Source organism: Ixodes scapularis, unplaced genomic scaffold, assembly GCF_016920785.2.
Source record: "Ixodes scapularis isolate PalLabHiFi unplaced genomic scaffold, ASM1692078v2 PGA_scaffold2__306_contigs__length_199485367, whole genome shotgun sequence".
Lineage (NCBI taxonomy): Eukaryota > Metazoa > Arthropoda > Arachnida > Ixodida > Ixodidae > Ixodes > Ixodes scapularis.
In genome coordinates this window covers 177,884,234-177,956,322 of record NW_024609857.1, presented here as the reverse complement: position 1 = coordinate 177,956,322, position 72,089 = coordinate 177,884,234, and the positions used below count along the sequence as shown (strand labels likewise).

General features: G+C 48.2%; 1 protein-coding gene across 1 annotated transcript; it reads right to left on the bottom strand.

Annotated features, from left to right (window-relative positions):
* Positions 1-48,363: 48,363 nt before the first annotated feature.
* Positions 48,364-54,582, bottom strand: LOC120850215. The gene is made up of 10 exons (XM_040222661.3): positions 54,373-54,582; positions 54,191-54,277; positions 53,956-54,090; positions 53,774-53,860; positions 53,539-53,673; positions 53,357-53,443; positions 53,122-53,256; positions 52,940-53,040; positions 52,705-52,839; positions 48,364-48,585 (listed from the first exon to the last, which is right to left on the bottom strand). The coding sequence occupies exons 2-8, from the start codon at positions 54,248-54,250 to the stop codon at positions 52,963-52,965; spliced, it is 717 nt and encodes a 238-aa protein (XP_040078595.1). The 5' UTR covers positions 54,251-54,277; positions 54,373-54,582; the 3' UTR covers positions 48,364-48,585; positions 52,705-52,839; positions 52,940-52,962.
* Positions 54,583-72,089: the final 17,507 nt, after the last annotated feature.

Sequence of the window (72,089 nt, the reverse complement as noted above, 5' to 3'; positions counted from 1 at the left end):
CCGGTGCGGTGGTAACGCAGACAAAGTTTGACCAGAGGAATATTGGCGATTCTGTCACCGGGAAGAAGAGGCCGAGGTGATGTTTTGCAGTATTTTTGCCCGATACCCTAAAGGTCATCCTGGTGATATTGGTGATAGCTAAGGGGAAAAACTGCATTAGAAGGGTGTAAGTAAAAACATGGTTGGCTTTTGAAATTTGGTCTAGGTGGCGCAAGCTATCACCCGGTACAAATAGTTTACCCATTAACATTCATTCATCCAGAGCAGTGTGAAGACAGAAGGTGGCAACACATTTATCACCACCCCCCCCCCCCCCCCCCCCCCCGTTTCCGGACAACTGAAAACTCTCCACCTATGACTATACTCCGCTCAAGGAGGTAGAGGGGCTTAGAGTGATAAACTGGAAGTTCGAAAGAGGCACCCCCCCCCCCCGGTTGTTGCCATGTTTTACGCAAAAGTGACCACTCGTCACGTGACCTCCCAAGAGCCGTGACGTCACAGGTAAGATGGCAGCGCCCAGATCTGGCGGATGCGAGTTTGTTCGGTGCGCGGTAGCCGTGATGTGCAGCGGCTTTCCGACGACTTCGGGCTTTTTCGTGTTTGCTGACGCAGGTATAATGTGAATTTATGAAGGAATGAGACTTTATACCCTTTTTGCGCAAGATCGCACTGGATCATCTGGATATTAACACATGTGAGACAGCATCAGCCGTATCGCCGTACCGGCGCTCGGATTCGGGATTTGTTCGAGGATCGGTAGAACTTTAAGTGCTTTTAGCATAAACTTTTCGCATTCTCTTAGCTTCGTTTGAACGTTGGAATGTCTGAGAATCGAACCGAAAGGTATACGGCGCGTTAAGGCCTAGGGGAAATTGTTTCAGCCCTGCGTTACCGAATAACCATAGCAACTTTTAGCGAGGAAGTTCCTGCGATCTTTAACCTTTTGTGCTAATCGACGATTTTACATTCGGTCGCTTTTCTTCTTTTTTTTTTTTGTGAGTGCGAAGTGCACACTTATTTTTAGCTACGAGGATGACGTTTTACTAAGTGTGGGGATGAATAAATCGTTGTAAGCACCTGCTTCAAAGCAACTTGACTTGCTATAAGAACAACTGTTTTGGTGTATGCATAGATTAACTGCACCTTTTTTTCTTTCGTAGGATTTATTGCAGCAATACTTTTTTTAATCAAAAGTGTATTGCATTCGTCGGTCAACTCTTTACTTGCTCTAATTACCTCGATAAGATGGTTCACATTTGTGTTCCTCCCTTGCCTGAAGAGCAGTCGTTGAAAAATGTTGATCCATTCCTCTATGTCTCTTCAATAGACTTTTTGGAAAGTGTGGGCTGCCTATACTTCGTATCATTCTAACTTGGAAAAGGGCAACCGCCACAGCCCCCTCGAGCCAATCAGAGAGACGGATCGAAGGTGTGTCACAAATCTGTGCAGACGAGCACTCTGATGATATGTTGTCATGTGCCTCTCTGCAATGTGCCTATTGACTTGCCGAGACTGTAAGTCTTTGCCGTTTGCCAAATTGTGATGAAACGAATTACAGTAGCTACTACTCTAATTACCCCAGGCTTTCATACTTTGGGCATTTGTTCGGCAAGAATGTCAGGTCCGCCATCACTGTGAACTCGGCTCGGCGCCTATTGGACTCGAATGCTGCATTAGCATTCGACGTGAACTGGGGCCCAGTCGTGTGCTTTACGCCGAAAAATAATGGTGACAGTTGTGTTGCTTGATGGGGTTCTGCAAAGGGTCTATTGTGCCATACGTATAGGAAGTGTCCTGCTATATAACTATGCATCAACACATAGTATTAAAGTATATGCTCAGGGGTGTGTTTGTTTTTGCAATTAACAAGTTACAGCAGTGTGCTTTAATGTTATTATTATGTGTGTAGTTTTAAGTATCCTCTCTGCAATGCTTACGAAGGCCCCTGGAGGGAATACATTAATAATTAACATTTTCACATCACTGGAGTTGGTTTTTGGATGCACCACGTGTTCAGGAGAGGTGAAACGAGTGCAGCCCCATGCAACAAGTCTGCCAGTCTGGTATGTCCCATTAATTAATATTGAAGGGTCAGAGATGCGAGTGTCCTCAAAAGGACCTGCTAGTGCAGTGAACACAATTCCTGGTGCGTAAACTCTCAAGGCGTAAAGGCAAGCGGAAATATGTTTATCTGGTTAGTGTATCAAATATGTTTATTTCCACTTGATTACATAATTATTGATTCTTAGTAAATGGTTCCTAAACGAGTTCTTTCTGCGACAGTCTTCTGTCAGGCGTTCAGTCGTACCTGTGGACCTTGTTGTCAGATGGCGCTCCTAGCACGTCGGTGTTCAGTTTGGTCGAGTAGCAACTTTGACCGACTAATGCCGTCTTGTAATCATACGTCATGTGCAGCCACTGACGTCTAATGCACTGAAGCCGCAGGGCTGGCTTCTAATCCGCAAATTTTCCTGGTAGTTTTCTGCATCAATGCAGCAAGCTCGGGCATGTATTGGTCACGTTGCTGTGCCTTTTTTTCTGTACCGTTGGCTTAATAGATGGCAACAATGTTTGCTATCCAAGCCATCTCACTTCCATTTCGTAATGGCGATTTATTCTGCATCCCGCGACCACTGCAACTTGTGTAACTCTCGTGTGGCAAAGTGAAGTCTGGTGATGCTTGCAGTCCACTTTTGGGAGCAACCAACCATTCTATTTCTTCAAGTTACTCAGCGGCATTCTCCCTCAAAGTTGGAAATTGTGTGCTTTGTGGCGTGGACACAGATAATTAGTGTCGGCAAATTATTAGGTATCGTCCTTGGAGGACAACCGACACCAGATCAACTGTTTTTGCATTGCTGCTCACCTGCTTTGTCGTGCTTACCTCCCGTCCAGATGAAGTGGATCACGAGCTTCGGGGTAATGTCGGCACCAGGGACAAATACCGCCGAAGATAATCCTCAATCTTTCGCGGACGCTTATCGAGACGTGGTCGAGGGTTGTTCGGCACGAACCCTTGCAGGCCAATTTATTTGTACGGGCACCTCCAGTAGACATGGTCGGCCTCATGGAATGATAGCAGAGTGGTTTTCGGTCGGCGATTCGCAGCACCTCCGTTTTCCTCGATGTAATTTGTTCAGCGCGGACCTACAGTGGTTCTTCCCGATGTCAGGAATGCTTGGGGTGTCTCGTTGAATTGGCATTGAATAGTAACAGGTAGCCGGTGGTGGTCGTTGTGACTTCGCGGCATAAGTCGCCCTCGGTTCGTCAGATGCCGCTTTGCTCGAAAAAGTCTCCAGTTGAAGTGCCTGTCGAACTTCTTCCGAAACAATCTCGGCAATCAAAATAAAAGCCGGGCAACAGATGGCAGGAACTAGCTTCCTTATCTCCTCCCAGACACTGTTGTGAATGATGTCGCGGATGCCTGGGGGGCTGGCGTCGAAGTTGCAGCTGGACGACTCGAGTGTCGAGATGCTGGGGAGTTCTTGATATTGACATGCTCGGGCCTGCAGCGTACATTCAATGTTTTCGAAGCCTCGGTGATATGAACCCTTCGACTGCTGTCGTGGGGTTGCGGACAAGGCTGCCGAAGGTGTTGTCCCTCACATGAGGGACATCAGGTTCTTAGCTTCTTGTCTTCTGTAACATCAGGGTTGGCGTGGGTGCACGATCAGGCGCAAAACATCCTCCACAAAGGTGGTGACGCTCTTGCTGGGGCCGTGTCCTGGACAAAATCAGGAATTCGGCTCTCTCTCGTCAATGTTGGCTCATGAACTTGCACTTCAGCTCGGTCTTGCAAACTTCCCAAGACATTAAGGAGGATTTCTGGTTCCCAAACCAGTGCCCGGTAGTTTCTTCCACGAGAAGTGTAGGTTCTGCAGGAGCTGGTTGTCCATCTACCCACTGTGCCGGTTGATACGGTCACATGGTCATATTGTTCAATCCAGCCCCCGACGTCTTATGCACCTTGCATGAAAGGGTATCACAGTGCGAGTTGCGACAGCCATGCAAACGGTGGTGGGAACGGACACGGTTTGCTGCTACAGGTCTGTCACTGTTGGCTTAGTCAGCTTCTGTTTTCTGGCAAACGACCTAATTCCAATGGTTCTTGCTGGTAGCAGCGACTGACTTGGATTTCAGGTTCTTCGTGGTATATTTCCAAGGTTCGTCCCCATGGTACTCGCTCGTCTTGCGGCTTTTCTGCCGTGCTCGGGATAGCACTTGGTTCCCGGCTCGCGGGGGGTTTAAGACGCGGGATAATGTGCCACCCGTGTCTTGTTACCGGGCAACTCGGCAGAGGAGCCGCCAAAGTGCACACAGAGTGAAGGACTATAGGTAAAGTGCGCAGGACCTCCACCAGAACATACAATGACAGCTGAGCATGGCCTGGAACTTTCTAGAATAATAAATGTTGATAGAAAATAGGACTGCAGCAAGCATCCGTGACAATATAACAAAACAGACAGAAGAGAGCCTATCATGACCACTAAAGAAGCTGCATTGCATTAGTGGCATTCTGTCCGAATAAATCCTTTCCTTCAGGGTTTGGCGAGTGCCGAGGACGAGCTGAACTGAAATGGATGTGGGACCACTTTCCTGGTAATGAGCCGCTGCAGACTGTCGTCGCAAAGCGGCGTGAACGGATGGACTGGGTAGGTAACACGCGCGATGAAATATCCATACAGCTTGCAATTCGCATAACGAGTGTTGATGAAACTTTGGTGTCGACGAAACGTGCGACAGACCAGCAGAATCAATACCAACAGCAACACCTGTGCTCTGTGAAAGTACACGTCTACGCCATAGCAATTTAGTAGGCAGCACAGCATCGCCTAATGCACGGCACATTAACTACAAGCTTGAAGGCAGTTCTTCGGCGCGCCACACGCCTGTGCTCCGTGAAAGTGCACGTCTACGCCGGAACAATTTGGAAAGCACCACAGATTCATTTAGCACGGTACGGGAACTACAAGCCTCAAGGCAGCCTTACGATGCACCGCACAACAAAAGTGAGCCTTCGGTCATTTGAACGAAGCGGCACCACGATTGCACACTTCCAAGCACGACTCTGCAATTTCCGTCGCTAAACTGTGTATCCAAATATATTGCACACGCTTCACTGCAGATCTTGAAGGTTCCGATGGTCAACGCGAGCACAGAAACGTTGCCTTAGAATTTATCCTAGCGGTGTCCGAATGAATCCGAGGTCTGAGCAACGTAGGGCCGATTGTCTCTTTCGTGGCAACATCCCCGTCGGTCACCAGCGAGATGCACACCGTTCCTCCGTATTTTCACGTTATACCTACGTCAGACACCACGCTGAACTCTGAAGTCGCTTTCGACCGGCCTCATATGACGGCTTCCGCGTCTGAAATCAACTCGCCGAGACGAACGACAAAAGAAAACGCTCTATCATCGAGCCACGTGTATCTCGTCTTCTACTACTCCAAAGAGGATTATGAGCGTTGAAGTCACCGAGAATTAGGGCAGGTTGGGGTAATTGGTCGTGAAGTGATTCAAGCTCTTCGCGGGATACAGGATAGCTTGGGGGAATGTAAAGTGAACAGACGGTTATTAAACGGTCCAACAGAACACGAACTGCCACGGCTTCCAGAGTGGTATTCAAAGGAACCTCAACACATGCGGTAGACGGCTCGACAACTATAGCTAATCCACCAGAACTGTGCGACAGAAGAGGTCTGTCCCTGCGAAAAACCTGAAAGCGCCTTAGGATATTAGAGTGACTATTGTTTAAGGGTGTTTCCTGAAGACAAAATGCTATAGGGAGATGCTGGTCTAACAGAGAGTGCACGTCGTCGTAGTTTCGAAGCAACCCTCGGCAGTTCCACTGCAGGAATGCTGCCATTATGCATGAATTAGAAGAAAGACTATTCATCAAAACCTAAAAAGCAATTTTGATGCCGGGTGCATTTTTCTTTTTAGATGTGTTCTTTGGCCTATCTGTGTTGCCACAGTAAGTCGAAGGTAAGGACTCCGAGCTTGAGTATGGCCTGTCGTCCTTGCACTTGGGCCCGCTCTCGTCCATCGGCTCATCGGGGGCCGCCTCTGGCTGACCCCTAAGGGCGTGTGACCCCGACGGCTCACCAGGTTTTCGGGCGCCTTCAGAGGGACGAGAAGGAAGTCCCCGACCTCGAGGCACCTGGGTTTCGGATGGTGCAGGGATTGAAGAACCCTGCGCTTGAATGGACCCCGAAGCGATAGGATCTACCTTTTCGCTTTGGGGTTGAAGTGGTTTGTGACACTCCAGATGAGGTTGAGGGGGACTGAGGGGGGGGGGGCTTGATTGATTGATTGATTGATTATATGGGTTTAATGGCGCAAGAGCAACTTAGGCCATATTGCGCCAAAACAGTGGTTTTTATAGGGAGCATAGAGATGCAATCCAAAAGAACTGCAGGCCACAGCTGGTGTAAAAGGCCAGTTTTATGCAGGAAATTTATAACTCGATTGAACGGCACCAAGGGTTGGTCGCCAAGTAGAAAATAGGGATGGAAAGGAAAGTGATCTCGGAAAAGTTCTGGAAAACATAATCGGCGCTGTTGATTTAAAGATTTACAATGCCACAGGATATGTAACACAGTCACAGCTTTACCACAGTTGTCGCAAAGCTTAACATCCTCATCGCAGAGCAGGTGCAGGTGAGTCAAACAGGTATGCCCAATTCTTAAACGGCAAAGAAGAACTTCAACGTGACGATCTTTATGAAAAGAGCTCTCCCACACCCCCAGAAGGGGCTTGATAACGTGGAGCTTGTTCTCGTTTTCCATATCCCAATCCAGCTGCCATGACTTCATAATCAGTTTCTGTATGAACAGTTTCAGGTCTTGGTGTGGCGGGTAAAAGGGCTGTTTTGGGCATTCCTTTGCAGAGGCAGCAAGCAAGTCTGCTTTCTCATTGCCAGGAATACCCACGTGGCTTGGGACCCAGCAGAATTTGATCAGGTGTCCTTGTTGAAGCGCTTGATTTAACCGAACCCAAAGACGTTGCACAAGAGGGTTCTTGCTGTCTGTTAAGGACAAAATTGCTACAAGAACGCCCTGAGAATCAACAAACAGAATTGCTTTCATGATATTGTTCTCTAATAAATACTCCACAGTCATTAAAATGCCATACAATTCAGCTGTAAAAATACTTGCAAGAGTGTTGAGTTGTCGAACTTTCCTGAAAGCAATGGAATAAACCGCACATCCCGCAAAAGTTGATGTTTTAGACCCATCAGTGTAAAAGTGCAAATAGTCCTTGTATTTCTGTTCCAATTCGAAAAACTCGTGTTGCAGAACAAATGAAGAAACAGCTCTCTTTCTGTACTTGGACAGTGACCAGTCACAGGAGATTAATAGAAGGTCCCAAGGCGCAACTTTCTCATTGCTCCTCAGCAAAGCAGCCTCACTAAAGGGAAGATGGAGCAATGTTGCCATGCTCTGCACTCTGAAACTCAGGGGCCGAACAATGCTCGGCCTGTTTTCAAAGAGTCGGAAGGATCTAGAAGGTTGGAGGGCATCAAAAATAGGATGTTGAGGATAGCTGTATATCTTGTAAGCATAACAAAGACTCAAATATTGCCTTCGTCTTTCCAAGGACATTTGATGTGTATCAGCATACAAGCTCATCACAGGTGATGTTCGAAATGCCCCCGTGGCAAGTCGGAGCCCCAGATGATGGACCGGGTCCAACATCTTTAGGACGGACGGACGTGCCGACCCATAAACAATCGCGCCATAGTCCAGGCGAGACCGCACCAAGGAGTTATAAAGTCGCAAGAGGCACCGTCTGTCAGACCCCCAGGACGTATGCGACAGGACTTTGAGGATGTTTGATGAACGTAGGCATTTCTGCTTCAACTCTTTCAAGTGGGGTATAAAGGTGAGCTTTTTATCAAATATTATCTCTAAAAACTTGTGTTCCTTCTTTACAGATATATCAATGTCATTCAAGTGCAACAATGGATCTGGAGACAAGCCACGGCGGAGTGAAAAGGAAACACAGATTGTCTTTTCGGGAGAGAACCTGAAGCCATTTTGATCAGCCCATTTGCTCATCTTATTGATTGTGAGCTGCAATCGCCGTTCACAACTGGACAAGTTGCAAGAAGAATACGATATCTGCACATCGTCAACATACATTGAATAAAATACAGATGGTGGTATAACTTTAGCCAGACTATTAATCTTCACTGCAAAAAGTGTAACACTTAATACTCCACCCTGAGGGACGCCATTCTCCTGGAGAAAAACATCCGACAGGATGGAGCCCAAACGCACTTGGAAGGTCCAACCCGTCAAGAAGCTTTGCATACAGCGAAGCATGCGACCTTTGACACCATATGAGTGCAAGTCTCGAAGTATCCCATATCTCCAAGTAGTATCATAAGCCTTTTGGAGATCAAAAAAGACAGAAACACAATGCTGGCGATGGACAAATGCTTCCCGAATAGAAGTTTCCAGGCGGACAAGGTGGTCAACCGTAGAGCGACCCGCTCGGAAGCCACACTGATTCCTATCGAACACACCCTCTGCCTCTAAAAAGTGTACAAGACGGCGATTAACGAGTCTCTCATAGGTTTTGCCCAGGCAGCTTGTCAATGCAATTGGGCGATAGCTCGTCGGTAAAGAGGGCTCTTTGCTGGGTTTCAAAAGAGGAATTATGTGTGCCATTTTCCAACAGTCAGGAAAACAGGCAGCATCCCACAATAAATTAAAAAAGGTGAGCAAACTGTTTAGAGATTCAGACGACAGTCTCCTTAGCATCTCGTATTGAATTCTATCCGGCCCAGCCGCAGAGTCTTTTTTGACGCCAAGAGCCAGTTCAAGCTCACACCGTGTAAATGGCTTATTATAAGGAGCACCCTGACCACCAGACAACGGAATAGTTTGTTTTTCTGCTACTGATCGAAACTTCTTAAAAGATTCACTATAATTGGCCGAGTTAGACACTTCCTGGAAGTGTTTACCAAGAACATTTGCTTGTTCCTGAAGTGATGTTGCTGATGGAAAAAGGGGTATCCTAAAAGACCGATAGTCTCCCCTGATCTTCCTAAGACGATCCCACACTTCCTTTGAAGAAACAAAACTACTCAAAGAGGTCACATACTTTCTCCAAGAACTGCCTTTGGCTTGCCTTCGCGTCCAGCGAGCTTTGGCTCTTCTTTTCTTGAATTCAAGTAAATTCCTAGGAGTGGGACAACGTCTGAAGATGCACCATGCCTTGTTTTGCGACTCGCGTGTTGTGGAGCAGTCCTTGTTCCACCATGGCTTGCATCTCTTGGGGAGTTGTCCAGAGGTCTGGGGGATACTGTGTGATGCAGCATTTATAATCGCTTCAGTAACATACAGCGTGGCATCTTCAGGACTCATGTTTACAAGAACAGACGAATCGATAAAAGCCTCCAAACAAAAAATAGACCAGTCAGCCTTTTCCAATTTCCACCTTGGGAGTCGTGTCGGAATAGAAGGAATCGGCATTGTACTTTCTAAAACAATAGGGAAATGATCACTTCCAAAAGGATTATTTAAAACTTTCCATGAAAAGCATGGAAGTAAAATTGGTGATGCAATGGAAAGGTCAATAGATGTAAATGATTGATGTGCTGTACTACAAAATGTGGGATCTCTCCCATTAAAAAGACACAACCCAAATGATAATAAAAGACGCTCTATGATGCCTCCACGTGAATCCTGGCGAATACTACCCCACAAAGGGTGGTGGGCATTAAAATCGCCTAAAATTAAAAAGGTTGAGGTAATTGTTTTACAAGTGATTCAAGTTCACACATATGCAGTGCAGAGTTAGGTGGCAAATAGAGAGAAACAACTGTGATCAAGCGGTCAACAAGAAGGCGTACCGCTACAGCCTCTAAGGGCGTAGAAAGGGGTACCTCCGAGCAAGCAACACCACTCTGCACCACCAGTGCCACTCCTCCCGACGTATTCGGGGAGAGTCTATCTTTCCTAAAAACTTGGTGCCGACGTAAAATTTGTGTACGAGAGTCATTTAAATGTGTTTCTTGCAGGCTGAGGGCGATTGGTCTCAACTCGTCCATAAAATAATTTACATCATCTATATTTCTGATAAGGCCACGGCAGTTCCACTGCATAAAATGGAAATTGGTCATTGTTTAAAAAATGCGATTAAAATATGAATAAAGAAGAAACACTTAGCGAATAAATGAAAGTTCTAAAGCTGCTGCATGTGGCATAAATTAATTTACAATCTCACGTTGGAGGGATCACAGGTTTTTTGCTTTTGTGTTTACTTTTAGAAGTCTGCCACTCCATGTCGTCTTGGTCAGACGCATGAGTGGAGACTTCTCCACACTCATCCATGGCTTCACTTTCCTGAGGCCAGGCTTTTCCTGCAGGTTTCTTCAGGTTCGGGGAACGGGGCGCCATGCGCCGCCCGCGACCAGGCCCAGCCAAGGCGGCAGAGGAGGTGCTGGGCGAAGCGTCGCCCAAGTCCACCCGTTCCTGTCCCTTTCGCGCTGCAGGAGCGGCACGAGAGCCATGCCGCTCTTTTGATGATGCTCTCTCCAGGGAGTGTGGGCGAGAGTGTCTACCCATCTCCCTGGAAGGAGACTGTGGAGGAGGGACGGTTGCGGCAGCCACCGGCCCATCCTGGATTTGGGAAACAGCCTGAGAAGATACAGGCTGTTGCCCTGTTGGAGTGCGAGGGTTCGCACTCTGGCTGGGAAGGTCGGAGGATCGCCCAGCCGAGATTGCACGCTCCGGAAGCTGAATTTTCAGCTGGGGCGTGGGGGACTGCAGTGGCCTCCCATGGTCCAGAAAGGATGTCTGGGTGGCCACTGCTACCATCAGTGGTGCAGGTCCCCGCTGCACAACCTGCGCAAAACTGCCTTTACGTGAGAATCCGAAGCGACGGCGTGCCTCTGGGTAGGAGAGGTTTTCCTTGACTTTAAGTGCAAGTACCTCCTTCTCCTCCTTCCACGTTCTGCATGATCGAGAACATGCAGGGTGGGGATCACCGCAGTTCACACAGTGTGCGTCGTTGGTGCAAGAGTCTGTGGTGTGGTCATTCTTGGCACATTTTGCACATGTAGCTTTTCCACGGCATTGCTGGGAGCCATGGCCAAACCTCTGGCATTTGAAACACCTTCGAGGATTCGGCACATAGGGCCGAATCCTGCAGTGGAGATAGCCAGCTTTCACGGCCTCTGGAAGTGTGGCGGACTCAAATGTTAAGACTATGTGTTTTGTCTTGAGTTCTGTGCCATCACGACGAATTGTGATTCGACGGGCAGCGACAACTCCTTGGCTACAGAGGCCCTCCACCAGCTCTGCGTCAGATGTGTCCAACAGGTCGTCTTCGGAAATTACTCCTTGGACGGTGTTCAATTTGCGGTGAGGAGTAACAGTGACTTTATAGTCCGACACAGAGTTAAGACCCAAGAGGGCATCACTCTGCTGCTTTGTAGTGATTTCCACGAGGAGGTCTCCAGACGCCATTTTCTTTGCAGTGAAGTTTTTCCCAACAACACCTTCTAGTGCCTTAGCAACAAGGAAGGGGGACAGTTTGCCCAGTGGCTTTTCATTCTCAGAATGAAGAACAAGAAATCTCGGAAATTTTTCAGAGACAGAGGACTTTTCAGACTGGAGTGGTACATCGGTGCCGACCCTTTTCGGGGCCCGATCAGAGGTTTTTTTAGTTTGCAGACCCATAAGGATGGGAAGAAAATTCAGTGCCCGGGTGCACCGCCCAGCACGGAGCCCAACAAGGGGGTAGGTAATGTGCCATAGCAAGAAAGGCTTGGCTGACACAATTACTCTAGCAGTGCTGCCCGGGCACTATACCCTAGTGTGGTTGCAGGGACAGGACCTGTTTCCACTCAAGGTTGGCCCTTGCCGCCTAAGAAGGTGAAAAAGGAAGGATGAGTGGAAAAGAAAGGAAAAAGAGGTGGGAGGAAAAGTGAAAGAAGGGAGAAGAGGGTAGAAGAGGCGACTGACTGAATCATCCTGGTCGGGCTAAGCCATGACACCCGTCTACGAGAAGCAGGGGTCGAAGCGGTGTATTGCCTCGCCCGGGGGGCCCCGAAGGGTCCAAACATACCCCGGGCTCAGCTCAACCACCAGGGTCCCCTTTTCCCCGGACACGGGTACGCCACGCACAGCCAGGCGTGGGTGGGCGAACCCACATGGCTCGGGGTTCGTAGTGACGCCACTCACCAAGCACCTACTAAAGTAGGTGCCCCCTGCGTGCGGGTATTGTGGCCCACGTGGCTGGGGTCCGTGGTGACGCTACTCACCAAGCACCTACACACTAAACATCGTAACACCCTTGTGGGTGTAAATGGCTTGTCCTATAACTAACACCCATTTGGGTGTAGCGAAACGCCCTAAACAAAGGGCGTTATTCCTAACGCCCCTAAAATAGGGTGTGTTTCCCTAACACCCTTAAAGGACGGCGTTATGGCGAACACCTTTCAATTAGGGTGTGATTCCACTGTACACCTTTTCATTAGGGCGTTATGTCTGCGCAGTACGCCCTCTAAATTGTGTGTATCACCGCCAGAAAGGGAAATAAAAAAAAGGCGCGATTACCAACACCCATAAAGTAGAGCTTAATAACCCAAAAGAGTGCACGAGAAAATGACTGCAAATGCCTGGTTCACTTTTTATTTTTTAATCAAGGTTCTAACAGGTTCTACGAAATTCTCTATAGACGATTGCAAGCAGGTCATCTGGCCGCAGCCATGTCTCTGCTTATGCGGGCAAGTGCGTGCAATTACAAGCGTGCCAAAGGTCAAAGCTACGTTCACGCGCACGTCATCAAACTTGGCGAAGGCAAGACTGAAAGAAATAGTTCTCTTTTATCCTTGCAATTCCACCACGACCGAGACGCTTCTAAACCAGTGCGGTCCGTGCGTGTAAGGTCATGAATATTTCAACCGGATATTGTTTCATAACCACCTTCAAATTCTACAACCGAAGGCCCTAGTTAAATCTCCAACTGTACTTATCTTGTGACGTTTATGCTTCCTTGCACTGGTGACGTGGACAAAACTGACAGGCTTGCAAAGGCGGTACGACCGGGAGTTGCTATAGACGTAAGCGGCAGTTCATGTTTGTAAACCGTAAAATGGTCTATTGAAACGGAAGCAGGGAGCCTATGTTCGACAAATGCTTCCTTACTCCTAAAAATAAACGGAAGTGGCGGAAGTGACGATATCGCGTTTAATTGGTTAGAGGTTCAAATGATGAAAGTTACCTATTTTCGCCCTTTGACCTTTCAAAAATCAAACGCGATGTCGTCGCTTCCGTCACTTCCGTTTTTTTTTTTTTGGGAGAAATGAAACATTTGTCGAACATAGCCCCCTTGGAATACAATCAGAAGCATGCTTGCAGAGTACTTACAAATAAAACAGCGATCTCATGTAATCCGTGATAGATGCATAATCCGATTCGGGCAGCACAGAACAATCCACAAACACAGTGTCGAAGATGAAGGCGGTCGCTCACATTCAGCGGAAGTTTCGCGGTCGCCCATGAGCACCTCTCTGTCGTGATAGATGCGTAATCCGATTCGGGCAGCACAAAATAACGCAAACACAGTGCCGAGGTTGAAGGCGGTCGGTCACATTCAACGGAAGTCTCGCGGCCACCGATGAGCAGCTCTTTGTCGAAACGCGTCCAACAAATACAGCACAATAATTCCATGGACTCCGACGAAATAAACGACCATTTCCGAAAACTTGGCATGGATGTATTCCGGCCGTTCACGACGAAAAATCACGGCCGCGACTCAAACGCACGAAAAACAGGAATACACTGACGGGCGCCCCTCTTTTTGTAAACCGGACCTACGTGGCCCCTACAACTCGCCATAACTTGGCATACTGCAAAGACTACGGCCCCAGTAGCCCATCAGCGCGTCAGAGCGAATCACGTGACAAATTTTCGTCCAAGCGTCCTTGTCCTACGGAGAGCGGTCACGTGTTTTGCGCCACGCCTCTGATTTGCTAGAAGTGGCCTTCGCACTCGCTCACAGCAACAGGAAGACATAAAAGAAGGTTTCGAGGCTTATCAGAAGACGAGGTCAAAGGGGGGTTGGACAAAGCAGCTAATCTCCCTCTGCTGCTTTGTATTGCCACCTGCCCTGCCCAGGGAAGGTCGCGAATTCGGACTCGCCAGGGCTTGCTTTGCGTAGTACAACCTTGAGCGTCTCAAACTGCCACTGCTGTAGACGCGCATGATCTGGTGCGGACCGCGAGATCACAAGATAAATACAAAAAAAAAAAAAAAAACATTTTTAACGCCGTCGAAGACGCGGTTTCACGTGTACCAAAGAAAAACCGAAAAAAAAGCGTCGGAAAGCTAGATATTTTGGTGTCATTACGCAGAGATAAGAGTCGCGTCCCTGGGGGTGTCATTAATCCGGCACTTTCGATTGTCTTGCGACATTGTTTCTTCAGAGCTACACTCCAAAATAAAGTATCAGTGAAGGTGCTATAAGGAGTGCGAAGCCCAGTCAGGTGAATTTGTAATATCCGAAATGAGGGCGCCACAGTTTGTTCAAGTCTTCAGCTGAAAAGGTCTTTCTCAGGTTAAAAGTAAGCAGATTCTATTTCGGTTAATCTTGCTTTGTATTGTTTTTTTAACGTCGGATTTTAGACAGTCAAGGAATAGAAATACCTCGCCGGCATAGCCGATTCACGCAGGACACTCTTGACAGTCAACCAAAAACGGCGCCAAGTACAGTATGTCAGGACAGCGTCGGCGCGACCCATCCCATTTTTCAGATATTGGCTAGACCGAAATAATATCGACACAATCTTTCCGATTTAATTCCGCAACAGCGCAATAGTGTGTGCTGCCTAGGTTGTATATTTACACGTCTTCATTCTTTTTTTTTTTTTGCGACGGAGATGATTTTTTTTTTTAGGTTGAACCGATAAAACTGATGCACGCGCGAAACGTAATTTTAGGCTCGTGTCGAACGAAGAGTTCAATAGGAGTTGCAAAAACTATTCTCTAGCACTTCCTAATCATACGCGACTCCGTGTGGCGATTAATTATACTCGATGTTTGTACCACCGTACATCAACAACAGTTTCACCAAGGCAATAAATATTGCTTTGTATTGTAATAAAGCAATAAATATTGCTTGCATTGTAAACGGGTGATAGGACCACGTCAGGCAGAGATAATCTGCCTTTTGTCCTATTACCCTTGACCTAGTGTCTAAATAAAAACCAATTCAATTCAATTCAATATGAACGGCTATGAAATCATGGGTGTATTTGACAGCATCACCGTTACGCCCCTTTCACACCGTGTGGATGAAGGGCGTAAAACTCGCCCATACACCCTTTTTACACGATTCCAGCCACCATCGTTGCAAGTGGGGCGTAAAGAGGGCGTGTAAAGGGTGTAAAACGTCAAAACACCCTTTTTACACCCAAAGATATTCAGAAATCATGTAAAAAGCGTGTAAAAAGGGTGTTTTTCCTAACGTACACCCTTCTTACACCCTTTTTACACGATTATGGGTGTTACAATGTTTAGTGTGTAGCACACAAGGTGCAGGCGCCCCCTGCGGGGCTCGGGGTCCGTGGAGACGCCACTCTCCAAACACCTGCTTTCACAGGTGCCCCCTGCGGGGGGGGGGGGGGGGAGGGTGGGGGGGGGGGCGCAGGTCGTCTGTTGACGTCTGCGTTCCCGTTGACGCCGTCGACCGCGCCGGTCCCCTCCGCGCGGCCTCGGCATAGGAGCCTTGAGGAATAAAAGAATATCTTTTCCGTGCTTCTGAGTAAAAAATATTTTCTTTGGCCTTTAGTGAGAGAATTTCCTTCTCTCTCTTCCACAGGGGACAGCTGCGAAAATATGCTGGGTGTGTTCCTCGGCAGTTGACGCAAAGGTGGGTATTGTTGCCACAGTTGTTGGAGGGGTGGTCAGTCCTTGCACATTTTGCACAGGTGGCTTTTCCTCTGCAGGTTAGTGACCCATGTCCAAAGCGCTGGCAGCGGAAGCAACTCCTTGGATTGGGGCAGCTATATGCTTGCTGAACAACGCAGAGTCTACGTATTTCAGTGCCCCAACTCATTCTTTTACATCTATTGATCTGTCTCTTTGCGATCCGACATTATTTCCTTTGTTTTCCTGGGCTGTCGATCCTAACCCCTATGGAGCGATCACTTTCCTATCAGTCTGAACCGACTAAATCCACCTGCTACAGTGCCTACACGTTTCAGGAAGCAAACTGGTCTGTCTTCAGCCAGGCAACCCAGCTCGCTTGTACATCGCTTAACAAACTGTCTATCGATGAAGTCACCAGTTTGCTTAGCGCCCACATCCTCAATGCTGCAATTTTAGCTATCCTTATGACTTCATCTCGCTTACCCCGCCACCCTAAACCATGGTGGAATGCCGACTGTGAAAAATCAAGAAAAAAGCAGAACAGAGCATGGGGCATTTAGACGTTACCCAACAGTGACTAATCTCATCAGTTTCAAGCGGATGAAGGCTCATGCGATACATCCGCCGCGTCTCACAGCGCCAAAGTTTCCAAGGTTATGCTTCCTCTATTAACAGCTCCGCCACCACCAAAGAAGTATGGGATAGAGTACATAAAGTCCAATGGGCATTACCTTGCATACTCAGTACCGCTTCTTTCCGAAAACGGACTGTGCCCTGAGAGCCTAGAAGAACAGGCAGATCTCCTTGGGAAACACTTTGAACGTGATTCTAGCTCTCAGAATTATTCATCTGCTTTTCTGAAACACAAGAGGCAAGCAGAACTCCAATCTGTGCAGACATCCGGCGGAGCTCGAGAAGCATACAACTTACCTCTCACACTGAATGAACTGGAATGGGTACTTCATGAAACTAAACCTACGTCTGCTGGACCAGATGGAATTCACTACCATATGCTTACTTTACCTTAACCCTTCCACACTCGACATAATTGTGTATTTGTTTAATCGCATTTGGCAGGAAAGTACATTTCCATTGACTTAGAGAGTGGCAACCGTCATTCCTTTCCTAAAGCCTGGAAAGGATGCATCGTGTGCATCCAGTTACCGCCCAATAGCGCTAACAAGCTGTCTTAGCAAAACTCTGGAGAGAATGCTTAACAAGCGACTTATGTACTTTTTAGAAAAAGAAAATATTTTTGATAAATATCAGTGTGGCTTCCGTTCGTCACGATCTACATTGGACCATCTTGTCCGCTTGGAGTCTACCATCCGTGAGGCCTTTGTAAATAAACAGTACTGCATCTCTGTCTTTTTCGATTTAGAAAAGGCTTACGACACTGCCTGGCGGCATGGCATCCTACAAGATACGTATAACTATGGCATTCGAGGCAGGATGCTAGCATTCGTAAAGAGCTATTTGGCAATACGTACCTTTCGTGTCAAATTAGGCACTACCTACTCTCGAGAGTTCTGCCAGGAAAACGGTGTTCCCCAGGGAGGCGTATTGAATGTCACCCTTTTTATAATAAAAATAAACTCGATAGCCCGGGTCATCCCATCATCCGTACAGTATCCACTTTATGTTGATGCTCTTCAGATATCCGTCTTATCCTGTAACATTGCTTTCTGTGAACGTAGGATCCAATTAGGAGTAAACAATCTGCTCAAGTGGGCTGATCAAAACGGCTTTAGGTTTTCACCTGAGAAAACAGTTTCTGTTTGCTTTTCTCGATTACGGGGAGCTACAATAGATCCATCGGTGACCATGCACTCCACTCCAATTCCAACAAAACCGGAACAGAGTTTCCTAGAGCTTATTTTTGATAGTAAACTGTCCTTTCTTTGTCATATTAGGTATCTTAAGGTAAAATGCCAGAAAGCACTAAACATTCTTAAAGTCCTTTCCCATGCCTCATGAGGCTCTGATCGTCTCTGCCTTCTCCGAATTTACAGTTCGGTGGTTCGCTCATGCCTCGACTATGGTAGCTGTGTATATGGATCGGCAAGGCCCTCAGCTCTTCGAATGCTTGACCCCATTCATCACCAGGGATTGCGACTGTCTACAGGTGCATTTCGCACATCGCCTATCCTCAGCCTTTATGCAGAGACAAAGGAATGGTCTCTGGAGAAGCGAATGTTTGCCTTTGGGGTTTATGTATTCCCTTAGATTACGTTCATTCACCCTGCATCCTGCACGCGGGGCTGTAGAAGAAACAAGGTATAAGCGCACCTTTGACAACAAGCCCTCTGTAATCCCGCCTTTTAGCATAAGAAATGCTGCTGCAGCAGATTCGGTTGGACTGAGCACTACAATGCCCGTGACCCCCGTACCTCAAGCAATAGCTCCGTGGGAATATAGCCTCATTTTGTGTGACTTTTCACTGCCTAAGTACAGAAAAAAAGACACCCCACCAGAATGCATCAAACAGGAATTTTATGAAATCCAAATTAGATACGCTGGATACATCTCGTATTAAACAGATGGCACCAAGACAGAAACGTTCGTTGGATGTGCTGTGGTTGGCCCCTCTGTTCGCTATGTTCCACGAATTGCATATACAGCCACTATTTTAACAGCTGAACTATGTGGTATCCGCCTGGCAGTTAGTCATATTATAGAAACGAAGAGCTTGAAGTCAGTTGTGTATACTGATTCACTTAGTTCACTGAGAGCGCTCTCATCCCTAAATACCTCTAAACATTCAATAATCATAGAGTTTCAGAATAAAATCATCGACACTTCCAAAAGGAACATTAAAATAGTCTTTTGCTGGGTCCCTAGCCATGTTGGTATACCGGGTAATGAAGAAGCAGACCTTGCAGGCAGTTCTGCTGGTGACAAAGAAGTCGAACTGCATGACATTCCATATAAAGACTATCACAGACTTTTAAGGCATCGTATAAGAGAAAAGTGGCAGCAAGAATGGGATGAAGAAGTAAATAACAAGCTGCATACTGTAAAGTCACTGCTTAGTGAGTGGGAGAGTTCAAGACACCGTGAAAGCTTTTATGAGGTTGTCCTGTGTCGGCCAAGGATGGGGCATACGCACCTCACCCATTGCCACCTTCTGCGCAGGAAGGGAGCCCCAGAGGGCGAGCACTGCAATAATCCTTTATCTGTCGCACACATATGACTAGAATGCCCTGCTTATGACCTAGACCGACGGAAACATTTTTCTCAGCTATATGAAGAGCATACGCCTTTAAACCTCCCTATTTTACTTGGCAACGAACCATTAGTTCCGAATCACTGCGTTTTTAGCTTCTTGAAAGCTATCGGCCTTTTACACCGACTATGATTTTACACCCAACTTCATGCCCGTAACTATTTACAAGTCATACACGTAGTTTTAACCTATCATCAACTGCTAAAGTTCTATCCTCTTCGAAACCCTATCTGCAATAGTGTATGTACCTGGCACATCATAGCCTAAGATGCTTTTGTGCCATAAAACCCCAAGCAACCAACGAAATCTTTTTAGGTACACCGGAAGTTTCTTTGAAACTCACTACTGATACACGCACTGGATTAGCATGAAACTTCCCTATTCTGTTAAATGAGCACTAACCCACTTTCTGCGATAGTCTGTTTATGGTCGTAAATCTTGGCGTGTCTGCGATAGTTCCGAGGTACTAAATATCTGACGCCGATTCTAAAGAAGAAATCGGCAACGTGTGTTTGTAATATTTGTTTTCTAAGAATTCTTGAAACAAATAGATTGGGCTATGATCATAAATGTTCAATCTAACTGAAGGGTTTAGTGCCAATTAAACTTTTCAGCACACAACTCCTGAGCAACAAATTAAAGCTGGCTTCTCTGTTTCCTGCAATTTTCTCCGCAATTAGTCAGTCAACTGGACCATCTGACTATATATCCCGTCTGGTAGGGAGGTTGGGTATATATCCCCATCACATGAGCAGATATTTAAAATAATAGCTGCAAGGCTACGTCCTTCCCATCAAAATATGGCACCTTCTGTGGCGGATCTCAATTTTGGGAGGCAAGGGATTTTTTGGGGGGGGCCCTTGTAGGTTGCTCTTGACACTTTCGTTTAAACAGTGGGGTTTAACGTTATCACGGCTAGTTAAAGAACATTAACGCCCCCCAAAAGATTTTTTTTTGCCAGACGATGCATATGAAGTTAGAAAACTACCCCAAAAAATTTGCTAGAGCGTTATATTTCCGCGCGCGCAGCTGGCCAAGTAGGCAGCGCGCGAAACTGGCCAAGTAGGCAGCGCTTGTGGCCTAACAGTTATTGTGCCTGCCTTCCACGCGAAAAGCCAGAGTTCGATTCCTAGGAGCGATGTGTCTTCTGTTTATACCTGAAATTTAGTGTTCTGGTACATTCGAGAATCTTGTCGCTTGTTCGACGTCGGAATGTTCTACCCGTCGAACCTTCCACGCCGATTATTCCAGAAGCCCATGCGTGTACAAAAGGCGCTCCGCGTGGCAAGCCTGAGTCAGTCTCGCCCCAGCGTACGATCCTGCTGTTACGCCGTCGTCGACGCCCGCGACGCTTTACTGTTGTCTCCAGTTTCCTCCTTTTGTTTTGGGCGCAAGTTCGCCCCATTAAACGTTTAGTTTCTTCAGCTACCATCACCTCACTATTTGCCATCTGTGACGATATATATTTTTAATAAAGTCAAGAAACGCAACTGTTCGAAACCGAAACCGAAACTGGACTGGGGAGGAACAACAAACCTAGACGATGAGAAAGTTGGCGAAAGTCACGTAACTGTGCAACGTCTTTTTTAATGAACGTATTTGCAGTTGTTTAGAAGTCAAACAAATTCGGTCTCATATTTATTTTCTAATTTTAATATTCTGTGTGTGCCTTCGATGACCCACAACTTTGATTATATTTGGTGGTTGTGTCTGAGCCATAGAAAACAGCTCGTGACCGTGGAGAAGATAGTGAGCGCGACTCAAACCGGCCATTTCTCAATCGGCGGTTTTCGGGCGAAACAAACAAAATTTTGAGCCGAGAATGGTTTTATGGGTAGTTGTGCTCTCAAATGCCATGTGCATATAAAAAGCATGGTGAGCCTAAGTAGCCTGCCAGTGTCCCTTTAAGGTATATTTAGGTTGCATCCTTTGTCCGAGGTCATGGAGCTTGTCATGGCCATGCTCATCTTCTTTATGGGTGAATTCTATATATTTAGAGTTTACTGCAGTATTATGCAGTCCAATATGAATTTGGCTTTGTTGCAAGCTTTTGGTCTTCTGTCTCGAGTTATCAAGCTGTAAACGAGACCGAGCTGCCTGCAATTTGATTAAGGCTTACTGCGTTGCAGGGACCGTCTAGATTCCCAATACCTGAGACGTTAAAACAAATATTCAAAGCTATTCTCAATTTGTTTTTTATTTTTTATTAGTATTTGTGCTGAGCGATGATTTTTTACGCTTTATATATTCAGAAGTGTGCCTTCAACTCTTTTAGATAGTGCTGCAAGCCTGCTAGCACACATTATGGCCCAAGTAGCAGAATTGAGACCTGAAATAAAAATTCAAGTGACAGGACTAATGGCCCTCGCGCAGCTAGGGTATCGGACTCGGCAGTCATCAAAGCCATTTTTGCTCCACTTCCAGAGGATAAGTTTCTGTTTTAGACCACTACCAAGACTCATGGAAGTTGTTGGCAGGATCTTTTTGAAATGTTTAATCCTAATCTTTAGGGAAATTAAGACTCCAAGAATAAAAACTACCGGTAAAAGTCAGGTGATTTCTGATTCAATACCTGCTAAATATACTTGTAAGATATACATCCTCATATTTATTATTATTTAATCCTGATCACACATTCCTTACAGCTCTCCTGCGAGGTTCTTAATCAGGGTGGAGCCTTTAACATGGCCGCATAACTTAGTTTAAGTGCGTATAACGTTACGATTTACGACAGGTGCCTGAAAGTGGTAGAATCATTTCATCAAAATTTCAAAGAACGAACATTCCAGAGAAAAAGGTAAAACAAAAAAAAATAACTGGTTGTGTCTACCTACGGCGCCTGTCTGCTAACTGTGTATTCTGTGACTTCCGCCGCCACCAACAGATGACGACATCGGCTACGGTGGCTTGCAGTATGGTGCCATACTTACAGCACCTAAGCGGCCATCCCGTCGCGCCAAAAGCAGACAACATTCTCATATCATAAACAGCACACACGTTTAGGTGCTATAATGGTCAGTACAATATTTTTGTTTCGCTTGCAATAAAACACATTAAATGGACATGAAACTAATTGAACTGATTGTCGTGTAATTTTCGCTACATGTCGTCTGCTTTTGGCGCGACTGAGTGGCTACTGAGCTGTCGTAAGCCTCCGGGGCCGCTGCCATTGTGTGTCAGTTGTGCCAGTCAGAGGCTGCGCAGTTCTCACACGGGCGCCATAGATAGAAAAAAGTTCTTTCTTTCATTATTACTCTTAGCCAAAGTAAGTACGTTCTTTGAAAATCTTCTGCAATGCTTCCATCACTTTCAGGCAGCTCTGTGGTAAATCGCAGCGCGATACATTTTGAAACCGATTTATGCTGTTATTTTAGGAGCTTCACCCAGATGCAGGGCCTCACGGTATATCGGTACTTTTATTAGGTGCTGGGAATAATGCTGGTTTTGCGTTTTCGTACTTATACGACTCTGATAAATTGCTGTATTTGTGCTAAGCTAAGTTCAAGTCAGCGCTGTTTTAGTGTGGACTTAGCTGTGTGGCGTTCAATAGAACCACCCTTTACAGACATTTGTGAAAAAGTGGATGACTCTCACATACAAGTCCAAGTTCATTTTCTATTAGCACGTTTGAAGTGCTAACGATCATGATGAGAATGATAGGGTTTTTACATATTCCATCCAGTGATTGCGCGAGGGTGCCAAATATTGTAGTATGTAAAATTGAATTGCTAAAATGCATATTAAATCGATTATCTTAAGCTTAGATACGCCGATTCAAGTATGCTACAGTTTTTGCCATGGTTTGATCTAATTGGACGGACCTTTTAGAGACTTTCAAAACCCTATAAATTGTTTCACGATTTAAAATGTCTTACATACATGATCACATAGGTGTTTGCAGGACAGTTACTGGGACCGCGAAACCATATTGCTCGATATTACTAGCTGCATGCCACTTTCTAAACTAAACGTAAACTAGCCCTCGAGTGTAGGAAGTTATGAACGTGATGTTTGATGTGAATGTTAGAAAATAAGGGTTCATTATTTTGTGATTATAATGCAATTAAATGCAAAGGTGCAAGCGAGCTGGACAAGAATGACGAAAATAAACCCTGGAGAAGGGGAACAAGAGGGACAAAGGACAAACATAAATCTCCAAACACAGCTAGGTGACTGGTGCGCGACTGAAAAAATCCGCCTGGTCCGGGTATCGAACCCGGGACCTCTCCATTACAGGTGGAGCGCTCTACCAATTGAGCTAACCGGGGGTTAGACATCAGTAGATCAAACGGGTTTTATCAGCCGCCACCAGTCTAACACCAACAAGGGTGAAGCTTGCAATTTAAGGTTATGATTATAATGCAATTAAATGCAAAGGTGCAAGCGAGCTGGACAAGAATGACGACAATAAACCCTGGAGAAGGGGAACAAGAGGGACAAAGGACCGCGCTACACTTCGCCTTGGCGCCGGGCGATCAATGGCACCGGATTCCTCGCCGACGTTTTCGCCAAGTAACCTAATTAGGGCCCTTGCTCGTAGCGTGGGCTGCGCCCGGAATTAAGTTGAAAATAAAGCGTTATGCAGCAGCATAATAAACCAGAGCATGCTACGTTGCCCCAGAAGCTTCTGCTTCATCATTCGTGTTTGTTATCCTGAAGGCAGATCTCCATGCGGTCGACCATGTTGCAAATAATCGAAGACCATCTCCCGGAAGTGTTTTCTTTTGCCGGGGCTTCAAAACCCTTGCTGTTTGCTGCATATCTGGAAAAGCTAGACATTGTCCGCCTGGCGACCGACACTACCGGAAGCAGCGAACGTGCGGCGAAGGACACGGGCCGATCACGACGTAGCACGCTGTTTGGCCATAGAGTAATATACAAAAGGTAAAGAGCGGACACTGCCATAGGCCCCAGCGGTCCAGATAGGCCAGTGACAGATAGCGCTCCTAGCGGGAGGCATTAAGCATAATCTGATACCGGTTCCACTCAAGTTAGTTTCAATTTCGGTTTGGACATTTCTGCTCCGGTTCTCTGATAGCCGTCTTTCTCTCTTTCCTCCCCGCCTCGCTCATCGGTCGGCTCTCGGGAGCACCTCGACGCCTGAAGCCGCTGTTTTTTTGGAGTTTTTTTTTTAATATTGAAGCACTTTTACTTCAATGTTTTGGGTAGAGTCCGTGCAAAATATGTTAAACAATATATCATCTTACTTCTCCAAACAGAGGTGTATTTCTTGTTTTTTTTCTATTGTAAAACATTGAAGTTACACAATCGCCACATTAACACCTCGCTGATGGAGCAATTCGGGGTCAACAACAGTAAGTGGTTCGAAAACATTTTATTCGACAACAATCACGTATACATGATTTACTTCAGAAGCTTTGTATGTTTAATACGAAACAGATAGAAAAGTAAATGAATATGAAGGAGTTCGGGATATCGTACACTTTGTAATAGGCCCTTAGCGGAAATAAATTAACAGAAACTTTCCACAGAGAACGTGCTGAATGATCCATTCACTTTCACGCCAACTCGGGTACGGGAAGTAAGTGCAGAAATATATGAGACATCACAATCATAACCAGTCATAAGAGTATAAGAGTGCGAAGCCCACGCCGGATAGTACAAATTCCCGATTTCCGCCTAATATAAAAATACCAAATTGCATAGCATCAAACTCACTGTGGGCGAACCATTACCAAACAATGAGAACTCTATTTGAATTCTTACAAGATTCAACGTCCCTAAACCTTTCCGAAATTGTTCATGAAAGAAGTATGGCTTCAAGAGAAAGAGGCTAAAAAACCATGGAAAATGGATACAAAAGTCGATACATTATCGTTCGAATATTTTATCCCCTAAACACTATTTTCTGTAGAGTTTGTGTAGAAAGTGCTTTAATATTTTTGTTAAATAGCCGTGGTACACATTTTCTGTAAAAGGGGGAAACAGAGGTTTGGAGACCAAGCTGTACCGCCCAATTAATAAGCACTTTCTGTTTGTTTGTTTTTTTGTTTCGCAGCCGCTTCAGTTAATATGCTATTAACAGTTAATCTGCCTAGTTGCTTACTAGCCACTGAAGAGTGCAACTGAACTTTGTCCAAATTCCGGTTAAGAAATCAAACATGCGAACACAAGCATTTTCTGCAAAACAATTTTAAAAACTTTTTGTGACAATCCTCTTAGCAATGGCAAATACCGCCCAGACCTCAAAGTGTGCGATACAAGGCGGCACACACTCCTCGAACATGTGACACACTCTCTATTATGGGAAGAAACTGATTTTCTAGTTGCTGTATGAAATTAAAGGCAGCCTGTGATCGTACTACTAAGTTCCCGGAGAATTTTCTAAGCACATCATATGCTTTAAGAACAAGAAAGCCCAGGTGAGGCCCGGTCAAGTTGTCAGACTCATCCGATAGCAGCTGAGAATAGCCACAGCTGTAAGTTGTCTGTTCAAGCAAATGCTTGATCAAATAGCCCCAAACGTAATAAGTGGACGAGTCATCAATTATGTTAGGCCTGATGTCTGATGCCAGCTCAGAAATATCCTCTAGTGGCGGGAAGTGATCAATTGGAAGACATTCCGCATTGTCTGAAATTGAAGTTTCATGGTGCGAATATATTGGCAACTTCTTGAGGTGGTCAGCCTTGTCATCCTCTACGTTTCCATTGTCTGACAGCTTGAACAGTTTGTTTATCCCTAGGTGTTTTAACCCCGAGGTGAACTGATGCACATTTGGGTTTGTGTTGTAGCCCAGCATTTGCCGTATTTCTCAAGTGTGCCTTGCTGCACGCGTCATGTAAGTAAGAACTTCAAGTCATGGCTCTTTGAAAGTTCATCTCAGAGCATGAGGACACTTTTTATAGTAACTTGCCACCTTATGATGGCTTGTGGCTGCTTCCTACTTTCTAAATGCCATGCTGAAATCCATCCGAGTTGCTGGTGAGGAAATCAAGTATTTCAGATTCTCCCCAGGCAGCACCGAGTTCTGGGCCAAAACTTGGCTTGCGTCTGGCAGTTTAGGGCATTAAAAAGCCCGAAGAAGCCAAAGTAGTGCCAAACCTGACCTCCCTTGGCAACAGTCTGGGTATCTTGGCCCTAATTCGCCAAACAAGTGCCAAACTTAGGCTTCGCTGCCGGGTAGTTCGGCTGTCGTCTGGCATCTTCGGGCCTAAATCGCCTAAAAAATGCCAGATTTAGGCTTGCTGCCCGGTAGTTCGGCAGATCTTTGGCATTTTTGGGCCAAAATCGCCAAACTAATGCCAAAGTTAGGCTTCACTTTTTGATAGTTCGGCTATCACCTGGCACATTCGGGCCAAAATCGCCACAGATGTGCCAGAGTTAGGCTTAATACCTTGTAGTTCGGCAGAGTTTTGGCATTTTCGGGCCAAAATCGCCAAACTTATGCCAAAGTTAGGCTTCACTTTTTCACAGTTTGGCTGTCACCTGGCACATTCGGGCCAAAATTGCCACAAATGTGCCAGAGTTAGGCTTACTACCCTGTAGTTCGGTTGAGATCCGGCATCTTTGGGCCCAAGTCGCCAAACGAGCGCCCAAGTTAGGCTTCGCTTCCCGATAGTTTGGCTGTGATCTGGCAGCTGCGGGCCAAAGTTGCCAAACAAGTGCCAAAACTAGGCTTACTGCCTTGGAGTTCGGCTGATGAAATATTTGATGTACGCGGGTGGTCTTCATCTTAATTAACTAGAAATAAAGTTTTATTCGGCTGGCAACTTTATCTTATTTTGGGTGTCTCTTGATTTCTGCAGTCCAAAGGTTGGCTGAATGTTTTGACGCGGCTGGAGCAGGCTTTGCAAACGCAAATAAATTGTGCCAGAGGTTGCACTCGCGCGTAGGTACACAAGCCAATATCGGGGCGTGCCGTGAGACTGGTTCGACATTATGGCGCGTTCACACCGGCGATGCGATCTAGTCGCGCCATAACTTTCATCGCAAAGGCGACCATCGTGGGCAAAAAGTGACGGGTTTTGAGCAGTCGCTTGCTGACCCGACTTTTTACGATGCACTCTAGTCGCGGAGAGGCCCAGCCAACCAACGGCGTTCGGAGCGAGAGTTTTCGAGAAGCGACTCGCCAACGAAGGCGTTGGACTCGCTCATCGCGCACGCCAAATATACCAACTAATTACTTTTATTTTTTTATTTTTTTTGCGATGCGATTTAGTTGGATCGCGCGACTGCTTACATCCCCGGTGTGAATCCGCCTTTACAGAAAGTGCTGTCAATTGAGCTAACACTGCGCAAGATGGATGTACGCACGTTTCCACAAGAGATATCATTATTAGGCAGCGCATTGCAAAAGCGAGCGTGGCTCTGTGCGTGTCTTGCATTGTGATTGAGCACTGTCAAATCCTAGCGATAACAAAGAGCGGAAACGACCGGGGCTCCGTGGCGCGGCTCCCGCATCACACTTGGGGAATGAAAAAAAAATCCTGGAAATTGTACTATTTTAGCGTGTTGATACTTTTTAAACATTAAAAGTGGAGACACAAAAGGGACGATACAGACAGGACAATCTGAACTTTATAGGTTGCTGTACAAACGGGACGTTCTACAGAGAAGAACCTTCTCTCCCGAAGCTAGGGGACGGGGAGGGAATGGGCCATCGTTGGGTGGAAAGAGCGTCTAGAGATTGGGATTAGCCTCGGGGCGAGCCATCCTCTCGAGAGGGAGTGGGGACGGAACAAAGCTGCCGTGGGAATTCCGGCTAAAAGGTGGAAGAAAGTTAAGCTTGTCAAACGGCGACCTCGGATCCGAGGACGGGCACGTTAGAGTATTTGAAAAAAGCTGCTTGATTAGCCGGACGACCCAGTGCGGTCTACTGGTTCTAGAAGGTGACTAGGATGAAGAAAACTCGTTTTGCTCAAAAACTCTAAAAGCATTCTGGACGTGAACTCTTGCCACAAATAAAAATAACACATGCATGAAAAGCTACGAAGGCAACTAAGCTTTCTCCTATGATGGGAGAATGCGTGAGCATTACAGGCAGAGTTATGTTGGCGCAACTTGCAATAAAGAAAGACAAAAAAAGTTATGTTGGCGCAACGGACAGCGCGCTAGTTTCACGATCAAGCGGGCCTAGCTTCGAAACCGGGCTGTTTTTTTTTCTTCTCGTGTTCCTTTTTTTATTTTGTTTATTTTTTTTTTTGTTTGTTTGGTCACGTACCAAGAAAAATCACATGAACAGAATTTTTTTCTTGGCCACGTCACCAGATTTTTTTCTTATTTCTCCTTTCCTTCAGTCTTTCTTTTTTTCCTTTTTTTCGGTTTACGCTTCTTATCGCTAAACTCTTTGCACCTATTTCGCATTAAATTGGCGTTAGCCAAATCATTTTTTTTATGGCAGGGAATTCTGCCGTACGTACCCTATGTCACTATTACCAACCCTGGCTTGCAATTTCTGCTATCCAAAGGACTGGACTATGCCCTTGCTCCACGGTACGTTCCAAAACGTGACTTCATAATTGAAATTGAAGAGAAACTCAGACATGTGCACGATGTCACAGGGGTAAATTTCGCGAGAAGCCGCGTTGTCAGTGTTTCGAACACTGTGAAACCGGCCGGGTCAAATTTATATCAACAAGAACGCATTGCTCTTAATGAGTTGAAGTCAGACAGCTCCATCATGACTTTAAAAGCCGACAAAGGAAAAGGAACCGTTGTGCTTGATAGGGATGACTACATGAAGAAGATGTATGAAGGTATAAATGACAGTCGCTATTTCGTGAGGCTATCAAGAGATCCCGCTGCTAAGTCCGAAAGAGAGTTAGCTGACCACCTTCGAGAGCTGAAAAAGAAAGGAGGCATCAGTGATGACCTATAAGGTCATCTCTTCTCCTTTGACGCCGCGACACCCAAGATGTATGGACTCCCCGAAATTCACAAACGGGGTTGCCCCCTACGCCCGGTTGTATATGTTATTGGTTCATCCACTTACAGCCTTTCCAAATATCTGGTTATGATTCTGAGCCCTCTTACGGGAAACAATGAGTTTAGCGTCCGGAATTCCCGTGACTTTGTTGAGCTTATACGCGCTCAGACCCTGCTACCGCACGAGGCTATGGTATCCTTTGATGTGATTTCATTATTTACGAATGTCCCCAACGCCCTGGTGGTTGATGTCGCCCGTGACCGGTTGTTGGCAGACCAGTCGTTGTCCACTCGCACAACCCTCCTTGTTGATGACGTTATACTCCTTTTGCGTTGTTGTCTCAACCAGTGTAATTTTAGTTTTAATGGGGACATATATCATCAGGTCAGCGGATGCCCTATGGGGAGTCCAGTTTCCGTAACCGTCTCGAGCCTCGTCATGGAATATATTGAGGAAAAGGTAATGTCTGGCATTGATTTCCCCGTGAAGTTCTACCGGCGCTATGTCGATGACACTTTTGTAATAGTTAACGGAGAGAACGTAACCGATTTTCACCGCAATTTGAATAGTGTCCACCCCTCAATTCAGTTCACCTGCGAACATGAAACTGATAGTACCTTGCCGTTTTTATATGTACGTGTCCATAGAACTAGTGAATCTTTCTTTAAGATGGAGACCTCCGTATATGGTAAACCATGTGACAGACAAAACTTTCTTGACTACCACTCTCATCACCCTACTCAACACAAAAGCTCAGTTGTAAGATCGCTGCCTTCATCGTTCAGAAACAGTCCCATCTATCTCAACACTTAGCGATCAAGAACTTAGCCATGTGCGGGAGGCTTTGAAGAAACGTAACTACCCCAACCGGTTTATCAATCGCGTTAAGGAACAAATGTCCCGTCGGCGCCCGGATCGAGCCGAACGAACACGTGACGTCGTGTGCATCCCGTACGTTAAGGGGGTTTCGGAGGCATTGGAACGCGCCCTTAGGCCGTTGAGGGTGCGAACTGTATACAAACCCTACAGAACAATTGCCAATGTTATCTTCAAGCCAAAAGACCCGACCCCGCCAGAGGCAGAAAGGGTCGTGATCTACCAGGTGCAGTGCAAGGAATGTGACGCTTCCTACATTGGAGAGACGGAACGAAAAGGAAAAACAAGACTAAAAGAACACGCACGGGATGTCGCCAATTCCACGAACGCCACCCGCTTCAAGTCCGAACTCGTCGACCATGCATGGACGTCAGGACACCAATTTGACTGTGACAAGGCGAGGGATAAAAGGTGGGGACTGAGGAAGCTGCTGGAATCTTGGTTCATCCAGAACGACAAACACGGAAGTGATTCATCGCTGGTAAACAAGAACCGTGGCCCCCTGCCGGACGTGTACACAAACTTTATGCCTAAATAGCCGAACTATTTTGTGCGACTCCCACTCGCTCTGCGCTCTACTGAAGATGCCTCCAGCATGGGAGGCGAAACGTTTAATTAAATTGTTATTTTTGTGATGTCAAGCCGTTTTTGTTATTACATTTATCATGTCTTCGCCCGGCTTCTGGAGTATTTTTGCGCTCCTAATTTCACCGTTATGACAGCCATGGGAGGCCACTGCGAGCGAGTGGGGACAGAAATAATTGAGGCTTATCGGATGGCGACAAGCCCGAAAAACATAACCACCCCGTCCATTTCGCTCTCAAGAAAGGAGATTATCTTTCTGAGGCCCTCAATGGAAGCCGAACGCTGACAGTCTAGGCAAGGCGACAAGGTCACCGGCAGAAGCGGCCTTTCCTTTTATGCGTTGTTGATTCCCTTTCGACCTCGCCTTTTGCAAATCCTCCCCACCTGCTTCTGTGTCTTCGTGTCTCCAGCCGCTTTAAGCAAATCAAGAGGGTGAAGCGAAACGCGTGACCCAGCGTGACCTCTCTACGTAGGACGCGTAGAACAAAAACGTTTGGACGAAACTTTTCACGTGACTTTCTCTGTCACGCTGATGGGATCTCTGGGGCTGTCGTTTTCGCCGTTTGCCTAGTTATAGAAATAAGCGGGCCACGTAGGTCCGGTTTTCGAACTGCTCTTCAGTGTTCTGTTGCTTTCGTGCGCTGCAGACGCGGCTGTGTTTTTTCGCCGTAAACGGTCGGAATACGTCCATGCCAATTTTTTGGTAACAGCCATTTTTTGCACCGGAGTTTGTGGAATACTTGTGATGTGTTTGTTGGACACGCTTCGACAAAAACTGCTCTTCGCCGACGACGAGACGTCAGTCCTCGAATCCTGAATGTGTTTGTGGGGTGCCTGAGTTGGATTATGCATCTATCAAGGATTACATGATATCGCTCTTTTATTAGTAAGTGCACTGCAAGCATGATTCTGATAGTCGTCCTGCTTTCCTCTCAATCTCCGCGGTTTTTGTGTGATGAGTTTTGCTTGGCATGAGGACAGTGTAAATTGTATTTTATAATTTGCTTTTCGTTTTGCAGAGAAGTGTGACCTTTGTAAATATGTTGAGAATACACTGTGTGCAATGATAGTTGTTTAATAAACTTCTGGGAGCGATCGAAAAAAATTTGTTTGTCCGTATAAGTGATTGGATATGCAACAAATGACATGCAACGGACACATACTTGCACGACGTTCGGCTAATACGAAGCAGACGCATCGTAGTTTTCGCACAATATTGCGCGAACGCTAGGCCGGGGCGAAACAGCTGTACGGCAATACCTGCCGGGCATCAAACGGTGGTACAAAACTGGACAGTTAAGCGATATTGGAACCGACTTTCGGCCGGCACTGGCACGATACTGCAAAGTATTGCCGTGCTGCTTGGGAACGGAGGTGATGACATCTTACCATCGTGTTTTCAATGCTTGTTTAATTTATTTCTCTTCTGGGACGCGTGAAAGAGCACTTCTGTGACACACCAGAGATATTCGAAACTTGGGCTGGCCTCTCGGCTTTCTTTGCCACTTTTGGCACTTATTTGGCACTTCAGTGGGTAGCCAGAGAAAAGCCAAACTTCGGCATGCCCCAAATCGACAAATTAAGATTTACTGCGGCAGTTATGGCTCAAGTCTGGCACCAACTTTGGCGCTCCTCTGGCGGACCCAAGAAAAGCCAAACTTTGGCACGTCCCCAATACCGAAATTAGGCGTTACTCTGGCAGCTATGGCTGAACTATGGCACCAACTGTGGCGCTCCTCTGGCGGACCAGAGAAACGCCAAACCTTGGCACGTCCCAAATACCAAAATTAGGCGTTACTCTGGCAGTTATGGCTCAAGTCTGGCACCAACTTTGGCGCTCCTCTGGCGGACCCGAGAAAAGCCAAACTTTGGCACGTCCCCAATACCGAAATTAGGCGTTACTCCGGCAGCTATGGCTGAACTATGGCACCAACTGTGGCGCTCCTCTGGCGGACCCAAGAAAAGCCAAACTTTGGCACGTCCCCAATACCGAAATTAGGCGTTACTCTGGCAGCTATGGCTGAACTATGGCACCAACTTTGGCGCTCCTCTGGCGGACCCGAGAAAAGCCAAACCTTGGCACGTCCCAAATACCGAAATTAGGCGTTACTCTGGCAGCTATGGCTGAATTATGGCACCAACTTTGGCGCTCCTCTCTCGGACCAGAGAAACGCCAAACCTTGGCACGTCCCAAATACCAAAATTAGGCGTTACTCTGGCAGTTATGGCTCAAGTCTGGCACCAACTTTGGCGCTCCTCTGGCGGACCCAAGAAAAGCCAAACTTTGGCACGTCCCCAATACCGAAATTAGGCGTTACTCTGGCAGCTATGGCTGAACTATGGCACCAACTGTGGCGCTCCTCTGGCGGACCAGAGAAACGCCAAACCTTGGCACGTCCCAAATACCAAAATTAGGCGTTACTCTGGCAGTTATGGCTCAAGTCTGGCACCAACTTTGGCGCTCCTCTGGCGGACCCGAGAAAAGCCAAACCTTGGCACGTCCCAAATACCGAAATTAGGCGTTACTCTGGCAGCTATGGCTGAATTATGGCACCAACTTTGGCGCTCCTCTGGCGGACCAGAGAAACGCCAAACCTTGGCACGTCCCAAATACCAAAATTAGGCGTTACTCTGGCAGTTATGGCTCAAGTCTGGCACCAACTTTGGCGCTCCTCTGGCGGACCCGAGAAAAGCCAAGCTTTGGCACGTCCCAAATACCAAAATTAGGCGTTACTCTGGCAGCTATCGCTGAAGTATGGCACCAACTTTGGCGCTCCTCTGGCGGACCAGAGAAACGCCAAACCTTGGCACGTCCCAAATACTGAAATTAGGCGTTTTTCTGGCAGTTATGGCTCAAGTCTGGCACCAACTTCGGCGCTCCTCTGGCGGACCCGAGAAAAGCCAAACCTTGGCACGTCCCAAATACCGAAATTAGGCGTTACTCTGGCAGCTATGGGTGAGGTATGGCACCAACTTTGGCGCTCCTCTGGCGGACCAGAGAAACGCCAAACCTTGGCACGTCCCAAATACCGAAATTAGGCGTTACTCTGGCAGCTATGGCTGAATTATGGCACCAACTTTGGCGCTCCTCTGGCGGACCCGAGAAAAGCCAAACTTTGGCACGTTCCAAAAACCGAAATTAGGCGTTACTCTGGCAGCTATGTCTGAAGTATGGCACCAACTTTGGCGCTCCTCTGGCGGACCAGAGAAACGCCAAACCTTGGCATGTCCCAAATACCGAAATTAGGCGTTGCTCTGGCAGTTATGGCTGAAGTATGGCACCAACTTTGGCGCTCCTCTGGCGGACCAGAGAAACGCCAAACCTTGGCATGCCCCAACATCCCAGATTAGGATTTACTATGGCAGTTATGGCTCAAGTATGGCACCAACTTTGGCACTCCTCTGGCGTACCAGAGAAGAGCCAACTTTGGCATATCCTAGGATCGCCCAACTAAGGCTATAGTTAGGCACCGTTCTTTGGCACTGATGAGCGCCATGGTGCAAAAACCTAACTGCGCCAAAGTTGGGCCCTTATGTTTGCCAGACCTTTGCCCAAGTTGGGCATTCCTCTGGCGTGCTACTTGGGGATCCCTTCAGAGTGACAGGACGCAACTTCTGCCGTCTTTTTGAATTTTGAGCAATTTAGACTATCAAAAAGTATGTACATCTTATCACAGAAATAGGGTGCAGCCATGGCTGCCTCAGGAAACTCCTTGGCATAAACAAGGAATATGATAGCAAGAAAGAATGAGGCACTCAGTACCTGTGTGGCACGATTCACTTCCATGTTACTGAAAAGTTATTGAAAAATCTGTCTCTCAGTAAGTTTCGGAGCCAAATGGAAGCTCATCTCATGGGTAGAACGATAAACTTCAACAATATGAGACTACTCAATGACCTCATTTCTAATGCAAAATTTGTGTGCTTGGAGATTGCTCTTGGCTATTTTGGGGAGGCGCGGAACATCAAAGATAGAGTAAACGTGTTCGTTGTCAACTTCAAAAAATGGCTTATCAACACACACACCAACCTTACGTTTGAAGCCCTCTTATCACAGACCACAGCCTTTACTGTAAAGCCAACAGTCTTAAGTTGCCGAACGAAAGAACTGAGGAGACTCCGTTTAACAGAAAACGTTGTTGGGGTGTGCCCAACAGTGTATGCTAGGGGCTAAACCCACCTCCCGGAAATTCCAGAGAGCACAACAACCTAGTCTCTATCTGCAAATGTTAGAGGTTCGTCCAACACCGTCGTCTGTAAATCCATGGTCAGTGTCGTGTGCAGGGTCGTAAGTTAAATTAATTGTTAAACAATCTCATTTGAAATCAGCATGCACACACGTTCAAGTGCAGCCAGACAGCTCGGCGGAAACAACAGCGCGAGAAGCTCAAACTGATAGGCTCCAGAAATACACGCCGAGCATGCGAACACGCGGGAGGTCATGCGTCACCTTGATTGATGCAAAGTCGACCGAACTTGATGCAGCAGAAAGCAAAGACGGACAGCACGCACGGCACAGACGAACGCGACGCACGGACGACCAGAGACCATGCAGAATGATGCAGAGGCGACGGCGTGCAGGCAGGCAGGCTGGGCAAACCGTGGAAGGCGCCATTCATCCTGTGGCTTTTGTGACGTTTTTGATTAAAACTATTTGGTCATTTTAAATGCTTTAAATAATTCTAAAGCATAACAATTTAAAAAATAAATACTTCTCGCAGAAATAGTTCTGAATATTTTTACCAAATTACAGAAAAGCGCCCCGTAGCGGAGGGCATTAAACGCACTATCTGGGCCGCGAATCGGCTTCTGTGTCCTCTCTTTACGTTTACTATATTGCTCTATGGTTTGAATTCCTCCTGGCTCCGATGCACAGTGTCAGAGACCAAACGTGCTCCCTGCCGCGTCTGGACAATCTCTTACACAACAAAAACTTGAAGGCTCTTAAATACTGAAAAGAACATTCATATATATCACTTGCTCCTGTCGTAGGATTCGTTTTGAGCTATTTACGAGTATAACGTGTTCAGACGAAGCTTTATTGGCAGCTGGTTTAAGTATATATTAACTTTCGACCTTGTCAATTCTGATAGTTCCGCTATTCGCGTCGGCGGCGTTCGCAGCTTGTTCGCCGCATGGCGCTCTGTGGTGAACAAATACGCGGCGGCGCGCCGTTGTAGATTTTGCGCGCAAATTTCGCCGTGAAAGTTCACTCCGTGCAGTCCAGACTTTATTTGTCAAAGACCATTAGCAGTATTGAGAGAGTTTAGTGTAGCCAGCAAAACATTCAGGGCAGCCTCGACGTTGACAAATAGCGATCCCTGTTCTGAATTGCAGATGGTGTGTTTAAGCAATGACCCGTCGTTACTTTGATCACGTTGGATCTTTTAGTGACGCATTATTCACGGAACAGAATCGCAGCGCAGCTTCGCAACAGAAGTACAAGAACCGAATAAAGAAGTAGACATCAGCGGAGAGAATTTGTGCGCAAGAAGGACGCCACTCTTTGAGAGACGTACAGTTCCCCGCTTGATCATGCCTCAAAGCGCCTTCCGACCTTTGCGAATCACTTCTTTGAGCGTAAGTTGGACTCTCCGATAGTTACTCAAATGATTTCAACCGTATGTTAAAATTAAAGACGTGCGAACTGATAAGTTATAAGTAAGGCGAACGTAAACTATGGCATAAAGGTTGCGTTCCCTCGGAGTAGGTTATAGAGAAATGCTACATATATTACTGTACACGATCAGAGTCAACTTAACACAGGTAGATGTCCATCTTTCGGAGCCGCAATACAAAGCTCTAAATGTATTATTTCTATGCTGTAGTAACAATCTGTGAATATAGGCTTTCTGTTTCAGCAGTGCTTCGGTGCCGGCCAAGCCAAAACGCAATAGCAGTGCTTGCTTTTGTGATGGCATGCAGTGGGCAGCAGAAAAGTCGTTATTAAATTATGACGAACTCTAACTGTTAACAATGCTTCAACGAATGGCACAAAGTTTAAAAAGCCACGTGCTGAGACTTTGCAATGAAAAAATTAATATCAGCCCTTTCGGTCAGAGGGCATATCTGATTTGTATTTTAAAGAGATTGCCAGGAGGTCAATTATTCGTAATTTTATGCCAATCAACAAAACGAAAAATATAATGTACGCCGGACGTAAGCTAAAATATACTCAATGTAGTATCTACGAGAATTACAGAAGTAACAGCGTGATAAAAGGCATATGCCATGAAACATTTAAAATAAATAAGGCGAAACAATACCAGCAGCGTATCTCTCGTACGATAAGCTGATTGTGAATGGCGTAGCGTTTGCCTGGGATGATGAAAAAAGGCGGCCCTTGTGCAAGGCAGTAGAAGACCTAGTTAAAAAGAATTCCAAAGGTCTTCTGCCAAAGGAAGTACGGATAGTATTGCAACATCTACAGGAACTGCTCCTTCTGTGCTGTTGATAAACTGCCTCAGACTTAATAATAATGTTGACACATTTTGTGTTGAGTAGAAACAATACAGCCATACGCAGTTATGAGCACCGAGTCGTGGCTTCAAGACAATGTACTTAACAACGAAGTATTTCCTAAGGGAATCACAGTTTACAGCGAACAGCGACATGCACATAGCGGTGTTTCTCATTTTTTTATTGATTTTATCACCAAAGTGTACCAAATCGGTTTGGCGTCGAGTACATTTGAGAAAAGGAGGTACACTTTTATTAGGCAGTAATTACCGTCGCCCAACAGTAAATACTATCGATTAACTTGGACATTTACTGTTAACTATCTGTTAATGTTAAAGGGGACATTAATATGCTCAATATTAATTGCACATGTAGCTATTCTAGTAATGACAGCTCCGGCTTATTTAAATCTTGTAAGGATCTCAATATTTTGTTTTTTTCTTAATTAATTCGTTCTCTCACCAATGAGACGCGATTTGGATTTGTTAGCGACAAATAACCTTAGTATGATTTCAAACCTTTTTGAACTTCCTGCAATAAGTGAACCCAGTGCGTAAGATTAAGATGTACGGAAAGGAGGACTATAGAGCCTTTCCTTGGAACTTTCGGCATATATTTTTATCCTTTTCGGTACTAGGCATAGCACGCGATGATAAACGATTATTGGAAGATTTTAAACAAATAAAAATTAAGATACCTCCTGATTCTTACTTACCAATCAACATCTTTTAGACACATATTAAAACATAAAGCGCGCATAACGGCTACAATTGCGAAACAAAAAAAAACATGAGCGTCGAGCTTATAAAACATTACAGGTACGTACATTCGACCAAACGCGATGAAATGTGGCAGCTTTATAGTAACGTTGTTAGTGGAAACAATTAGAAAAGGAAATGGTTTTATTATATTGTGCAAAAATCGATGATGACGTCAAGGACGGCGTCAAGAACGACCTCTAGGACGACTTGTAGGACGACGTCAGCGACGGCTTCGAGGGCGACCTCTGGGGGGACGTCAAGAACATCTAGGACGACCTGAAAGACGACCTCTAGGATGATTTCTAGGGCGACTTAGAAAAAAACCTGTCTAGGGCGACCTCAAGGATGGCGTCGAGGATGTCGTCAAGGGCGTCATATCACGTCAGCCTCACATAATGACACTTACGACCTTACGTGACCGGCGCTTGCGAGAACGGAGCTTACGCAATCGGCGCTTAAGTGACCTTCATTACGCGACCCTGCACTTCAGTCACGGGCATTACGTGACCTTGATATGCACGACCTTGAGGACATGACACATCGGCCATGCTTTGGACGGTGCCATGCTTCGGACACCGGTCAGTATACGTGATGGACGTCAAGGAAGTGAGGTCACATCAGCTTCAGCTACCGCCGCTTTCGAGCTTGCGCGACCGGCGCTTATGCAAACGGAGATTACGTTTCACTACATCCACTGGCGTTTCGTGACCTTGATAACACGACTGTGAGCATCGTTGTCTTTTTTTCTCTCTTCTCCCGTTTTGCCTGTTCCCTCATCTCCCTCTATTCCTCTTCCTCACAATCTGTCTCTCCCTCTTTTCTCGCCCTCTATCCCCCACTCTCTTTCGTCCTTCCACCCCCTTTACTTCTTATTTGACTCTTTCTCGCGCACGCGAGGAGAACTGGCGCAACCGGCGCTTACGCTTCAGCCCCTGTTGCTTCAGCAACGGGCGTTACGCGAACTTCATAACGCGACCTTGAACTTCAAGCACGGGTGTTACATGATCTTGAGAGCACGGCCTTGATATCACAACCATGAGGACAAAGAGTTGACCTTGAGCTTGGTTAGGCGCAAGTAGGAACTGGATAGAAACAACCAGAAAATACTGCAGTAGGATTCGAACTGCGTTTACGTGCCCGTCGAGTGCGAGCCTCGCCTTTGCTTCATCTTGCTGACGGTGAGGGTCGCTATAAGACTTACCTCTGTAGAGCAATGCATGCCGGAGGGGTGCAAGTGATTCGCTTGGGCCTAGGTGCAGACGCCGATTGTGGCAGGGGTCAGGGTTGGGAGAGGCAGGCATATAAAAAGAGCGGTATCCAGGTAATCCGACTTTACACGGTCTGTAGCAACAACGTCACGATGACCGTTAATATCGACAGTGTAGGTCTTGACCTGGCGATGCAGCACTCTGAAAGGTCCATCGTAAGCTGGTGTGAGAGTTTGACGAATCAGATCGCGCCGTAAGAAAACGCGGGCGCACGCCTCAAGCTCTTGGCTTATAAAGATGTGTTGAGAACCATCGGAGCGGGAAGAAGTGGTCTCAGCTGTAGGATGGTAGTTCGAAGGTCTGCGACATAGCTGCTTTTTTCGTGCTGAGAGTTGGGAGAGGTTGGAGAGAAAAAAGTATCCATAAAGGTGCAATGGGGCCACTATAGAAGAGCTCAACTGTCGTAAAGGACGAGGTCTTCCTTGAGCGCCGAACGAAAACCTAGGAGGACGAGGTGGAGATGGTCGGCCCAACGTTCGCTCGGCTCATTAATGGCGAGAGCTGCCTTCAACTGCCAGTGCAGTCGTTTCACCATGCCGTTAGCTGGCGGATGATAGGCGTTGCTGGCAATGTGTTGGACGCCCAGAGTGAAGGCAAAAGCGGCGAAAAGAGTGGACCGAAACGGCCGTACTGTGTTGGTAGTGACGACTGTAGGACAACCGAAATAAGGCAGTCAGCCGTCGAGGAAGGATGTCGCGACTGTCTCTATTGTCATGTTGGGGACATTGATTGCCTCGGACCACCTCGCCAACCGGTCCACGCAAGCCAGCGGATAACAGGCACCGGGGTATGAAGGGAGAGTTCCAACTAAGTCGAGGTTAACATGAGCGAACCTAGAGTTTGGTGGGCGAAATGGTGAAATTGTTGTAATGGTGCGACGGATGATCTTGACACGTTGGCATTTAAGGCAATTCCGAGAACAGCGGTGGACATCCGTCGGCCGCTTCCCTGTCAAGCCTCTGCCACCGGCATGCGTCGGTGGCAGAGGGTTGGCAAGAAGGACCTTCAAAAAAGGGATGCCACCGTATCGGTTTTCATCCGTAACCGAGGATAAGACATGGATGCTTCGGGTGGTCCACTATTTTCAAAAATTCTAAATGGCACTGCCTGCACGATCTGCAACGATGTAACCTACAACGAAAATACGTATTGTCCCTTCATGCAGCAGCGTGGTACATTAGCATGTTCAAGGCCACACCTACAGATAAAGAATACAAGTTCATTTCACCGGGACATCATGTGATCAATGTTGACATGGGCGTCCTCATTGGACAGGGGCGTGGCGACGTTTTCATGGGATTCACGGTGACATAGAATTTATTCAGACGCCGAAGTATTCTCGCATCCCACGTCAGATGGGCAGGATTACACGGAAGCATACCGCAGTCAGTCCTTGATGGCACGTTAATTTTTTGTTTGTTTTTTTGAGCCCCTTAAAGACTGCTCCTCGTCCGAAGCCACTGCCTTCAAGGCAAAGTGCCATACCAAAGGGAAAGTAATTTGGGGATCAAAAAGTTCCACTTCAAACTTCAAGCTTCATCTCAGTTGGCGTCTCAAACAAAAGTGAAAAATGTATTGCAGTATCAGTATTCCTCTATTTGTATTTCTGCCCTCCTTAAAATATATTCCTGTATTTGTACGTCCAACGACTTTTTGCTTCTATTTAAAATGTATTTTCGATACGTATCGCGATACATTTTTACAGATATATTTTAGTATCAGTATATCTAGCTACTGTTTTAATGTATCCCAGTATTTGTATTTCCAAATACAATTTGAGTATTTCTGCTCAACCCTCACGCCGAAATACATTTCATGGGGTTGATGACCAAACTGTAGTCGTCGAGCCGGGTGAAATTGGCACTCAGGTGTTCCTCATGTTCTGTCTTCAAGGCGCTGGCGACCAGGATATTGCCCAAGTGAGCAAATACAAAAGATGGACCGCGGGTGTCCTCGCCGATGGTGCGTTGAAAAACCTAGGCGGCATCACACAAGTCAAATGACAATCTCACGTGTTCAAAGAGGCCAAAAGGTGAAGCGATGGCGGTCTTTGGGATGTCTGCAGGTTTCACTAGAAGCTGGTGGTATGCATTCACCAAGTCGATCATGAAGAAGATCTGGCATCCAGCCAGATTTCGAGTGAAGTTCTGCATGCGAAGCAGCGGGTATCTGTCAGGTTGTGTCTTGGTGTTCGAGTCAAGATAATCGCACCATGGTCTCCAGTCGCCGAGATCTTTCTTCACGGCCTTGTGACGCGCTAAAGCACAGTTACCTTACGATGGATGAACGATTCCAAGTTTGAGCATGTGCTAGAACTCGCGACGAGCGGTTGCCAGGTGTTTTTCAGCCAGTCGACAGGGTCGCGCGAAAACTAGAGGGCCAGAGGTAGCGATTTGGTAAGTAAAGGTGTGCGTTATCGGCGACACTCCAATGTGAGGTCTCGTAGTGTTCGGATAATTCGCAAGGTTATTCTCCAAGTCTGACGACCGAGAGAACGCCCGATTTGCTGTCGTAATGGTGGTTGCGATCACGCCGTTCGCAGAGAGGTGAGCGGTCTTGTAATGCTCGGAAAATTCACGAGGATTTTCTTCTAGTCTGAGCGCTGCGCAAACACGCGGCTTTCTCTCGTCATGGTGGTTGAGATCACACCGTTTAAAGAGCGATGTGTGGTCAACTCAATGATGCGCCATGAATGAACGTTTATAACAGGGTTGTAAAAGTTGAGAAAGTCCGCTCCCAAGATAGCCTCCTTGATGTCGGCAACAATGAAGAGTGACCGATATATGCGGCGCAGTCCGAGGTTAGGTGTGACAGACTGCTGAATGTAGGTGACACTGGATGAATTTTTGATTGCCTTGAGCGGGAAGGTCTCTTGCTTGCTTTGTCGGTCCAACGAGGACGCCGGTAGTACGCTGACCTTAGCTCTAGTGTCGACAAGAAAGCCATGACCGGCTACCTTTTCTACGACGTAAGAGACGCCTTTCCTGTCAATCGGTGCCGCTTGCCGCCAACCGTGCAGGGTCATCTAGTTTGCCGCCCTGTAGAGCAAGGTACGGTGCACTTACGGGCAGTTTTTCCGAAGGTATGGTGGTACCGACGTACACCCGAGGCAGAGTCGTCTTCACTAGTGTTCGAGGAAGCGCGCTGTAAAGAACGGGAGCGAGAGCCCCAGCGTCGGGGGAAGCGGAATTGTGGTTGGCGATGCCGCGACAAAGGTGCAATGGTAGCAAGATAACGGCTTAGAGCATCAATGTGGTCTTCAATATTGCCGCGTGCGCAGCTGGCTATGTAGGCAGCGTGCCCTTGGCCTTAAGGTCATCGTGCTTAACCCCACGCGAGAAGCCGAGGTTCGATGCCTGGCTGCGGATACGCCTTTTTCTTGTTTCTGTAATGTCGCGTTCTGGTAAATTAGAGAACCCTTTTGGCGTATGCGAGGTTGCAATGTTATACGCGTCTAACCTTCTACGCAGAATGTTCCAGATCCCGCACATCTACATAAAGAGCTTTGCGTGGCTAGCAGGAGTCAGCCTCGCACCAGCGTTTGACCCTGCTGTTTCGCCCCTATCGACGCTTGCGACGCTAGCCATTTTTCTATTTTGTTCGTTCAGTTGAACGTTTCAATTAAACGAAGTTCGTTTAATTGAACGCTTCTTCAATTGAACGAAGTTCGTTTAATTGAACGTCTGTTCAATTAAGCGAAGTTCGTTTAATTGAACGTTTGTCATTTGTGCCATTTTGGTGGAGGTGCGGGGTATTGCATTCTATGCCCGCAAAGCGTACCCCTCTGAAAACAACCCGGCCAAGTGAGGTGCACAACCACGGAAGGCTACCTTCGCCAAAGACTCCGAAACCCGGAAAAGCCGCCGTTTTAAAGGGCAACTCCCGTAATTCGGATTCCTGCCGCAAAGGCTAAAGAAGAAGACCCCGACGATGACCACTCCACCACTCGTTGTCCTACACGTCGCTGCCCGTACGCCACGGCCTTCCATCGCGAGCCTTAAGAAAACACCGAGTTCTGGCTGCAGTAGAGCGAGCGAGTGGCCCATCACAACCGATGGATGGCAGAACACAGCCTGAAGAATCTTCACTTCGTGCTCGAAGGAACGGCGAGGCACTGGTTGGAGAATCGCGAAAGACGGACATTCACCAACCAATATCGAAGAGAGAGGGCCGAGGACCTTTTCAAATGAGGACCCAGGGCGGAAACGAGACAATCACCAGTTTCGTCGAAGATGTTCTGCGCCTGATCACTTGAATTCGAATCCACGTTTTTGATTTGATTGTCTTTCTTCCTTATGCACTATGAACAAACCAGACCATAGTCAGCGCTTGTCTTCTGTTCTCTTCGTCTTTTTGTCCTCGTCTCAGTCGCGTTGTTTTTCAACACGAACTCTTATTAAATTGCCCAGTTATCTATCCTTATGAATAGGCGTCGCAAAAGGAGTAGTTGAACTTGAGGACAGGCGCACTGTTGTCCTCGTGACCAACTTCCGACAAGAAACGCAATACCTCAAGAAAGGTGCAGCTGTGGGTCACGTCAAGGAACTCCGAAACTACGCCAAAACCACCGCGATTACTGGAGATTCATCACCGTATCGGCAAGACTGCACGTCGCCAGAGCAGCTCGATATTGACTCTGAGCTTCAGGGCCCAAAACGACGGCAACTGAGGAACCTCTTCACCGTATACAGCGACTGCTTCGTGACGTCGTCGAACGTGCACCAAGCCACCGTTGCGAAGCATCGCATCGTTGACGAGTATGACGCGCTCCCTCTGAATCAATAGCCAAACCGGGTCCCTCTAAGAGAAAGCGAGGTCATCCAGGAGCAAGTGCAAGAAATTCTGAACGACGACATAATCCAACCTTCAAACAGTACGTGGGCCTTTTCAATCGTTCTGGTTAAGAAGGAGGACGGAACGCTTAGGTTGTGCGTGGACTATCGGCAGCTGAACGCGGTGGCGAAGAACTATGTTTACCCACTCCACCACATAGACGACACGCTAGACCTGCTGCTCCATACTCGATATTTTAATTAATGGACCTGAAGAGCCGCTGCCGACATGTCGAAGTTGACGAACAGGGCCGAGAGAAGACGGCCTTCATCACGCCCGGTGGACTGTACGAGTTCAAGTGATGCCCCTCGGGCTATGCACGGCACCAGCAACTTTCTAGCTTGCCATGGACACTGTACTGGATGGAATAAAATGGCAGTGTGGTCTTGTATACACTGACGAGGCCATAGTGTTTTCAAGCGACTTCGACGAGCACTTGCTACGACTCCAAGCTGTTCTCCAAGCCATACAGACCGCCGGCCTCACTTTCAAGCCATCGAAGTGTGGTTTCGCCTATGATGAACTGAAGTTCTTAGGCCGCGTGGTTAGCAGCAGTGGCGTTGTATGATAATCATTTGGGGAGCTCATTGCTGCTTGAAGATAGAACGGGGGTGCTAAAAAGGAAAACATATAGGGTTAAATTCTAGGAAGTAGACACTGGATGCGGCATATGTAACCGCGAATGGGAAACTATAGAACATGTAATTTTAAGGGTCACGGAACTCCGTCCCACCCTCTGGGAGGGGATGCCTACGGATTTGGAGGGGGCACCGGGATTTGTAGACATTGCGGGCTTCTTCTAGCTCCGATTCACACAAACCGTCTCCGGATGAATATGACACTTCACTACTTCGCTCTCGGCAAAAGGGTTTATTCACTCACTCATTGCCTTGGGGGGTTTCGGGTTGGGGAGCGGTCAACAGCGAGGCCGGGGGGAAGTCCGCTGCCATAGCAGCTTCGCCGAGTCCCAGCGGTGGTCGTCCACACCGCGTCATGGGGACGTCGTCGTCCAGGGTCGCTGTCCGGTCCGTATGTCGAGTCCGCCACTCGACGTAGTGCCCGCACACCCCCGCGCCAGAGCCCTTTATACTGGGAGAGTTGGGCGACTGGGCGGGGCTTGCGACCCGCCAGATTTAGCCGGCTTCGAACGAAGAGCATCCGCCATCTTGTGTTACTTCGGCAGAGGCGCGTAGCGTGCGCAGGGCCGTGTAAGTAGCGAGGCGCCTCTTTCACGCAATTTATACGTTGTAATAAACGAGTTGCAATAGATCGAGTGCGCTCAGACTATTCGGCGAACTTCGCAAGCATTATTAGAGACGTTTTCAGCGTTTGCAGTGGCTCGCCGGCGTTAACCGCATGCGCGATTGTCGAGGACAGTTTTGACGCGCGTGTGTTTCGTTTTCGCTTGCTTATGCCACTGATGTACTTCGCTGTGCGATTGTACCACGGCCATATTTATCGACGAGATGAGCGCTCAATTGGGTGCAATTAAATTTCAGCTTATAACAATTGTGGTGGATTTCGTGGTTCAATTTAAGCGCTCATTTTTTCCGACACCGGGCATTTGTAAGACGCAATCAGCACGGCGAACGCGGGAGTCGAATTATATGGTTGCCTTGTACCAGTTCGGAAATTAGTTTCAATGGAAAAGATTTCGATTTTCTTCTGTAAGGTATCTGTGTATAAGCATAAGTTCTCTACATTACCATCTTAATAGTCATCTTGACAAAAACTAGCGAACTCAGTTCAAAAAATGAGGTACTGTCTAGGCGTCCGAGTGATGTATATTAGAGTTGCATCAAATGACAGACTTCATACTGGAAGAATACCGTCATATAATAACAAAAATATATAGTTCATACAGGAGGAATGAGTACTTTCTAGTATCACAAAAAAAAAAAGCATTATTTTCACGCATTCTACGCCTCCCGAGACCGTCCGCAAAGTCCAAGCGCAAAAAAAAAAATCAATAAAGAGAAGGAACTTGAGATCACATTAGCCCACATGCATTGTAAGGGAACATTGATAATCGTAAACTAAAACAAGTTTTAAAAAAAACACGGAGCGCTAAACGAATAAAGTATGCAAAGTTTCGCCGTGCAAAACCCAAGACAGCTGAAACACGTAAATCAAACCGCATGCAGATTTCGCAGGGGTATTAATCCCGCTTACCCATAATCGCTACCGCGCACCCCCACTCCCTCCCCCTCCCCCCCCCCTCCCCCGCAACATAGAAGCCTCCTTAGTGTACAAAATGTACATGGTGACATGCATAAATTCGAAGGCATAACCAAGACATGTGCCTAGTGGTTTAAAAGTGTTTAATTGGGGCAAAAATAAATTATGAAAAATGGCAATCACCTAATAACGTCAACTGTCATGCTTTTTACAAACGTACTGCATCCTTGCAGCTGACATTCTTGGAAACAACTAAACAACTGTGTGAAGCATCCTACTGTTTGCAGGAGGTGTCAAGGCACTTCCTTCTTGACTCACTAGATGAAAAGGCATACAAACAAGTCATACCAAGAAGCTACTTCCTTGCAGTACTTGCACTTGCAAATTTTCTCGACTCCAGTGCCTTCTTCTGCTTCTGGTGCTCACACCTACTTACTTCCTTGAGGTAGATCCTAATACGCAACATAGTGAACCTTCGAAGTAGATGCATTTTGATAGGATGGCAGTTTGGGAACTGAAGATGCTCGGTAGCCTTTGTCATCTTATCTACCAGCCTGTCAGTGCAGTTCGTCTGCTTATGAAGAATGTCTTCATTTCGTCTGAATACTGCCTCAGACACCTGCAGTAACGCAGTCAGGCCCTTGCTTGGAACAGTGAGTGCCCCGTCCTTGTAACACTTCGAAAGTGTAAACTTCACCGCTTCATCAGTATTTTGCTGATCCACAGCAGCTTGTCTGCAAGATCCACATGTTACGTTGTTCTTCAGGACAGAGGCAGCAAGGTAGCCTGCCAAGTACAGAAATGCACTTTTTTCAGTGCTTGGCATCACGAGGTCCTCTTCCGGATCAGCTTCACAGGTGCCTTCCACCAGCTCCCTCACCTCTTGAGGAGTGGCAGTACGGTAGTCGGCCAAGAAGAAGGCTCCATCGTCGACGGAGTAACTGGTGTGTGCAGGAGTCTTCAAGTACTGCGACACACTAATGATGCGAAGAGCAACTTTGCACTGATAGGGTGTAGGAATCGGGTTCCTTCCTCGAACAACAGAAAACAGGTTCTCGAGGCTATCTTGAGTGAAGCGGCTGGTCAGAACGAAGGTGTACTTGTCATCATGCAGGAGAGTATGTTGGATTCCCAAAATGCTCCTGGTACTTATCAGCACCCCTGTCTGTACAGGCTTCCAAGCGCCATCTCCTATCTTCACCCTCAGGAAGAGGTCCATGAAAAACTCTAGAAATGCTACAGCTTCGTTGTGTTTCTCCGGCCTAATCAAACTGAGCGCCATTCCAGGGTGCCGACTGCACATTAGATCAAACCATCTGTTGACCATCTTGAAAAACCAGGCGGTTGTCAGGGCTTGATGACTGATTTTGCCTTCTCTTACCAGCTCCTCAATGGCACATGCGGTCCTGTGGCTCATTAGGTCAACAGCATAACTGACCTTCATTTTGTCAAAATGCCCTTGCACCAGGTGCGTGTCCGTAAGATGAGAAGCCAGTTTAAAAACATTCTTCCTGTCGTGTGCTAGAAGTTCCTTCACAGGCCACAGATGGACAACCTGTGATGGCAAGTTGAACTTATCAACAATGTCTTGTGGAAGGACTACCTGCTGGGATCGACACAGATGGTTCCTCAGATTTTTGATGATGTGCGGAACATCGGCAAGGAAAAACATCCTCTTTGACGGATCATCTGGATGGGGCGTGCTGGAGGAAACCTTGCAGTATCTGCCAGCAATGATGCCGAATTCTTTCCACATGGCCCGGTTGCCCGACCCCATGTCACTTGTCACGGCAACAACGTCCAATCCAATGGCTGTGCATCGTCGGACGATATCCCTGACGACACCTGCACAATCAGGGCCACCAAATGAAGCTTCTGTAAAGTGGTAGGCCACTACTTGTTTCCATCGCGTAGACACCCCTCCAATCATGAAGACCAAGCAGTGGGTCGCCAATGTAGGAGCAGGTTCCTTAGCACATGCCTGAGCAGGTCCCTGGGCAGATGCCTGGGCAGATGCCTGAGCAGATGCCTGAGCAGATGCCTGAGCAGATGGCTGAGCAGATCCCTGAATGGATGCCTGAGGAGATCCCTCAGCAGATGTAGGCTGGGTTCCTCCCAACGTTGTGAAGCCGCAGGAACTCTGTGTGCTGGGGTCATACTCAACTTTATCGTGAAGCCGCATTTCATCAAGCATCAGAACACATTTCTTTTCTTGTGCATGGAAGTTGGCTATTTTAACCTTCATGAGGTCGAACACCTCGCCCAGAACGCCAGGCTCAAACTTTATTCCTTGAATGTGGCTTCGAAGGGTACGCTCAGCCGGCAGGGGTTGTCCTTGTGCACGTAGAAGGTTGTAACCGGTTGATCCACATGTGAAATGTAGTTGTGAAATGTAGTCCCTTTTTTATCGTAGCGGATGACCACGCACTTCCACGGTTGGACTTCCTGTCGAGAGCACGAATTTGATCTTCTGTGAACACAGCTTGGAGGCCATCAGCGACATTCTTCATTTTTTGAGAAAATGCACTATTCGTTTTCTGCAAACGGCTGACTTTGTGCCTGAGCTGGGTCACATAATTCTCTTGCTGGGCCAACTTCCGCTGCAGTTCAGCCAACTCCTGCAACCTAAATGTCAGTATTATTGAGTGTTGTATATTGGGAAGCAGCAGCAATGTAGCCCCTGCAGTTGCATGCGTGCCATAATGTCCCGAGAAATAGCCCACCGAACTTTGGGTGCATGTTAAATAAAAATAATGTCTGGGCTAACTTTCGGAGTGCAAAACTTGGTCCAAGTGTACTCATTAAAAAAGAAAAAATCATGCTAAAAACTAGGATGGGCTATCCTTTGGGGATGGGTCATCTCTCAGAATATTACTTAGTGATAATAGACCAAATCGACAAAAATTCAGTATCTGCATTTGGCAAACATTCTAGTTAGGATATACCGTAATACCCCGACTCAACGCCCACCACCCGAAAATCATGAAAAAGTGGAATTGGCGGCGACATGGTGTCTAAATGCAAAAAGTGAAAAAGAAAGCAACAGAATACTCCTTTTTCTTCACACATTTGCATGGCTCGATTGGAGTTACACCGTCTTCAAAACTTTTGTTTTTCTCATCGTAACGAGATGCTAGAAACAGCAGTGCCGCATAAAACAGAACCTACCATCCGCTCTTAGATATGCATAATAAAGAGATTGGACGTGCTTCGCACGGCCGCGGCCGAAAGAGTGCCTTACATTGCGGCGAGCACATAAATGCCGCTTGTGCTAACATGCCCATTCAATGCTCCTGAACTAAAATCATGCAACTATGTGTAAAGGAACATAAAGAAGAAAAAAAATCGCAGCGTGTTCGTTTTTGTGAAGTGTCGGGCGTCAAACTTGTGAAAGGGGGCTGCCTCTTTCGCAAACTTCTTCTATAGTCAGTTTCAAGCAAGGTAACTGGCCGCCGCCATTTCTTCGCTCGTGCCAGCAAGCACGTGCAACTGCAAGCCTGCCAAAGCCACCTTCATGCGGGCTGCACGTGCTGGTGCCCCATGCACAAGGTTGGGGCACCAGCGGGGACGCCATGTATGCAAACGTCTATACACGAACTCAACTCTCCTACGTCACGCCGCGCTAGCGGCGCGTTGGACGCACTTCCGGTCTGGGGCGGTGGGCAGAAGTTGCCAAGCGAGACATGCGTTCCTGTGTCCTTTGGGAAGAAACCAGACAAAAAACCTGCCTTCTCGTCAAAATTCTGCGACGGGGGCTGTACCAAGAGTGTCTGGAAAGGTTTGAAGATCAGTTTTCATGTGCTTCTGCCCCCTCCGTTCGTCCGAGAACGTGGATAGTAGCCGTGAAAAGGGCAAACCAGACGCTGTCGAACTACGATTGCTTGTGCGGGCAACACTTTGTGGTCGCCAGATGTATGTTTTGTTCCAAAATGAACGAGAGAAAACCGTCGAGTTGTCCGGACCACCCACGAGTTCAGTGCGTCTTCAAATTCACACGGCCGCCTGATCGTTCGAACTTTCGTCTGCCTGCTCTTTCAAACTTGTCTGCTTTTTGTAGTCTGCTTGTTCAAACAAAACCGGCCCGTAGACCAAACTTTGACCCGGCGATTGCAATAAGAAGTAATTGCAGGCCTCAAAAGACTTAAATAGGCTCGGTGTAAACAGTAGATACAAGATGTTGATTATTGGTACCAGTGGCCATCACCAACTTGTTACGCTTGGTCTGTCCCGCTTCCGATTTCAGTATCGATGTCGATCATCGCTTTTGCAGCACGAGCGACGTCGCGACCGAAAATAACGAGAAGAATCTCATCGTGGTTTTGGCGTCCATGCGAATGAATCGCCGCACGTAATTATTTATGCAAAGTTTAGCGGCGTAACGAGCCTTGATAATATCGCTCAGGCGACTAAAATGGTAAGACATTGATATGAGGATGTAGAATTGACAATTACAACTCGAAAAAGGGTATGCAGACTCGCACAGACGCCGACAACGTGATATTCGAATGGTTTGTTGACGCGGGACGCGGTGCTTTTTGCCCGCACTCCATTGCGCATGCGTTCGAACTGTCGTCTGCTCTTTCAAACTTGTCTGCTTTTTGTCGTCAGTTCGTTCAAACGACAGCGGCCCGTTAACCAAACGTTGACCCGGTAATTGCGGTAAGAACTAACTGCAGGCCTCAAAACACTTTTGAAGGTTGGTTGGGGTAAGTAGGCTAAGTGTAAACAGTAGATACAAAAGATGTTGATCATTGTTACTAGTGGCCATGATCTACTTGTAATGCCCGATTCTACTTGCGGTTTTCAGTATCAACGTCCACCTTTGCAGCTACGGCCCACGCTTTTGCAGCTCGAGCGACGTCGCGACTGAAAATAGCAAGCAGAATCTCATCGTGGGAGTCAGGCTTTAGCGCCCTTTCTGCGGCGTCCACGTGAAATGAATCGCCGCACGTCACATTATTCACGCAAAGTTTTGCCTCGTTAATTTGGCTGAAGCCGCTGAAGTAGTCAGACATTATCAGGAGGACGTAGAATCAACAATTCCAACGCGAAAAAGAGCACGGAGACTCCCACTGACTCCGACAACAACGCAATTCAATGGTTTGTTTATGGGCGACGGCGGTCTTCTTGCCCACCGTCCACCGCGCATGCGCGGCGCCGGTGGCGTCCGCTAGGGGCGCTCCGGTTTGTTTGTATACATGAGTTGGTGTATACTCCATCTCTCTTTTTGGCTTCAATGTTGGCAAAGGCATGTGCCCGAGAGTGTGGTTCTGCAGAATGCTTTGCTTGCAGGAGCAGTCGCGCAGAAAAAGCGGTTTTTGAAACCAGACCCTCGCGCCCGTTCCTTTCTCAGCACTGAAGCCAACTTCTAAGATGGAGTATAGACGATTTCAAGCAGGGCAGCTGGCCGCCGCCATTTCTTTGCTCATGCCAGCAAGCATGGGCAATCGCAAGCCTACCAAAGCTACGTTCACATGGATACTGCACGTGCTGGTGCCCTATGCATTTGCATGGGGCACCAGCTGGGACGCCATATTTGCAAACGTTTATAGAGCCTGCTGTGTTGGTGGTGCCTGCGTGCAAGCGTGTGACACAGACCGATAGCTATGTTACTGCACAGTTTGGAGAACGCACTGCTTCAGCCAAAGAGAGGAAGGCAATAGTGTAAAGTTCGGATATTTCGCAAACTTTGGGAGTGTCTGAGCTTCACCTATCACGGTCTTCAAATCCGTCGAACGAGACATTACTGTGGGAATTAAATACAAAAGGCTTCGTTTTGTCAAACTCTCCGTTTTGGCTTTGTTTTGTTTTTTACAGATGTTTACATTCTGGGACAATGAGTGTTTGCTGCACTTGGCCATTTGCAGTATGGTGCTTTCCGGGAAGAAATGAGCTTTCTTTTATTTCCGAACAAAACAAAATGTTCGTTCCGTTAGCTTCATTTTATTTAATTTTTTCGGTTCGTGGTCTTTGATCTCCGAGTCTGCGGTCGGGGTTTTCATACTTGCTCATAGTTGTGAACAAAGAAAGCTTCTGTTATCTCTCTAGATTTCATTGTCACGACCGTTTTTCCACCTTGGGGACCACGGAAGGATGGGTGTTCACCGATGTCATGATCAGCGGTTCGGTATTCTGTAGGGAAGGGCGAAGACTGTGTTTTTTTTTTTTAGAAAACTGATATTTCGTCTAAAAAGTGGGGTGGGCGATGACTCGGGGTGGGCGTTGAGTCGGGATGTTACGGTAGGTATGTACTATTGTGATACATTCAAATACGAACAGCAGAGCGCATGGCTTTCGTTACATGCTGCATAGCCTGGCGACGGGCCAGCAAAAGTTGGGTGCGAGGATTCTAATTTAATTCTAATATGCCTTGAACACCGCACGGTGTGTGAGCACCGACTTATCGTGCTTCGGTGCTGTGGCCTGTTCACCCCTATATACAGTTATTTAGCGCGGACAGGCCCCCAGTGCCACGGCACAACAAGTTAAAGTGCTGACACACCAAGCGATGCTCAAGGCATATTAGAATTAGATTAGAAACCTCGTACCCAACCTTCGCTGGCCCGTCGCCAGGCTGCGGAGCACGTACCGAAAGCCACGCGCTCCGTTGTTCGTACTTGAATGTATCGCGATAGCACATTCAAAAGCTGCATTTGGAAAATATTGTAGCATGGCAGATACCCTGGCGGTTAAAGTGTTATTTCACTATACTGTCTTCACTCTGGCCATAAAAGCAAAGCCTACCAAAGTCTGGTCCGCAGCGTGGGCTGAAGATGACATTCCCACGCAGTCGTCGCCTTTGCTGTCGAGATGGCCGTTCAGGGGCACAGCATGAGAATCACTGCAGAGCATGTGGTGTTGGTGATCGACGTTCGCAGCCTGCAATAGAGTTACAAAAGGTTTCGGCAATCAGTTCTGTTGCAACTTTCACAGACATGTACATGTTCTGGAATTTATTGCAGTACTCAGGTATACTTACCGAAGGGTGTGCCTCACAATGAGCTAGAATCGACGGGGCTGGCGAGCAAGGGTGGAGCATTTGAGAAGGAACTGCCGCCTCCACGTCCTGTAGTACAGAGTCAGGCATGCAAAGACAAAGTGTAAGCTCGAACAAGCATCAAACATGGCTGCCTGCACTCTGGCAATGAAAACGATGCCTACCAAGGTGTGGTTCGCAGCGTAGGCTGAATCTGAAACCACCGTGCTGTCATGCCCTTCGCTGCCGGGATGACCGTTGGGGAGCACAGTATCCGAGTCGTCGCGGAGCGTGTAGTGTTGGTGATCGACGTTCGCAGCCTGCAATAGAGTTACAAAAGGTTTCGGCAATCAGTTCTGTTGCAACTTTCACAGACATGTACATGCTCTGGAATTTATTGCAGTACTCAGGTATACTTACCGAAGGGTGTGCCTCACAATGAGCTAGAATCGACGGGGCTGGCCAGCAAGGGTGGAGCATTTGAGAAGGAACTGTAGCCTGCACGACCTGTAGTTCAGAGTCAGGCATGCAAAGACAAAGTGTAAGCTCAAACAAGCATCAAACATGGCTGCCTGCACTCTGGCAATGAAAACGATGCCTACCAAGGTGTGGTCCACAGCGCAAGCTGAATATGATATCGCCGTGCTGTCATCCCCTTCGCTCTCGCGATGACCGTTGGGGAGCACAGCATCCGAGTCGCCACGGAGCGTGTGGTGCTGGTGATCGACGTTTGCAGTCTGCAATAGAGTTACAAAAGGTTTCGGCAGTCAGTTCTGTCGCAACTTTTACAGACATACACATTTTCTGGAATTTATTGCAGTACTCGGGTACACTTACCGAAGTGTATGCCTCACAATGAGCTAGAATCGACGAGGCTGGCGAGCAAGGTTGAAGCATTCCAAAAGGAACTGCCGCCTGCACGTCCTGTAGTACAGAGTCAGGCATGCAAAAACAAAGTGTAAGCTCAAACAAGCATCAAACATGGCTGCCTGCACTCTGGCAATGAAAACAATGCCTACCAAGGTGTGGTTCGCAGCGTAGGCTGAATATGAAACCACCGTGCTGTCATCCCCTTCGCTGTCGGGACGATCGTTGGGGAGCACAGTATACAAGTCGTCGCGGAGCCTGTAGTGCTGGTGATCGACGTTCGCAGCCTGCAATAGAGTTACAAAAGGTTTCAGCAATCAGTTCTGTCGCAACTTTCAGAGACATGTACATGTTCTGGAATTTATTGCAGTACTCAGGTATACTTACCGAAGGGTGTGCCTCACAATGAGCTAGAATCGACGGGGCTGGCGAGCAAGGGTGGAGCATTTGAGAAGGAACTGTAGCCTGCACGACCTGTAGTTCAGAGTCAGGCATGCAAAGACAAAGTGTAAGCTCAAACAAGCATCAAACATGGCTGCCTGCACTCTGGCAATGAAAACGATGCCTACCAAGGTGTGGTTCGCAGCGTAGGCTGAATCTGAAACCACCGTGCTGTCATGCCCTTCGCTGTCGGGATGACCGTTGGGGAGCACAGCATCCGAGTCGCCACGGAGCGTGTGGTGCTGGTGATCGACGTTTGCAGTCTGCAATAGAGTTACAAAAGGTTCCGGCAATCAGTTTTGTCGCAACTTTCACAGACAATCAAATATTCTGGAATTGAATGCAGTACTTGTAGTGTGCCATCAACAAACTAGATGGCGCAAGAAGTCATGGTTTGTATTGTTACTACGAGATGGCGCCACATGCTTGACAGCGGTACGCGCTGTCTCTGGATTGATGTACATATTGTAAATGAAACAGTCTTCACGAAAACTCCGAGCTGGTGTGACGTCTCTTTCTTTCGTCGGGGTTCCCGGCACCTCGCGGCCCACGCGCGGGCAATGTAAGCCTTTCAGGCCCTTCGGGGCGCTGTCCTTCTCCTAGCTCTTCCTGTCTCTTTCCACTCATCCGTAATGGCCCTACACCCTACCACTACAGTACTCAAGTACACTTACCGAAGGGTGTGCCTCACGATCAACCAGAGTCAACGGGGAGGATGTCGGTGCTTCTGACAAGCATGGGTGCTCTGTACAAGGAAGAACTTCGATCCGCAGGTTACCTTGTGGCCTGGCCGGGTACTCCTAAAATGGAACAATAGAGTCTAAGCTCAGAGGAACATCAAACACAGTCAGCTTTGAGCTGCACTCGCAACACTTACTAAAGTCTGTGCTACAAGGCAAGCTGACAGAAAACTCGAGAGAAAGGTGTCTTAAGTCTGACGACAGCTTCAGGAAGGAGCAGCCTGCATAATAATGCAATAAAGTGTGGGATTGGTAGCACTCTAAACTGCGAGCACTAATCTCTGAAAAAATTGGCCCCTACACGAATGATTATTGAAGGTAGACAACAGAAGATTGTATACTGATAAAATGCAGTGGGATCAAAACACATTTGCTGAAAACGACACAAATCTTTTACCATGCATCACAATTGCCAAAATTTACTGAGCGGTATGGACCGACTGGACAACCTCCTTTAGAATCGGATAGTGTCGAATACTATCTCAGATCTCTCAATTTGACTGTGCAAAGAATCCCCTTAGTTGAAATGGGGCCGAAGTTCATTGGCATGAATGTCCTGCATGGCTGTGTCTCCATGAGAACTATATCAGCTTGCAAGGTAGGAGCCTTACGTCTCTAGGTCTTGGAGGCTTTCTTTTGGTTGTCTTCTTCATGTGCGAGAATAATGTTGGAATAGCAGACTGCTTGAGTTTCAAGCCATCTTGCCTGTTCCTCTCGTACTGGTCATCATCAAAACGTACCTAGAAAAAAAAGAATAATTTTTACGCCACAATTCAATTTATTAAGTTTTATGGGATCACTGAGTTTACACGAATCAGCGGTAATAAGGAGTTGTATATTTCTTATAAACCCTAAGCGAACTCTGTGCCTTCGCGTGCGCGAAAAACGCGAAAAAAATTGAGAACCTCGCGAGTATGATCAGCGGCTCTGAGATATCGCGTAAACATCGAAATTTTAACGCGGATGTGGTTTGTTGGCAGCTTTTCGGCTCGAAGGTTCCAAAAGACCAGAAAAACCGGCGATTGCCTGTTCGCGCTTACTCTCCACGAGCTCGTGAGCAGCGTGAGAGCACGCATTTGTGCCAGTCATAGAAGCGAGCGCGTACGGTTGGGCCGTCCTTCGATTGCTCGGTACATATCACGGACCAAAGACCCTTCGCTGCGCGCTCCTTTTCCCACTAATGAGTAAAACAGCGAAGGCGTCGCTAAGAATTAACTTCTATCCGCGTCTTATGCGGTCGTATTTCCAGTTGATCAGTCTATGTGCTCGCGCCTTAACTGCCCGAATATTGCCTTTGCAATCCTCTGCAAGATTGCCTGTATATCTTAGTCTTAGTTTTTATTGGCTCAGGAGATGGAACGTAAAGGCAGATAAGTGTGAGAGCTTACCTCGCAGAGACGAGAGTTTGCGTTAGGCTTCCACTTGTCACGCCGAACGTTCGCTTGCCAGATACGACTCCTCGCACGGTTTCGTTGTCCTTCAGGAAAGCGATGCAACCGGAAACCTTTTTTCCTTGTGTTGGAACACCCCACCGCGCTGCAGCACCCCATTTGTTGGAGTGGAAGCACAGCGTATGCACTCAAGAACAGCGAGGACCCATCCGAGTACCGCCAGTACGGCTTCAGACAGCTGCCTGGCTCGCTCCGGAAAACACAAGATGGCGGGGACCGACGACTAGAATTCGGATTTGGATTTGGATTTGGATTTTGAAATCTGAGGCGCCGTTGTGGTCAGGGTGGTCAGACTATGATGTATTTGTTGCCAGACTGTCGGGTACTTCAAAAGATCGCCAAACTCTCCCAGTATAAAGGGCTCTGCCCCGCGCCAGCGTCCACCGCCGTCCGAGCTCGCCTCCGTGACTCGTTGATCCCCCAAGTCGGCCGCAAGAGAGCCCAGCTAGAGAGAGAGCTCCTTTGTCTCCGTTCCCCTTTTTATATCCTCGCTCCACCACCGATCACGTGCCCACCACGACCCATCCACGTGTACACGCACGCCCCCGCCACGGTCCCCGCACCATCCCGAGCCGGGATGACGCGCCGTATGGTGACGCTCCCTCGTCCAAGGATCCGGGTCAGCAGGAACGTTCGGCCCTAGCAGGGCGCGGGCGGTACGGGCGAAGGAGCGGGGGAAATGCGGGAAAGACGGGACTCCAGGGTGGGGCGGCCGGACGGATCCCCACAACATGAATGGGCGAATAGATAAGGAAATACTGCAGTAACAATGAGGTGATTGGAAGATTGGTGGAAAATATATAGAGACGGGTAAAAATGCAGATGAAAATAAGCAATAGAAACACTTTAAAAGGGGGAGGGTTGTGTTAAAACAAAACTTATACGTATTAAAAAAAGGGATGACGAAATGTTAGGCTTAGTGGCGCAAGCTGCTACCCGTTACAAAGGGTATAGTCATTACCATCCATCCATCCAGAGAATACTCGCTTTATCGAGGAATTTCTAGCGCATTCAGAAATAAAGGCCGTGCGAAGGTTTGTTGGGCTATGAGTGTACTGTCGGCGCTTCGTTTCGAGATTTTGCTAGGATTTCCGCACCGCTCACACACATCACGAAAGAGGCCGAGAAGTTCGAATGGGCCAAGAAGCAACAGCAGGTATTTGACGAGCTGAAACAATGACTCCAGACTGAGCGCTTTCCTGGACACATCAGTCGAGATGCGGAAACCGATATTTAAACGGACGCAAGTAACGCAAGACTTGGTTCGGGACTGGTTCAGATGCAGGAAGGCAACGAGCGAATCATCGCGTACTCAATTCGGACATTGTCCAAAGCGGAGGTGAATTACTCCACGACTGAAAAAGAATGTTTTGAGATCGTCTGGGCAATCACGAAGTTCCGCCCGTACTTCTACGGGAGCCCGTTCCGCGTTGTCACGGACCACCACTCGCTCCGCTGGCTTGCGAACCTAAAGGACCCTTCAGGACGCCTAGCTCGATGTAATCTCCGACTGCCGGAGTTCAACGTGACTGTGTTCTATAAAACAGGCCGCAAGGACAGCGACGCCGACTGCCTGTCCAGAGCCCCTGTCGAGACACCTTCAGGCAGCAGCGACGACGATGACGACGAGTGGTGCCTAGGAGCAGTGCATTCCGACGATATCCAGGACGTCAAAGACATGACCCCGAGTTGCTCGCGCTAGTCGAGCACCTCTAACGACAAGGGGGTACTATTTCCCGTGTATTTTCGAGAGCCCTGCCGACCTTCGTCATTCCACGAGGTAAACATTCCAAGAAACATTTCGGCGACAACAGCTCGCTATGGCTGCTCGTAATCCTAACCACCCATACAGAGAGGAGATCTTCCAAGCCTGCCACGACGACCCGACGTCCGGTCACCCTGGTTACAACCGTACGCTGGCCCGAATTCATGAGAAGTATTACTGGCCCAAGCTCCCGAAGGCCGTTTACGTCTACACATGAACGTGCCACGAGTACCAGCGACGGAACAAACCGCCGTCAAATACGGCGGGTATCCAGGGCCGGTTTGCTCATCTTGCGGCTGCGGTCGCGGCTGCGGCCAAGAGGGATTTTTAGGTCACGTGACCAGCTCTATGGGGACAATGAGGTACCTAGCGTCCCTGCCTAATGGCGGAGAGATCTGCATCGCTTCAAGCACAAAAGCCTAATGTCGCTCGGAGAAACTGATTGCAGGGACTTTCAACTGGATCGCTAGGTTGGACATTTGAGAAAAGGTACATGGAAGTGACGTAATGCAAAGGAGGAGCGTATCCTAGCAACACTCACGTGGCGGCTCCGCCCACTTTGACGCCGCTACGTCATCGCAAACTTGACACCCGTCACCCGTTTCAGCGACGTCCGGAGCCAACCACCGACGAGCGGAAGTAGCTACGCATTCCCTGAGGCGTCCCTACGCGCGGGATACGGGGTAGGATTTACTACGACGCGGGGAGCAGTTCCTGCGTTTAGCGAAGGAACGGCAACCAATCCTGTGCGTCGCTGGCCGTCGCATCTGTTCTAGTACAGGTAAAAGTATTGAAAAACAATAAAAACCTTTTGGGCGTTGTTAAAACAAACCGCTTTTTTGTACCCTTTTGCAATACATTTAAGAATTAATTGGAGAGAAAGTTGTTCCAATATTATGCGGGATGTGCGCTACGCGCCTTCTTCAAACCAAAATGTCGAACCACGAGGAGCCGGGTGTGCCGGGGGCAGCGGAGGGGTCGGCGGAACCAACGGGGAGCGCGCGAGTGACGGCTGCTTTAGTCAGAAACAATTTTTTTATCTTTCGAGAACTTGCTATTGCTGTGCTCAAATCAGAATGTTTGGCGCAACATCTGTGATAATTCTTTCAAAGTGGTCCAGTGTTTATATGGTGGTATGCTAGTCAGAGAATATATATATATTTTTTTTTTCCTTTCGAAATTTAACTATTGTGCTCAAATAAGACCAGAGTGTTCAACAAGATATCTGTGATATATACTTAAGATTGCCCAATTGCTTACATGGTCTCAGTCGATGCTCAGTTTTACTTCCAAGAATGAAATATTACATTCCATGTTATCACACTTTTATTCATGAAGTCACAGGTTTTTCTTTAAGAAATAAAGCAATTTTCAAAACAAACTGCACTGTCTTGAGATAACACAATCACCTAAGTTTGATGAAGTACCATAAAAGAGATAATAAAATGGAGCAGAAGGCAAGACGCTTTGAAGCATTTGTAAAATGAAACAATGTCCATGACAACAATATCCCTGGTTCAATCAGCAACTAAGAAAGCAATCTCTGCAAAAGCAAGCATTTCTTTCTAGAGTACTTAATACAGAAAGAATAAACAGAAAGGACGGACAAGGACGGACATCTTTCGACTTTCAACAACATGTAGCGTTCTTTATTAGAAGTTGGCATCGAGATCGGTGAACCTAGAGAAAAAAAGGGGGGGAAGGAAAGGACAAGTGACAGAAGGGAGGGAGAGGGAAGAGGGAAAGGAGTAAAAGGGGGAAGGAAAGAGAAAGCGAAACAAGGGAGGGAGAGGGGGAGAGAGAATCGGGGCAGCGGAGGAGCGAGGAATTGTTAGCCCAGTGGGACAAGAAGGGGGGTCGGCATGAGAAAGTCGGGAAGTTGTTAGCCCATTAAGATTAGGAGGAGGGGAAGGAGAAGAGGGGTCATCTCGAGACACAGAGCGGCGCCGCATCACCGCACTGTCAGGGAGCAAGGGCCCCCCGGCCCCGGGCCCGCGTCAAGGCCTCAAGTTGGGGGCGCAAATAAGCCGCCTCCCTCTCGGAAAGGACAAGCGAGGGAGACGAAATGTTTTGGGATGCCTGCTGCATGGCGTATGCTTCAATTATCTCGCGTCCGTAGCGTTCTCTATGTGAGCCCAGGATCCGCGCGTTGTGAAACCGGGGCTCACACGAAGAACATGCGCCTCTATGGCGGAGAAAGGGATGCTGGGACTCAATGTCCCCTTTTTTTATTTCCCTGTCGTGCTCGCCCAGCCTGTCATTCACGCAGCGGCCCGTTTGACCAATATACTCGGCGCCGCACGACAGGGGAATGGAGTACACGCGTCCAGTTGCGCAGGAAATGAAGGGTGTTTTGTGTTTCTTTGCACACCCTGCTCGTGAACGGCGCTGGGGGTCGTTCACGAGGCGGCACATGGAGCCTAATCGGAACCGGCATGATAAGGCCACATCGACATCATACCGGCGGGCCGCTGCCCTCAGGCGATGTGATGTGCTGTGGTGGTAAGGTATTCCCTTTCCCTCTTCCCTCTCCCTCCCTTCTGTCACTTGTCCTTTCCTTCCCCCCCTTTTTTTCTCTAGGTTCACCGATCTCGATGCCAACTTCTAATAAAGAACGCTACATGTTGTTGAAAGTCGAAAGATGTCCGTCCTTGTCCGTCCTTTCTGTTTATTCTTTCTGTATTAAGTCATCGAAACCAACGCGCTCACGTTTAACTATATCTTTCTAGAGGTAGTCTAAATTACTTCTGAGTTCTTTGCAGGGGCAATCCAGATGACCTGTTGGTCTGGCAACTAAACCTCCGAACCTTTTCTGTCACTGTCGACTGCGTCTCGTGCCTTCTGCTCATAAAAATAAAACAAAAGGCTGTATCGATTTCACCGCGATGCACTCGACACGTATCCGGAGGCAGCACGCTGGCTGTGCGACGAACTTCACAAGGTGTAGGAGCTGAAGAGAGTATGTAGCTTGTGGACGGCCATGACTGTGGAGCAGGAAGCGAAGTGTGCACTTAACGGCTTCCACGGGGAGGGCTTCACTGAGGGCAAGGATGCGACGGGGTCCTTGGTGGTCAGGACCTCAGTCGTGGTGGCGAGAGGTTCCCTGTCGCTGGCGGCGTCCGTGCTGGGCACCACCGCAGCGAGGGCGCTGAGGGGCTTCCCGACGGTGTCCCTGGTGGCCGGGACTACCGTCGTGGCGGCGGACCCCTTGCGTGTGGCGCTCCGCACGGGCACGTCTGCGGCGGGTTCCGAACCGGGCGACAAGGCGCTGCCTCAGAGCCTTCCCCCTGTCCGAGAGGCCGACCGGAAGGCCGACCGGAAGGCCGACCGGAAGGCCGACCGGAGGGCCGGCAGGAGCCAGCCTCTCGGGAGCCGACGCTGACTTCTCCGAGCTCGGCTCAGAACCGTCCGAGCTCGGCTCAGACTCCAACTCTGACTCTTCAGGGTTGGAGTCTGACTCCGGTTCTGGCACGCTCGATGCAAGGCAGATGTTGTGGAGCACTGCACATGCCGAAATAATGGCAGTGGCTGTTGAAGGGTGGTAATACAGAGCCCGGTGCCTTTGCAGACACCAGAATCTGTTTTTCAACAGCCCGATGCAGCGCTCCACAACAGACCTGATCGAGGAATGCGCCTTATTAAACCGGCCGCAAGCGGCGGAGGTCGCGTGGTTCCCGGGGACAGGGGTGATGAGCCAAGGCTCCAAGGGGTAGCCGCTGTCACCTGCACATGTAGAGGATGGAACATATTACATTCTTTACTTTTTAAAATAAAAGGCAAGAAAACAGCTGTGTGCAACTATGTCAATTATAATGTAACTTAAGTGTGACTTAAAAGTGTGTTAATATTTCTGCACTACAGTATCAGTTTACAATATGATTAATTAGCACCAGCTTGACTGCAAACTCCCTGTTATTTCATGTAACTATGTGTTTTCCTGGTGGGTTGTATGGGATGTGTGCACGATTCCTTAGGGGTGCTGTGTTGTATGCAAGTGCATTATTAGGCCCTTCCATCCGACAGATAAAAGCTCTGTTGCTTTTGGGAGTGTGGCCGTGACCTTAGGCACGGGCAGAGCAGAACACGCTGGCCTTGTCTTTGGCAAGCAAGGGGATAAGGCGCCAGTTCGACGAACTTCTTTCCTAATCCTCGGTGGAGTTGGAGATGGAAAAAAGAGAGGGGGTGGTTAGATTGGAAAGGAGTCAGGTCCTGTTGGTACACGGAGGGTCTAATAGGAGGAGCTATATAGGCAGACCGAAGAAGAAGGGTCAGGGAAAAGAATCCAGTGTGTGGGACAGAGACGACCCGAGGACAGATTTGGCGAGCCCCAAGTGGCCAAGGAGGAATTGATCCCATTCCGTACAAACTGACGACCGTCAAAGCGACCAGGCGAGCCCCCAGGTATCAGTGAAAGAGCTCCAACTTCATGCAAAAACCAACCAGCAAGAGGGTACAGGCAGACAGTAACAGTGAGTGGGCCGAACCGGACAGCGACTCGCACTGCGGTCGCATGCCTTGCATAGTCTATCACTGTCGTGAGATTGGTGTAGTGTGGCTTTCGTAGCCTGCAGAGTGTGAGAGTTATGTGGACATAAACAGAGATTAATGGCCAAACTTTGGGTGTTGTCTCACTTCAAGGAGTTCCAGCAACTGTGTCTGTGTGCCTCACAACAAGCACAGTACGTGTGGTACTGTGGCTTTCAAGCAGTGGGAGCCACAGTGTGCGTAAGGAATGAATTTAGTATGCTCACCAAGCAGGAACCGGCCGTCGCGTGGCACCTGCCCTTGCTCGAGTTGGTTTCGGAGCCAGGAAAATTGCCACACGAAGGAGTCGTGCACTGACCCGGGATACCGTGGGTCGATGCACATTATCCGGCAGTCGGCGTCACACACCTGAAAGTGAGAGAGATATTGACATGTAATTACCTGAATCCACAAGTAGTAGATTGTTTTTATGGTTCACAAAGCAGTCGCAATTTCAGAACCTTTTAAGTTATTTTGTCTGACACATGCATGTCAACACACCTTCCTGGATGCAAGGTACAACTAACTACCTTGAAACAAAAATAATGTGTTTTGTTTGTTTTTTTACGCAAGCTTGCACGTTTTAACAGACAAGTATTATTTTTGGGAGAAGAGTCTCACGGCTCACATGCTACGTAGAGCACACGCTCGCGCAGTCGTGAGACCCCACAGCCCGCAGTCATAAAACGGCATACTTAAACCATATCGGCAATACGTTTTTTTTTTCTACAGATTTGGGGCGCGTTTTGACAACGTAACATGAGTGTACTTACCACCATCACGTTGAGGGCGTAGAAGTACTTGCGGCACCAGTACGCCGCCTTCGTGACGGTGGGGTCGTTCTTGGACGGGCCGACGATGGAGACCATGGTCCCGTCCACGCAACCGATGACGCCGGGTATCCTGCCGAGCAGCCTGAAGCCCTTCTCCGCGTCAAACCTCTCGCTCGGCGTCTCGGGGAAGTGGATCCAGCCACGCTGGACCCCGAGACGACGCACGATAGCGACGGACACGGCGCGGACCGCAACGCTGACTGTCTTTTGGTCTCGCGCTACGTGTTCGTCGCTCGCCACCATGCCTTGGAAGCTCCCCGTGCCGTAGAAGCGAAGTGCACACAACACTTGAAGCTCCACAGTCATGACCGTCCACGAGGTACGCACTTTCCTCACCTCCGGTTCCTCGCGAAGTTCGTCGCACAGCCACCGCACCACGATCTTGGGCAGGCGGTATTGCTTCCGAAAGATCTCCTCCGGGAGCTCGAATGCATCGCGGTGTTCCCGATACAGCCTTTCGGGCGAAAAAGAAAGCTCTATTAAAGAAAAAGACGAATTGACGAGACGGCGACGCCTCGCCGCCGAACACATGCTGCCAATGACACCTAGTTCCGAGCAAGTACCTTTTGAAACGTACTCGGTACAAAACGAAACGTCATTTTGTTGTCACGTCCGGTAGCCGACTCCGCCCAGTTTTGCCGACTCCGCCCACATTTTTCTAGGGAAATTACGTCACTTTTGTTTCCAACCAATCAGACGTGATGACGTCACTTCCGTGTACTAAAAAAAGGTACATGTACAATGTCGAACCTAGCTATCCTGGAGTCCAATTGACTGCCCCGTTATATTGTAGGAGCGGCAAGTAAAGTTACGGCCAGGAAGGGTAAATAGGAGCCGAAATAAAAAAAAAAAAACACACGAGATAAAAGCGGTAGCAGTATATTTATCTACCTCCGCCGGCGCCGGCGCCTCGCGCCTTCTGCTATGGTCGAGAGGTTAAAGCGCCGGTACTTGTCGTCGCCGCGTGAAAGTTCGGGGTTCAAATCGCTCTAGGGACTTCTTTTTTCTTTTTTTTTTTGTATTTTGCGCGTGTCTTACTTTCTAACTGTGATCCTTTTTAGGAAATCATCCAGTTGCACTACTGCGCCTTACACGGTTTTTACTGTTGGTCCCACCTATTCAATCGAAACACCGGGAAGAAAAAAAAAGGATCAACGCAAGTTAACGCGTTAATACAATCATTTCATAATGTTCATTAACAGGAAACCAAGATAACAGCATCGCTATGGCTTTCACACAAACGAAGCCGAAACAAGCATCCTTTCCCCAGCATTTACAGTTTTATGTTTTTAAATAATGCTCTTGCTACGATTCCTTTCAATAACGAGAGACGCCTGCTTAGGACTAATAAAAACTGCAGTTGTGACAATTAAAAAAAACAACAACAAGCAAAGAGGGGAAAAAAAAGATTAGCAACTGTGGCTACACTGATTGAGCTAAATCCTACAGGCAAGGCAGCAAGTCAAACGTCTGAGAAAGTAGTAAAACCGAAATAAAAGAGATCATACTTTTACTTGCATGGAATGTGATAAAAAGTATATTTATACTCTTTACATTTTATTGTGGCAATCGTTTTGTAATATCAGCACATTACTTGTTGAATTTTGGTTAGATTAGCGGACGACCATGACCGAATGCAAAAATGAATCAGGCGTCGACATCGCAAACCCTCTCACTAATGCAAACACTTAAAATGACCTTGTAACAACAAATGGAATTCATTATAATTAACTCCATTTATGATCCAAAGTCATTTTAGGCCCCTCTCTCTAATGCAAACACCTAAAATGACTTTGGATCAACAAATGGAATGAAATGATTGTATTAGCGCGTTAACTTGCGTTGATCTGTTTTTTTTTTCTTCCCGGTGTTTCGATTGAACAGGTGGGACTAACAGTAAAAACCGTGTAAGGCGCAATAGCACAAGTGGATGATTTCCTAAAAAGGATCACAGCTAAAAAGTAAGACACGCGCAAAATACAAAAACAAAAAAAGAAGAAAGAAGAACCCGGAACTTTCACGCCGCGACGCCAAGTATTGGCGCTTTAACCTCTCGACCATAGCGGCAGGCGCGACGCGCCGGTGCCCGGTGGAGGTATATAAACATACTGCTACCGCTTTTATCTTATGTGTTTTTTATTTATTTTGGCTCCTATTTACCCTCCCTGGCCGTAACTTTACCTGCCGCTCCTACAGTATAACGGGGCGGTCAATTGGACTCCAGTTGAAAGTCCCTGCAATCAGTTTCTGCGAGCGACATTAGGCTTTTGTGCTTGAAGCGATGCGGATCTCTCCGCCATTAGGCAGGGACGCTAGGTACTTCATTGTCCCCATGGAGCTGGTCACGTGACGTAAAAATCCCTCTTGGCCGCAGCCGCGACCGCAGCCGCAAGATGAGCAAACTGGCCCTGGAGTTGATTTCCCCTCCGGCCACGCCGTTCCAGCAGATCGGAATAGATTTACCACGGCGTACCAATTTAAGACTAATGGGTTGACAGAGCGCCTAAACAAGACCATCACCGACATGTTGTCCGTGTACGTAGACGTGGAACACAAAACATGGGACGAGGTCCTGCTGAATGTCCGATTCGCGTAGAACACAGCGGTTCATGATACCTCTGGTGTTACACCATTCCAGCTAATGCATGGTAGAAGGCTGATTACGATGCTTAACACCATGCTACCTCACGAGTCAGAGGGCGACGGAAGTGACGACGCCCAAGTGGTTCTGCAACGAGCAGAAGAGGTTCGCCAGCTCGCCCGAGTCCGGATCCAAGACGGCCAACGTGTCGACGTTGACCTCTAAAACCTTCGCCGTCTGGAGGTTCACTTCCAGCCAGGAGGCTGAGTGCGGGTGTGGACATCAATACGACGTCGTGGCCTCAGCGAGAAGCATTTATGCGGTACTTTGGACCATACAAAATCTTTCAACGCCTGGGAGATATCAGCTAAGTAGCAGTACCCGACGGAAAGCACGCCCCATCGCGACGCCAACCGCGACACAAGGTGGTAACGCCATTCGACTCTAGCGATTCTACGCTTGATAGGACTGTGGATTTTCTGTATTTTGTTGTTTTAGAACGCAGCTCTTAGGCGCCCATTTCCGGCTTGAGCGGCGTCGCCGTCGCCGTCGGCGTAACCAAGGTCACCCCAAGGTCACGTGACCCCCCAGGTCAGGTGACCCCTGCCAAGGTCACACCAAGGTCACGCGACGCCCAGGTCACCCCAAGGTCACCTCAAGGTCACGTGACTCCCCAGGTCACGTGACCCCCCAAGGTCACGTGACCCCCCGAGAGCACGTGGCCCCCCTCCCCCAAGGTCACGTGACCCCCTCCCCCCGAGGTCTGGTGACCCCCCGGAGCATATTAAAGAATGAGGGGAGGAGGAGGAGAAGGAGGAGGAGGAGGGGTCTACCCTCCCCTCAGTACACTTCCCTCCTCCTCCTCAAGAGCTGAGCTCCAATTCGGCATTACAGGGAGTTGTAAACCGCTTTCACTTTTTTGTTTTCTTTGTTTCGTTTTTTGCGTTGCATTAGGGCGATGCACGTTTTAAAGAGGGGAGTAATGCCGCGCGCGCAGCTGTCCAAGAGGGCAGCGCGCCCGTGGCCTAACGGTTATCGTGCTTACCTTCCACGCGATAAGCCGAGGTTTAATGTTTGGCCGCGGATACGCCTTTTTCATGTTTTTTTTTTAATGTTGCGTTCTGCTAAATTCGAAAACCCTGTTGCTTCTTCGAGGTAAGAATGTGGTAAGAACTGTCCACGTCGATTGTTCCAGAAGCCCACGCGTCTACATGGGGCTCCGCGTGGCGAGCCGGAATCAGACTCTCCCTAGCGTTCGACCCTGCTGTTTCACCTCCACCGACGCTTGCAGCGCTAGCTTTTTTATTTCTATAGTGTTTTAGGAAAACGTTCGCCCCATTAACCGCCGAATTCAAAAACCTCACTCAAACCACACTCAAACTGAAGGGCCCCTCGACTTCCTCGAGGAAGGCGCGAGGGCCGGCGCTGGCCAATCGCGAGGACGGATCCGCCGTCGCGATTGGCCAGCGCCGGCCCTCGAGGAAGTGGAGGGGCCCTTCAGTTTGAGTGCAGTTTGAGTGAGGTTTCTGAATTCGGCGGTAAACGTTTGGTTATTCCAGTTAATATTATCATTTGTCATCATTTGTCATTATCATTTGTCCGTCGTGGCAATATGAGACAATAATGTGTATTCCGTTGTTGTTTGTGGCTGAGCAGTGATGGTGCTGATCTAGGGGGCCTCGAATAGTCTGCTACTTGGTCAGCAAGCTCAACGAGCTTGACTAGTGAGATGTCTTCCACAGCCGCTACCAGCAGAACCATGTTTTTTCTTCAGAAAAGGTTGAAGAAACAACTCACGCAGGAGATGCCTGTTGGGGTCCTCGTTGTGGTTTCGCAGCAGCTGCCGCATTCGGTGGAGGAGTTGCGGCGGACGACTGTCACAAAGATCCTCTTGCACCAAGTTCCAAGGCATGGACTTCCGTTCAAGGATGACTGCCTTTAAATGATCGAAAAGGTTGACCGGATCCCGTGTAGAGAGAATGTCGGCCTGTTCCTCGGCTACGTCGGCTGGCAAGGAGAAGGCGGCATGAATGTATGTCGTCTCTTGGCTGGTGATGTGTCATAGACGGAACTGTGCCTCGGCTTGCAAAGCCGTATTTGGGGATTGTGTGAGCAAAACGGTGGAAGCCGAACATTCTGGATCATTGCCATGAAGAGGGCGTCGTCGCGAGAACGTTGGATGGACCTGTCTGAGCCATGGAAGCAGCAGCAGAATAAAAGGCGCGAGTCCGATGCTTGGTCACCAACGTCTGTAGAAGCTAAATTCAGGCAACCCTTACCGACGGCGGTATGATTCGAACTGCCTTTAAGTGCCCGCGCAGTGCGAGCCTCGCCTTTTTACAGCGGAGCTGTTGAGGGCTAGGTTCCCCAGGATCGTGTCCGGTACCAAACAGATGTCGACACAAATGTTGATGATGATGATGATGATGATACTGGCTGCTCCCTTTATAACGGGCGGGCTGGAATAATCGTGCCCAACACCGGGGGGTGAGTTCAGCGACCCCTGTCTTGTGCATGATGCCACCAATACTACAGTCGTCTTTTCGTATGCTCGATGGTCTTCCAAACGGCTTCAGTAGTATTGGCTGTCTCGCTTGTTGACGAGAAGCCCAACGCTGTCGCTAAAGGCGAGACACCTTCGTGTAGTCGGTTCGCCTCTTCGGTGGCAGAAGTGGCAGAAGGTCGGATTCCGCCACAACGGAGTATGATGTGCTCCGCAGTTTTGCTCTCACCCTGGCATACTCGGCATACAGTCGACTGCACTCTATTGTCCAAGCGCTGCTTGTACACCAGTGTGTGCTGGGCTCCAGCACGAGCCTCGAACAATAGGCGGCTGCCCAAGCTGTTGTCGTACAGCCGCGTCTCTGCCGTGATTTGCTGTTTTAACTCCGCATACATGGTAAGGGTTGACTTTGTCCGGGCAGCCTCCAGCCATTGCACATTCTCCTGTTCGCGGACCCTCTTCCACACCACAGACTCCCATTCCTTCTCTGTGGTCGCCTCCAACGGTTCTGTGAAGAAGCCGAACTCTTAGAGCGCAGCTCTTAGGCGCCCGTTTTCGGCTTGAGCTGCGTCGGCGTCGGCGTCGCCGTCGGCGTAACCAAGGTCACCCCAAGGTCACGTGACCCCCCGAGGACACGTGACTCCTCCCAAGGTTCCGTGACCCCTCCCAAGGTCTCTTCAAGGTCACATGACCTTGGGGGGGTCACGTGACCTGGGGGTCACATGACCTTGGGGTGATCTTGGGAGAGGTCACCTCAAGGTCACGTGACCCCCCCCAAGGTGACCCCACGTTACCCCCCAAGGTCACGTGTCCTCGGGGGGATGGGGGGTCACGTGACCCCCCAAGGTCACGTGACTTTGAAGGGAGGGGGGTCACGTGACCCCCCCCTCCCCCCGGAGTCACGTAGAACCCCCCCCCCCCCGAGGTCACCTGAACCCCTCCCCCGAGGTCAGGTGACCCCCCGGAGCATATTCAAGAATGAGGGGAGGAGGAAGAGAAGGAGGAGGAGGAGGAACGGTCTACCCTCCCCTCAGTACCCTTCCCTCCTCCTCCTCAAGAGCTGCACTCGCATTCGGCATTACAGGGAGTTGTAAACGGCTTTCACTTTTTTTCTCAAGCTGGTAAAGGCACTTTCGCCAACGGCTCTGCTGAGAAGTCATATGAGTTTATATGAACAGCCTCTTGGCCAAGCGGCGCCGGTCCATGAGTCGAAGCCGCCCGTCATATAAAACCTTGCTTGTCGCCTCCCTCGCTTCGAAAGACGACCAGCCCAGGTCCCCCTGCACTGCCTCATTTGCCACTGTGCTATGACAGCCCAGCGCTTGGCGTCCCACTTCTCGTTGTCTGCGCTCCAAAGCGGTTCTTGTGTCACCTGGTACACACACCACTGCGTGGACGAACGTCAAACCCGGCACCACCACCGCCTTCTACATTTCGTGGCTCACTATGATTCTATTACAGCTCCATAGGCTGCGCTTACGGAGGATGTTAGCTCCTCGTGTGGCGGATTGACGGAGGTGGACGTAATGATCTTCAGATAGTCTGCCTTGTTGGACAACTCAACGCCTAGGTACTTATACTTGTTCAGTACCGGCATCTATGAGCGACAGCGGCAACCAGACAACTGGCCTGCCGGCCTTGCTCATAAATGGCGGACCTTTCCAGCCTTTCCACTCTGATTTTCAGTAGAGTGGAAAGGCTGAATTTCTCTAGGCGTTGTCCTAGATGCCGCCCTCGAGGTCGTCCTAGAGGTCGTGCTTGAGGTCGTCCTAGACGTCGTCCTTGAGGTACTCCTCGAGGCCGTCCTAGAAGTCATCCTCGAGGTCGTCCTAGAGGTCCTTCTAAATATCGTACTTGAGGTTTTCTTACACGTTGTCCTCAAGGTCGTCGTAGAAGTCTTCCTTGAGGTCGTCCTATATGTCGTCCTTAAGGTCGTCCTTGACGTCGTCCCTGAAATTGTCCTAGGCATCGCCCTTGAGGTTGTCCTAGACGTCGTCCCTGAGGTCATCCTTGAGGTTGTTGTAGAAGTCGTCCTTAAAGCTGTCCTAGACGTCGTCTTCTGGGTGTCGCTCTTGAGGTCGCCCAAGAAGTTGTCCTTGAGGTCGTCCGAAAAGTCGTCCTTGAGGTCGTCCCATCATAGTACAGCTTTGCTAGCCTTCCTTCTTCACCCAAGTGGAAAGGCTAAAAGTTTTTGCAGCGGAGCTGTTAAGGGCTAGGTTCCCTAGGATCTTGTCCGGTACCAAACAGATGTCGACACCATTTGTGAGCGACGGCGGCAACCAGACAACCAGCCTTCCGGCCTCGCTCACAGATGGCAGCAAACCTTCCAGCCTTTCCACTCTGATTTTCACCAGAGTGGAAAGGCTGAATTTCTCTAGGCGTCGTCCTAGAAGTCGTCCTTGAGGTTGTCCCAAACGTTGTCCTCGAGGTCGTCCTAGAAGTCTTCCTCGAGGTCGTCCTAGACGTCGTCTTTGAGGTCGTCTTTGACGTCGTCTTTGAGGTCGTCCTCGAGGTTGTCCCAAAAATCCTTCTTATAGCCGTCCTAGACGTCATCGTTCAGGTCGTCTTACACGTCGTCCTCTGGGCGTCGTCCTTGAGATCGACCAAGAAGTCGTCCTTGAGGTCGTCCCAAAAGATGTCCTTGAGGTCGTCCCATCATAGTACCAGCTTCGCTTGTCTTCCTTCTTCACCAGAGTGGAAAGGCCTAAAAGGTTTTTTATCTCCTTTTAAATTATAAATCGGCCTGTGCTGAGCGTAAGGGTCCATAACGCATAAAGCTATCACTTTAAAATTTCAAGTTTCTTCATTTGACCAAATACGCAAAATCTGGTAGCTTTCCAGGAACATCGTTAGTATAAACAATTAGAAAAGATATGGTACGGTGATAAAAAGGTTGCAATGTGTCATTCGCACATCGAGGACGACGTCCTAGAGAACATCGAGAACGACGTGTAGGACGACCTCTAGAACGACCTCTAGGATGACCTCAGGGACGAGATCGAGTGAAGGCCAGCATCTAGAACGACGTCTAGGTTTTCCTCTAGGACGACCTCAAGGACGACGTCTAGGATGACATTGAAGACGACGACAAGGTCGGCGTCACGGACGACGTGAAGGGCGACGAAAAGAATGACGTCTAGGACAACCTCTTGGACGACCTCAAGCACGACATTTAGGACGATGTTGAGGACGATCTCTAGGACAACGTCGAGAACGACGTCACGGACGTCAGGTTACATCAGTTTGAGCTACCGGTGCTTACGAGCTTACGCAACCGGCACTTACGTGAACGGCGCTAACAAACATACGTGACCGCAGCCTACTCGACCGGCGCTTACGAGACCGGCGCTTTAGCCAAGGGCGCATGAGCCACGGGCGCTTCAGCCACAGGCGCTGTAGCTACGAGCACTTCAGCCGCCATCGCTTCAGCTATGAGCGCTTCAGCCAC

Bases quoted from the DNA above. Each gene is read 5' to 3' on its own strand.
- LOC120850215 (XM_040222661.3), bottom strand. From the start codon at position 54,250: ATGCTCCACCCTTGCTCGCCAGCCCCGTCGATTCTAGCTCATTGTGAG. The intron at 53,444-53,538 runs GTAGGCATCGTT...TCTGAACTACAG, and splicing joins GCGCTGTGGACCACACCTTG to GTCGTGCAGGCTACAGTTCC. The intron at 53,257-53,356 runs GTAAGTATACCT...ACTCTATTGCAG, and splicing joins ATTGTGAGGCACACCCTTCG to GCTGCGAACGTCGATCACCA.